At 43.1% G+C, this 72,089-nt stretch overlaps 1 protein-coding gene across 2 annotated transcripts; it reads right to left on the reverse strand.

The window, feature by feature from the left end:
• Positions 1 to 20,401: 20,401 nt before the first annotated feature.
• Positions 20,402 to 40,326, reverse strand: sla1a (Src like adaptor 1a). 2 transcript variants are annotated; one of them, XM_064979866.1, is made up of 8 exons: positions 40,148 to 40,326; positions 37,082 to 37,172; positions 36,690 to 36,786; positions 34,594 to 34,680; positions 34,390 to 34,493; positions 28,775 to 28,906; positions 23,388 to 23,517; positions 20,402 to 23,206 (listed from the first exon to the last, which is right to left on the reverse strand). In XM_064979866.1, the coding sequence occupies exons 2-8, from the start codon at positions 37,152 to 37,154 to the stop codon at positions 22,990 to 22,992; spliced, it is 840 nt and encodes a 279-aa protein (XP_064835938.1). In that variant the 5' UTR covers positions 37,155 to 37,172; positions 40,148 to 40,326; the 3' UTR covers positions 20,402 to 22,989. The 2 variants fall into 2 exon arrangements, with proteins under 2 accessions (XP_064835938.1, XP_064835937.1); XM_064979865.1 differs by having other exon boundaries at positions 36,690 to 36,789.
• Between the last annotated feature and the right edge of the window lie 31,763 nt (positions 40,327 to 72,089).

Raw genomic sequence — 72,089 nt, forward strand, 5'->3', positions numbered from 1 at the left:
CCCTCTATCCTCCTCTGTCCTGGTCTGTGTCCCCTCTATCCTCCTCTGTCCTGGTCTGTATCCCCTCTATCCTCCTCTGTCCTGTTCTGTACCACCTCTATCCTCCTCTGTCCTGGTCTATATCACCTCTATCCTCCTCTGTCATGTTCTGTATCACCTCTATCCTCCTCTGTCCTAGTCTGTATCCCCTCTATCCACCTCTGTCCTGGTCTGTATCCCCTATATCCTCCTCTGTCCTGGTCTGTAACCCCTCTATCCTCATCTGGTCTGTATCCTCTTTATCCTCCTCTGGTCTGTATCCTCTCTATCCTCCTCTGTCCTGGACTGTGTCCCCTATATCCTCCTCTGTCCTGGTCTGTGTCCCCTCTATCCTCCTCTGTCCTGGCCTGTGTCCCCTCTATCCTCCTCTGTCCTGGTCTGTATCCCCTCTATCCTCCTCTGGTCTGTATCACCTCTATCCTCCTCTGTCCTGGTCTGTATCCCCTCTATCCTCCTCTGGTCTGTATCACCTCTATCCTCCTCTGTCCTGGTGTGTATCCCCTCTATCCTCCTCTGTCCTGGTCTGTAACCCCTCTATCCTCCTCTGGTCTGTATCACCTCTATCCTCCTCTGTCCTGGTCTGTATCCCCTCTATCCTCCTCTGGTCTGTATCACCTCTATCCTCCTCTGTCCTGGTGTGTATCCCCTCTATCCTCCTCTGTCCTGATCTGTAACCCCTCTATCCTCCTCTGGTCTGTATCACCTCTATTCTCCTCTGTCCTGGTCTGTATCCCCTCTATCCTCCTCTGTCCTGGTCTGTAACTCCTCTATCCTCCTCTGTCCTGGTCTGTGTCCCCTCTATCCTCCTCTGTCCTGGTCTGTGTCCCCTCTATCCTCCTCTGTCCTGGTCTGTATCCCCTCTATCCTCCTCTGTCCTGGTCTGTATCCCCTCTATCCTCCTCTGTCCTAGTCTGTAACCCCTCTATCCTCCTCTGTCCTGGTCTGTGTCCCCTCTATCCTCCTCTGTCCTGGTCTGTATCCCCTCTATCCTCCTCTGTCCTGTTCTGTATCACCTCTATCCTCCTCTGTCCTGGTCTATATCACCTCTATCCTCCTCTGTCATGTTCTGTATCACCTCTTTCCTCCTCTGTCCTAGTCTGTATCCCCTCTATCCACCTCTGTCCTGGTCTGTATCCCCTATATCCTCCTCTGTCCTGGTCTGTAACCCCTCTATCCTCATCTGGTCTGTATCCTCTTTATCCTCCTCTGGTCTGTATCCTCTCTATCCTCCTCTGTCCTGGACTGTGTCCCTTATATCCTCCTCTGTCCTGGTCTGTGTCCCCTCTATCCTCCTCTGTCCTGGTCTGTAACCCCTATATCCTCCTCTGTCCTGGTCTGTATCCCTTATATCCTCATCTGTCCTGGTCTGTATCCCCTGTATCCTCCTCTGTCCTGGACTGTGTCCCCTATATCCTCCTCTGTCCTGGTCTGTGTCCCCTATATCCTCCTCTGTCCTAGTCTGTGTCCCCTAGATCCTCCTCTGTCCTGGTCTGTATCCCCTATATCCTCCTCTGTCCTGGTCTGTATTCCCTATATCCTCCTGTCCTGGTCTGTATCCCCTGTATCCTTCTCTGTCCTGGTCTGTATCCCCTCTATCCTCCTCTGGTCTGTATCCCCTATATCCTCCTCTGTCCTGGTCTGTATCTCCTCTATTCTCCTCTGTCCTGTTCTGTATCACCTCTATCCTCCTCTGGTCTGTATCCCCTCTATCCTCCTCTGGTCTGTATCCTCTCTATCCTAATATAATATATATAATATATCCTCCTCTAGTCTGTATCCCCTCTATCCTCCTCTGGTCTGTGTCCCCTATATCCTCCTCTGTCCTGGTCTGTATCTCCTCTATCCTCCTCTGGTCTGTATCCTCTATCCTCATCTGGTCTGTATCCCCTCCCTCCTCCTCTGGTTTGTATCTCCTCTATCCTCCTCTGGTCTGTATTATCTCTATCATCTTCTAGTCTGTATCCTCTATCCTCATCTTGTCTGTATCCCCTCTATCCTCCTCTGGTTTGTATCCCCTCTATCCTCCTCTGTCCTGGACTGTATCCCCTATATCCTCCTCTATCCTGGTCTGTATTCTCTATATCCTCCTCTGTCCTTGCCTGTATCCTCTCTATGCTCCTCTGGTCTGGTCTGTATCCCCTCTATCCTCCTCTGTCCTGGTCTGTATCCCCTATATCCTCCTCGGTCCTGGTCTGTATCCTCTCTATCCTCCTGTAATCTGTATCTCCCTTTTCCTCCTCTGTCCTGGTGTGTGACCCCTATATCCTCCTCTCTCCTATTCTGTATCCTCTCTATGTTCCTCTGGTCTGTATCTCATCCATCCTCCTCTGGCCTGTGTCTCCTTCCTCTCACACCGCCTGGTATAGAGGTCCTGGATGGCAGGAAGCTTGGCCCCGGTGATGTACTGGGCCATTCGCGTTACCCTCTGTAGCGCCTTGCAGTCGGAGGCCGAGCATTTGCTACACCAGGCAGTGATGCTATACCAGTCAGGATCTCCTGAGGGGGAATAGTTTTTGTTGTGCCCTTTTCATGACTGTCTTGGTGTGCTTGGACCATGTTAGTTTGTTGGTGATGTGTACACCAAGGAATTTGAATCACTCAACCTGCTCCACTACAGCCCTGTCGATGAGAATGGGGGAGTGCTCTGTCCTCTTTTTCCTGTAGTCCACAATCATCTCCTTTGTCTTGATGACGTTGAGGGAAAGGTTGTTGTTCTGGCTCCACACGGCCAGGTCTCTGACCTCCTCCCTATAGGCTGTCTCGTCGTTGTCGGTGATCAGGCCTACCACTATTGTGTCATCGGCAAACTGGTGTTGGATTCGTGCAGTCATGGGTGAACAGGGACTACAGGAGGGGACTGAGCACTCACCCCTGAAGGGCCCCTGTGTTGAGAATCAGTGTGGCGGGTGTGTTTTTACCTACCCTTACCACCTGGGGGCGGCCCGTCAGATAGTCCAGGATCCAGTTGCAGAGGGAGGTGTTTAGTCCCATGGGTCCTTAGCATAATGATGAGCCGTGTTGAACGCTGAGCTGTAGTCAGTGAATAGCATTATCACATAAGTGTTCCTTTTGTCCAGGTGGGAAAGGGCAGTGTAGAGTGCAGTAGAGATTGCATCATCTGTGCATCTGTTGGGGCGGTATGCAAATTGGAGTGTCCCTAGGGTTTCTGGGATAATGGTGTTGATGTGAGCCATGACCAGCCTTTCAAAGCGCTATGGGTGCCACGGGTCAGTAGTCATTTAGGCAGATTACCTTAGTGCTCTTGGGCACAGGCACTATGCTGGTCTACTTAAAATATGTTGGTGTTTGTTACGCACACCTCTTGGAGGAGGGAACGCAACACCCTGCTACACTCAACTCCCCGTGGAGGGAAAGAGGTATGTGACTGTAGGTGCGGGTAAGGATGCCAGAGGCAGAGAATTTTACTGTTAACAAGGAATTTCTTCCTTCACACAGTAATTTGGGGAAAGGGGGCTGGACGGAACCAAAGCAAAGAAAGTGAAAGAGCCCCTCTCCTACCTTACCTGTTCTATCCTGCGTATAACGTATAACCAGCCTGCTGTATGTTGATAGTGTTGACGTTGAGCCACGACTCCGTGAAGCATAAGATTTTACAGTTTTGAATGTCCTGTTTGTAGTTTAATCTTCCGCGTAGGTCGTCTATTTTATTGACCAAAGATTGCATGTTTGCTAGCAGAATGGAAGGAAGCAGGGGTTTATTCGATTTCCTTCGAATTCTCCGATGGCAGCTTGCCCTCCGACCCCCTTTTCTCTGCCTCCTCTTCATTCAAATCACAGGGATCTGGGCCTGTTCCGGGAAAGCAGCATATCGTTCGCATCGGGCTCGTCAGACTCGTTAAAGGAAAAAAAATATTCTGCCAGTCTGTGGGGAGTAATCGCAGTGCTGATGTCCAGAAGTTATTTTCGGTCATAAGAGACGGTAGCGGCAACATTATGTACAAAAATAAGTTAAAAAATAAGTTACAAACAACGCAAATAAGCAAACAAAAAAACTATTGGTTGGGGGAACATAAAACGTCTGCCTTCTTCTCTGGCGCCATTTTATTCCTCTTCACACCTGGTTTTCATCAAGAAGAAAGATCTGTTTGTCAGTCAATGTGCTTATCTGTCGCTGGTGGGACACACACAGACACCACACACTAACCCCAGCAACTAAGATTTGGATGCGGATGCATTAATTCTCAGATTCGATAACAGATCCTATGACGATATCTTCACTGATTTCCACCCAACCTGATCTGAGGTTGGCTCACTGCTTTGACGCTCCATCCGTTCTTTGCCTTCAAGTCAATCCTATCTTTCTGCCATATTTTGTGAAGACAAATGGGATGTGGGCTATGAAAAACAACAGTATGTACCAGGTACCATAAGGCACAAACTACCTGCTGGTATCATCATGTACACACTTAGAAAAAAGTTGCTATCTAGAACCGTAAAAGGTTATTCGGCTGTCCCCAAAAACCTTTTTGGTTGTAGGTAGAACCCTTTTGGTAAAGATACCTGGAATCTAAAAAGGTTATTCTATGGGGACAGCAAAAGAACTCTTTTGCAACCATTTTCTCTAAGTGTATCTACAAACACAAACCGAACATCTGATCCTTGAGTATGCTTTAGAGCCAGTGCCTTGGTTGTGTACTGCAAACTATAAAACATTATGCTTAGTACACAATGTTCAGTATGTGTGCATTCATATACAGTAGGTACAAGCTAAACAATGAATTAGCTGGCCACATGTTCTGCTCATGTTCATTTATCTCTTTCTTCATTTGCAACCCATCTGGAGCACAGCTGTTTATGTACTCTTTATGGAAAGAGTGAGTGTCTCCAGGAGACTCCATCTTCTTGATAACCTGTAGTCTGCGTGCTGTCTGGGATGTTACAGGTCATAACTCTCGTGCCGTTTGAATGACGGTACCACGTACTATCCGACCCAGACAGGTCATTCTGGTTCGTTGGAACCGAAAACATCCTCCCTTAATCAGCCCATCTCAGATATTCTTAGAAAACTGCATATGTCTTGACTTTCCCTGTGGAAACATATTCCATGTTTAAATGGTCTCTTTTTGACATGGTCTTTCTTTTGTCTTTTAGTTGAATTATTTTCTTCCATATTGAATGCACTTAGCTAGCTACAAATAGTTGAATAGGCCTTCTATATTTTTAACTGTTGTGACCAAACATATGGTGAGTGATGTCATGGTCATACAATATAAAGCACATTTAAATAGTTTATTTCTCTCAGTAAGGAACAATTAAAACAATTAAAGGAATGACTCATTGTTTGTCTCCTTTGAGTTTATTTTTAAGTGGTGTTTGTAGTTATCTTGGTTTATTTTCTTACATAAGTGGAACTTGAAAGCAGAACCTGCAAGCAATTTCATTGCCGGGAGAATGTTGCAAGATTTAGACCACACCGCAGAGCAGACAGGATCATTTGCATATCCTTCTCTCTCTGAGTGTGAACTGAGCCGTTTACAGGAAACCTTATTGACATTCTCCCCAGTGACGAGCATTGGTGTATTCCGTTAGGTACAAATCTGTATTATTAATAGTGCTTCTACATCTGTATTGCTAGTTTTTTGGGGTTTTAGGCTGGGTTTCTGTATAAGTACTTTGTGACATCTGCTGATGTAAAAAGGGCTTTATAAATACATTTTATTGATTTGATTATTTTTGGGATTATTTTCTTTTGGAGAGTGTGATATCACTGTTTTGTAGATGGCTGGTGTGTAAATGCATTCATTGTCTTGTCAATTGTGTGTGTGCGTATTCAGCACGACAGAACGGGCCTGTTTTTGATACATCTCAGGCTACACTACAAAGGGCCATAGAAACCCAGTAAGAGACAGCAGGCTGACTACGCTGAGCTGATGGCTATTAGTTCTCTGTGTAGAGCTAAAGGTGTTCTCACTACATAAGTAACAGTCACATGACTAGAAACTGAGCTTTTACATATGTAGCCCATGCTTCAGGGCGATCCTTACATGTTTAATGGAATGAGAAAAGACACCCAGGGGTTTCGTTTAGAACTCCCCAAACTCTGTTGAGGTTCTGGAATTACAACGGCTCTTCTGGAGTCTGGAATTTTTTGTTAGTTTTCCTCTGACTCTCTTGACAGAGTTGGACATGGTTGTATGTGTTGGCTAAAGCTTTTTGTTTGATTTGAAAATACAGCTTGTCTTGTGTTGCTGAAAGAGTTTAAAATGTTGTACATTGCAGGAAAGTCATCCTGCAACAGGTTGATCGAATTAAGATCCTACATCTGTATTGGGCAATGATTGAACAATGAACTATATTTGAACTCACTAGCAGCTGCAAGTTCCAAATACATACTGTTGATGAACATTGTAGATTATTCTAAGGTTGCTATGTACAGTATATCTTAGGTCAGCTAACAGTCAATAGCCTTCCATACTGAGAGTTTATTCTGTTTGTCATTATTATTCATTTCAATGTCAAGAGTAGAGGACAGGGGAATGTATGTTGGCTTCCAATTAGCCCTACTTACTGGACATAGACGCCATTTCAACTTCTAGTTTTGATTTACATTTGTTTGAGTTATCAACAAATGTAAATTCAACGTGAAATCATGTCATTGCATGAAAACAATACGAAATTCCCTTATGTTGATAACTTTGACTCAACATCATCACATATCATTTTTGTTGTTGAAATTATTAGAAAACAATGTTGATTCAACCAGTTCAGCAGAGAGGAAGTGGTGAGGTTTAAATTAAGATTGGAAAATAACACTTAATGCTTATTTAGCTAGTGAGGCTATAGCTATAGGGTTCTGGTATATATATATGGTACTGTGTATATGGTACTGTATATATGCTAATTAATTACTTAAAGATCATACAATGCGATTTTCTGGATTTTTGTTTTAGATTCCGTCTCTCACAGTTGAAGTGTACCTATGATAAAAATGACAGACCTCTACATGCTTTGTAAGTAGGAAAACCTGCAAAATCGGCATTGTATCAAATACTTCTCTCCACTGTATATATATATAACCAGTACCAGTCAAAACTTTGGCCACACCTACTCATTCCAGGCATTTTCTTAATTTTTTTTACTATTTTCTACATTGTAGAATAATAGTGAAGACATCAAAACTATGAAATAACACATATGGAATCATGTAGTAACCAAAAAAGGTATATTTTATATTCTTCAAAGTAGCCACCAACTCCAAATAGGCCTTGATGACAGCTTTGCACACTCTTGGCATTGTCTCAATCAGCTTCACTTGGAATGCTTTTCCAATGGTCTTGAAGGAGTTCCCACAAATGCTGAGCACTTGGCTGCTTTTCCTTCAATCTGCGGTCCAGTTCATCTCAAACCATCTCAGTTGGGTTGGGGTCGGGTGGTTGTGAAGACCAGTTCATCTGATGCAGCACTCCATCACTCTCCTTCTTGATCAAATAGCCCTTACACAGCCTGGAGGTGTGTTGGGTTATTGTCCTGTTGAAAAACAAATGATAATCATACTAAGCGTAAACCAGATGGGATGGCGATTGTTGCAGAATGCTGTGGTAGCAATGCTGGTTAAGTGTGCCTTGAATTCTATATAAATCACCAACAGTGTAACCAGCAAAGCACCATCACACCTCCTCCTCCATGCTTCACAGTGGGAACCACACATGCAGAGATCATCCATGCAAATCTACCATTCCAGTGTTTTACTTGCTATATTGTATTTATTTGCCACCATGGCCTTTTTTTGCCTCTGTGTTGTTGTATGTGTCGAACTGCTTTGCTTTATCCTGGCCAGGTCGCAATTGTAAATGAGAACTTGTTCTCAACTTGCCTACCTGGTTAAATAAAGGTGAAATGAAAATAAATAAAATCCGTTCACCAACTCTGCGTCTCACAAAGATACGGCGGTTGGAACCAAAAATCTCAAATTTGGACTTCCAATGGTCTAATGTCCATTTTTCCTGTTTCCTGGCCGAAGCACGTCTCTTCTTGTTATTGGTGTCCTTTAGTAGTGGTTTCTTTGCAGCAATTCGACCACAAAGGCCTGATCCATGCAGTCTCCTCTGAACAGTTGATGTTGAGATGTGTCTGTACTTGAACTATGTGAAGCATTTATTTGGGCTTCAATTTCTGAGGCGGGTAATTCTTACTTTCTTACTTTTCCTCTGCAGCAGAGGTAACTATGGGTCTTCCTTTTCTGTGGCGGTCCTCATGAGAGATAGTTTCATCATGGTGTTTGATTGTTTTTGTGACTGCACATGAAGAAACTTTTAAAGTTGGTGAAATTTTCCAGATTGACTGACCTTTATGTCTTAAAGTAATGATGTACTGTTGTTTCTCTTTGCTTATTTGAGATGTTCTTGCCATAATATGGACTTGGTCTTTTTCGAACCAAGCTGCTTACCTATTGCAGATTCAGTCTTCCCAGCCTGGTGCAGGTCTACAATTTTGTTTCTGGTGTCCTTTGACAGCTCTTTGGTCTTGGCCATAGTGGAGTTTGGAGTGTGACTATTTGAGGTAGTGGACAGGTGTCGTTTATACTGATTACAAGTTCAAACAGGTGCCATTAATACAGGTAACGAGTGGAGGACAGAGGAGCCTCTTAAAGCAGAAGTTACAGGTCTGTGAGAGACAGAAATCTTGCTTGTTTGTAGGTGACCAAATACTTATTTTCCACCATAATTTGCAAATAAATTCATTAAAAATCCTACAATGTGATTTTCTTGATTTTTTTCTCTCATTTTGTCTGTCATAGTTGAAGTGTACCTATGATGAAAATTACAGGCCTCTTTCATATTTTTAAGTGGGAGAACTTGCACAATTGTGGGCTGACCAAATACTTTTTTGCCCCACTGTGTGGATATATATATATATTTATTTAATTGTTTTGTACATGCAGGACTTCAGCTGAGATTGTTCTTTACAGCGTCAAGTATATTTGTCCAGGCCTCAATTGTTCCTTGACTAGCACCATTAATTCTCTCTGTCGATACATCTAATGGTATAACTTCTAATAGTAACTGTATCTACTGGTTAAATGGGAGAGAGTTAATAGCAGTGCTGTCTGCCAGCAGTAATCTTCTCTGATTGATTGAGAGATTCAAGGGGCTGTTATTGTTATGTAACATAATAGATGAAAAGCATTGAATATTTAGAGGAATTTTGTGACTTTGCCCCAGAAGCATTTAACTGCAGTGCACTCCCACATAATATGAAGGAATGTGTCTGACTGATTTAGGGGACACAGTGAACCGTTTGGAGTTGGGGCCAATTTAATCGTAAAATGTTTCCTTTGTGTTAAATACAATCTGTGAACAAACTTAAAATGTATAAATTGTTGGTTCGGGATGCCAAGGTCATATTTTTCCATATTCTGTTCCAGTTAAAGCAAGGTTCAGATTCAATTATATCTGTGGGCCACACTTTTTTAATGGCTAGCTCAAAATATGAGTTTCCCGAAAGAGGTTTATATATTATAGTGATCCGTCTTTTAGGAGCCCAGATAGTTTATTTATAAATCCCAACATTGGATGTTTCAGTAATTGGGTGTCCCAGGGGACTCCATAGACCAGCATAGCTGTTCTAAATTGTAAATATAGAAAAAAGGAGTTGCCTGGTAATGTGTTTGCATCTTTAGATTTTGGAATGTTCTCAAACCATTGCTGTCCATGATATCGGTAAGGGTACGGATTCCACATCTGGAGCATTGGGGTGATGCAAAAGGCCGTCCTCCAGATCGCAAGGCATTATTGTGAAATATTGGAGTATGGGCGTGCCATTTTTATTCCCAGTTACATTGTTTTTCAATTTTGCGGCAAATAGAAATTGTGTGAGCAATAATAGGACCAAAGCATAGTTGACATTGTTTAAGGGACATATCAGTGAAGACCACCTCTTCCAGGGCCATAGCAGACACCACCTTTCTGTATATACTCAGCCAGGGTATGTCTAAACCAATTTGATGCGAACCCTTCTCATGTGAAAAGGAAAAGTGAAGAAATAGGGTACGTCCCAAATGGCACCTATCTTTTAACCGTGGCCCACACATTAGGGCTTTGGTCAAAGTAGTGCATGTAAGGTACAGGGTGCCATTTGGGTCACAGTATAGGACCTGATGTAATTAAGAAAAGAGGAAACACAGCGCCCCTCTTCATGATTGAGGAAAGCAAACATTTATCCGGATTTTGTCAAGGGACGTCAGTGTTGAGCATCCAGAGCCTGATGTTGTCAGACGTTTGGACAGCTGGCTCTGCTCTGGCTCTGCTCTAGCTCTGCTCTGGCTCTATCTCTGCTCTAGCTCTAGCTCTGCTCTAGCTCTGGCTCTGCTCTGGCTCTGCTCTGGCTCTGCTCTAGCTTTGCTCTGGCTCTGTTCTGGCTCTGTTCTGGCTCTGCTCTGGCTCTGCTCTAGCTCTGCTCTGGCTCTGCTCTGGCTCTGCTCTAGCTCTGCTCTAGCTCTGCTCTAGCTCTGCTCTGGCTCTGCTCTAGCTCTGCTCTAGCTCTGCTCTGGCTCTGTTCTGGCTCTGCTCTAGCTCTGTTCTGGCTCTGCTCTAGCTCTGCTCTAGCTCTGGCTCTGCTCTAGCTCTGCTCTGGCTCTGCTCTAGCTCTGCTCTAGCTCTGCTCTGGCTCTGTTCTGGCTCTGCTCTAGCTCTGCTCTGGCTCTGCTCTGGCTCTGGGGCTTCTGAGCTGATGATGTGGCTAGATTAGAAAGGTCTGTTTATATAACGATAACTGTTGCAAGCTCAACACAGCTCTCACTGCCTCTGGACGAGAAAGGGTCTAAAGAGATGAGAGGGGGGGGGGGGGGTTAAGATGGAGACTTATGGTGTGACACTGGCTCCGTCAGCACTATTTTGTTTTCCTTCTCACTCAGCGAAAATCCATCATGTATTGTTCCACCATGTTTTCCTTGGTGCCTTAGATCCAGTGTAACATCAAACAGACCTCAGGAATGGAACGGTGGAATCAGAACAGTAAGACAGGAGAGAGTGTAGTTTGTTATGTCTCCACAGCCTTTCTAGTCACATCTGAAACAGGGTCGACCTTGAGGTTTTTCCGGGATAGAAGAGAACGTGTTCTCCTGTGAGGGTGTCCAGTTCTTCAGTTTGTTAATGTTGAACTGATTCTCTTCCGCTCTCTTCCCCGTTGTGTGCCTTTGTTTTGGTTGACACAATTCTCAAGGCTGTGTGATTGTTGGCAGAGTAGCGAGGTATTCCTTTACAAATCTGCATTTGTTAAACACTTCAACACTTCCATGATTTCTGGGAAATGCAGTCATTTCTTGTTAGATGTTTGCTTGTGAAAATGTGAAATCCATGGGAAAGGGAAAGGGCTTGGCCTATTTGCACATTACAAGGACATTTGTTTCTAAATAACTCAGAGTATAAATTTAATAAATATAAGTCTATTTACTCTGGGTGCTACCTCACCTATAAACTCATATTGGAAGTTGATATGAAATCAAGCCAGTATTTCAAGGTTCAGAGATCAGCTTGAGTCTGCATCACGAGGCAGGCGATGCTTTAGCAATGACGCTAGCTAATGCATTATGTTTTATGCCTCGCTCATAATGCAAAGTACAGCCGCTGATGGACACACACACACGCACGCACACACACACACACACACACACACACACACACACACACACACACACACACACACACACACACACACACACACACACACACACACACACACACACACACACACCCACCCACACACACACACACACACACACACACACACACACACACAAAATTTGCTGAATTTGTTTGCCTTGCAGATGTTTAATGGGGATATTAAAAGCAAAGAAAACAAATATTTGATCCTGTTATGAATTCAATAATGAAAATGTGCTTAGTTTGTCTCAAGGAGTCAGAGTTCCTACAGGTGACTAAAACATCTCATGAAATGTAATTAATCATATGGGCCATGTTGCTGACTTTGTAACACCAACGTGCTCCAGAAGCAACATTTGCAGCCTGCCAAGCTTTTGGTCTTTTCTGGCTTTCACTGGTGATTGTCTTGAGGAAAGTGGAAAAACGGACAGTCATAAGGTTGCTGGTAAACTTTTTAACAATGACTAAAATATCTATTTTATCTATAACTATTTTGGGTTATACTGGAAAAGTTCACTGTACAAACTTCATTGAGTCATTTTCAGCAATCTGATCAGCATGGATAAGGGTCCTTCGTCGAGAATTACATGACTACACAGTTTGCATTGTCAGACATGGTTATCATTGCTGTCTTCTACATGACCAGAGTTACACACAGAGATAGAGCCATACAGGAAGTACTTAAAGGGATATTGCGAGATTTGGAGATGTCAGTTTTTTTCAGATACCATTTTGATGTCAGTTTGCGTGCAGTTTGGAGATGATTGAAGTTAGCATATCGTAAATCTATCGTAATTGTTGGTTGTCTCCCAGTACAATAGCCAGCTCCCCCTTCAAAAGCAGGGAAATAGACCTTCTAACTACTTGAAAGCTGAGTGGATGGTCATTTATATTTTTACAAAGCTATACATAGTAATCTATCCTTATACATTTGTTAATTTGACTGATAATCATAAGAATCAAGATTCAATCCACTTCCTCGTTCTGTCCAGTTGTCGAGATCGCACCGTTGTATCTGTGAGTGAGTGCACGGGCAGTGCCATTGAGACAGATACAATGTTGTGATCTCTATACATTTCTATGTAAGATAATTGCATCAGAGAATTGATTAGATAACATCTTCAGATATCAGACAGCACCCACTGGGCACAACTGGTTGAATCAACATTGTTTCAATCTAATTTATCAACATATTGTGACATAGAATCTATTTGGAAAATATATTGCTTCTTTTTTAAAAAAAGTAATCAACGAAAACTGTTGTTTTGAGCTTGAAATTTCAACCAGAGGATTATGTCATCATGGTAACCAAATGTCAACATAGACAAGCCAACATCCGGCTTTTTTATATCCACTATCAGATAAAAAAAAACTGTTGTCTGTGCAGGACCTTCAGCTAGAGAATTGATCTCTAACCGGTTTTCCCCATTAAGCAGCGAGTCGGAGTCAGAGACCGAGTCTTCTCTGGTCTCTCCTCCTCCCGTTACGGGGTCTGAGACGCCGAAGCTTCCCACCATTAGCTCTGACAAATTGAAAACTCTAGTCATTACCCGGCGACTCCATTGGTGACTCCATTACCCGCAGTATGAGACTTAAAACGAATCATCCAGCGATCATACACTGTTTACCAGGGGGCAGGGCTACCGACGTTAAGGCTAATCTGAAGATGGTGCTGACTAAAGCTAAAACTGGCGAGTGTAGAGAGTATAGAGATATTGTTATCCATGTCGGCACCAACGATGTTAGGATGAAACAGTCAGAGATCACCAAGCGCAACATAGCTTCAGCGTGTAAATCAGCTAGAAAGATGTGTCGGCATCGAGTAATTGTCTCTGGCCCCCTCCCAGTTAGGAGGAGTGATGAGCTCTACAGCAGAGTCTCACAACTCAATCGCTGGTTGAAAACTGTTTTCTGCCCCTCCCAAAAGATAGAATTTGTAGATAATTGGCCCTCTTTCTGGGACTCACCCACAAACAGGACCAAGCCTGACCTAATGAGGAGTGACGGACTCCATCCTAGCTGGAGGGGTGCTCTCATCTTATCTACCAACATAGACAGGGCTCTAACTCCTCTAGCTCCACAATGAAATAGGGTGCAGGCCAGGCAGCAGGCTGTTAGCCAGCCTGCCAGCATAGTGGAGTCTGCCACTAGTACAGTCAGTGTAGTCAGATCAGCTATCACCATTGAGACCGTGTCTGTGCCTTGACCTAGGTTGGCAAAACTAAACATGGCGGTGTTCGCTTTAGCAATCTCACTAGGATAAAGACCACCTCCATTCCTGTCATTATTGAAAGAGATCATGATACCTCACATCTCAAAATAGGGCTACTTAATGTTAGATCCCTTACTTCAAAAGCAATTATAGTCAATGAACTAATCACTGATCATAATCTTGATGTGATTGGCCTGACTGAAACATGGCTTAAGCCTGATGAATTTACTGTGTTAAATGAGGCCTCACCTCCTGGCCACACTAGTGACCATATCCCCCGTGCATCCCGCAAAGGCGGAGGTGTTGCTAACATTTACGATAGCAAATGTCAATTTACCAAAAAAAATGACGTTTTCATCTTTTGAGCTTCTAGTCATGAAATCTATGCAGCCTACTCAATCACTTTTTATAGCTACTGTTTACAGGCCTCCTGGGCCATATACAGCGTTCCTCACTGAGTTCCCTGAATTCCTATCGGACCTTGTAGTCATAGAAGATAATATTCTAATCTTTGGTGACTTTAATATTCACATGGAAAAGTCAACAGACCCACTCCAAAAGGCTTTCGGAGCCATCATCGACTCAGTGGGTTTTGTCCAACATGTCTCTGGACCCACTCACTGTCACAGTCACACTCTGGACCTAGTTTTGTCCCATGGAATAAATGTTGTGGATCTTAATGTTTTTCCTCATAATCCTGGACCACCATTTTATTACATTTGCAATTGCTACAAATACTCTGCTCAGACCCCAACCAAGGAATATCAAAAGTCGTGCTATAAATTCACAGACAACACAAAGATTCCTTGATGTCCTTCCAGATTCCCTCTGTCTACCCAAGGACGCCAGAGGACAAAAATCAGTTAAGCACCTAACTGAGGAACTCAATTTAACCTTGCGCAATACCCTAGATGCAGTTGCACACCTAAAAACTAAAAACATTTGTCATAAGAAACTAGCTCCCTGGTATACAGAAAATACCCGAGCTCTGAAGCAAGCTTCCAGAAAATTGGAACGGAAATGGTGCCACACCAAACTGGAAGTCTTTCGACAAGCTTGGAAAGACAGTACCGTGCAGTACCGAAAAGCCCTTACTGCTAAAGCCCTTTCTAACTTAATTGACACAATGATGAAAATAATCATGGCCTCTAAACCTTCAAGCTGCATACTGGACCCTATTCCAACTAAACTACTGAAAGAGCTGCTTCCTGTGCTTGGCCCTCCTTAAAATAAGAACAATCCGAAATTCCTTTTTGATACTGTCACAAAGCTAACTAAAAGAGAGAGGATGACTTTCACTTTAGCAGTGATAAATTCATGAACTTCTTTGAGGAAAAGATTATGATTATTAGAAAGCAAATTACGGACTCCTCTTTAAATCTGCGTATTCCTTCAAAGCTCAGTTGTCCTGAGTCTGCACAACTCTGCCAGGACCTAGGATCAAGAGAGACGCTCAAGTGTTTTAGTACTATATCTCTTGACACAATGATGAAAATAATCATGGCCTCTAAACCTTCAAGCTGCATACTGGACCCTATTCCAACTAAACTACTGAAAGAGCTGCTTCCTGTGCTTGGCCCTCCTATGTTGAACATAATAAACGGCTCTCTATCCACCGGATGTGTACCAAACTCACTAAAAGTGGCAGTAATAAAGCCTCTCTTGAAAAAGCCAAACCTTGACCCAGAAAATATAAAAAACTATCGGCCTATATCGAATCTTCCATTCCTCTCAAATACTTAAGAAAGGGCTGTTGCGCAGCAACTCACTGCCTTCCTGAAGACAAACATTGTATACGAAATGCTTCAGTCTGGTTTTAGACCCCATCATAGCACTGAGACGGCCCTTGTGAAGGTGGTAAATGACATTTTTAATGGCATCGGACTGAGGCTCTGCATCTGTCCTCGTGCTCCTAGACCTTAGTGCTGCTTTTGATACCATCGATCACCACATTCTTTTGGAGAGATTGGAAACCCAAATTGGGTTACACGGACAAGTTCTGGCCTGGTTTAGATCTTATCTGTCGGAAAGATATCAGTTTGTCTCTGTGAATGGTTTGTCCTCTGACAAATCAACTGTAAATTTCGGTGTTCCTCAAGGTTCCGTTTTAGGACCACTATTGTTTTCGCTATATATTTTACCTCTTGGGAATGTTATTCGAAAACATAATGTTAACTTTCACTGCTATGCGGATGACACACAGCTGTACATTTCAATGAAACATGGTGAAGCCCCAAAATTGCCCTTGCTAGAAGCATGTGTTTCAGACATAATGAAGTGGATGGCTGCAAACTTTCTACTTTTAAACTCGGACAAAACAGAGATGCTTGTTCTAGGTCCCAAGAAACAAAGAGATCTTCTGTTGAATCTGACAATTAATCTTAATGGTTGTACAGTCGTCTCAAATAAAACTGTAAAGGACCTCAGCGTTACTCTGGACCCTGATCTCTCTTTTGAAGAACATATCAAGACCATTTCAAGGATAGGTTTTTTACATAACATTGCAAAAATCAGAAAGTTTCTGTCCAAAAATGATGCAGAAAAATTAATCCATGCTTTTGTCACTTCTAGGTTAGACTACCGCAATGCTCTACTTTCCGGCTACCCGGATAAAGCACTAAATAAACTTCAGTTAGTGCTAAATACGGCTGCTAGAATCCTGACTAGAACCAAAAAATTTGATCATATTACTCCAGTGCTAGCCTCTCTACACTGGCTTCCTGTCAAAGCAAGGGCTGATTTCAAGGTTTTACTGCTAACCTACAAAGCATTACATGGGCTTGCTCCTACCTATCTCTCTGATTTGGTCCTGCCGTACATACCTACACGTACGCTACGGTCACAAGACGCAGGCCTCCTAATTGTCCCTAGAATTTCTAAGCTAACAGCTGGAGGCAGGGCTTTCTCCTATAGAGCTCCATTTTTATGGAACGGTCTGCCTACCCATGTCAGAGACGCAAACTCGGTCTCAACCTTTAAGTCTTTACAGAAGACTCATCTCTTCAGTGGGTCATATGATTGAGTGTAGTCTGGCCCAGGAGTGGGAAGGTGAACGGAAAGGCTCTGGAGCAACGAACCGCCCTTGCTGTCTCTGCCTGGCCGGTTCCCCTCTTTCCACTGGGATTCTCTGCCTCTAACCCTATTACAGGGGCAGAGTCACTGGCTTACTGGGGCTCTCTCATGCCGTCCCTGGAAGGGGTGCGTCACCTGAGTGGGTTGATTCACTGATATGGTCATCCTGTTTGGGTTGGCGCCCCCCCCCCCCCCCTTGGGTTGTGCCGTGGTGGAGATCTTTGTGGGCTATACTCAGCCTTGTCTCAGGATGGTAAGTTGATGGTTGAAGATATCCCTCTAGTGGTGTGGGGGCTGTGCTTTGGCAAAGTGGGTGGTGTTATATCCTTCCTGTTTGGCCCTGTCCGGGGGTGTCCTCGGATGGGGCCACAGTGTCTCTTGACCCCTCCTGTCTCAGCCTCCAGTATTTATGCGTCGGGGGGCTAGGGTCAGTTTGTTATATCTGGAGTACTTCTCCTGTCCTATTCGGTGTCCTGTGTGAATCTAAGTGTGCATTCTCTAATTCTCTCCTTCTCTCTTCCTTTCTCTCTCTCGGAGGACCTGAGCCCTAGGACCATGCCCCAGGACTACCTGACATGATGACTCCTTGCTGTCCCCAGTCCACCTGACCGTGCTGCTGCTCCAGTTTCAACTGTTCTGCCTTATTATTATTCGACCATGCTGGTCATTTATGAACATTTGAACATCTTGGCCATGTTCTGTTATAATCTCCACCTGGCACAGCCAGAAGAGGACTGGCCACCCCACATAGCCTGGTTCCTCTCTAGGTTTCTTCCTAGGTTTTGGCCTTTCTAGGGAGTTTTTCCTAGCCACCGTGCTTCTACACCTGCATTGCTTGCTGTTTGGGGTTTTAGGCTGGGTTTTTGTACAGCACTTTGAGATATCAGCTGATGTACGAAGGTTTATATAAATAAATTTGATTTTGATTTGGTTTGAATTGATTTATGTACAGCTACCCTTTGGTCTCCCAATCCAAGGTTTTAACCAAACCCAGCCCTGATTAGCTATGATATTTAAGCCTATATAACATTTGCAACGTCATCAACAGCAATTGTTAGAATTCAAACCAGAATTCAACTAAATAATAGACAATACAATAGACCTAGGATTTGAAGCTATGGTTGATTTGAAATGTAATGATATTAAGTGATATTGAATTGTGTTTGGTTGTCAATGCAACCAAATATCAACATTTGAAGGAGATGTATCTTCTGCTTGGATAGTTCTCTTTGTGCCACTGACTTAGTCTGGCTTTAATTCCAGTTTGTCTACAAATTAAAAATGTGTATGTTGGATTCACGTTAAAGAATTGGGCAAATTCAAGTCAAACTTTATTTAAAGTGCATCAACGTCTCCAACTCAACCAAAAATAAAAGTTAAATTATGGGATTAAGCCAGTGGCTCAAATGTAACTATCCAAGCAGTAGATACATCTCCTTTAAATGTTGATGTTTGGTTGAGTAACACATCCATGGCCACATTTGGAGGTTACTATAACTATACATTTCTTCTTACGTAACCATAAAACGTGTGCATCTTCACCATAGCACGCAGAGGTCTTCGCAGGTCTGTGGAGGTCTTCACAATTGCTGTAAAAATCTGCGCAGAATCTCGAACGGCATTGATCACTTGCAGAATGCACTTTTAATGTAATCTCTACTGCAATCCAGGACATGGTTCTGCTATTACTGTAGATGAAGTACAGTAATCTGTTGTATAAATAAACAAAATATCTGACATTGTATTCCCATTTGAAATTTGCTGTGTTTTTAAATGGTTGAATGTGCTTTGATAGACATTTGGGTGAAACTAAACCAAAAATCAGATGTTGTTCTTCCATTGGAATTTGGTTGTGCTTTTAGATGGTTGAAATCAGAGTGATAACACATTGGAAATTCAACTAACCTTTGGTTGTCTTTTTAAGTGGGTGAATATAGGTTGTAATCTCATTGATCAACGTCTCTACCAAATTATTATCCAATTTTCCACGTTGAAAATATGTAGTGTTTCCAGTGGGCAGCTTTCACAGTAACAATGAACCTATCAACCTCGCATATGGCCGCCATGAGGCATTGGCAAGACAACAGCAGCACATGACACAATACACTGAGACTCATGAGGTAGACCAGAGTATTTTCACTGTGCTGTTTTCACCAATGTTTGCTAGGATTCAGGAATGCTATGTTGATTCCTATTCAATTTGGTGCATACTTGAAGCCCTGGGATACATTCAAGAGGACAAATTATTCTCAGCAGTCATCTTCTAACGTGATGTTTTATCAACTTATTATGGCTTTCCTGGACATAACTCCCCATATCCCTTCCAGAATGAACCTTATGTTATGGCTAGTCTCTCGTGACAGACGAGATGGCCCGACCAGCACACACACAATATTTGGTTCTGGGTGACGAGATTATATGATAGTTAACTTTTATTTATATGAGCAACTTGTACACTCAACTGAAATCAGTTTGCAAGGGTTAGGCTAAAGGTTCTGAAACTGTAATAATTGACATTGACATGCTGACAGACACACACATCCATAAATGACACATTAACACAGTAAACATCCATAACATAGCATTCAAGTCTTACATCGATCAACTGTCATGGCGCTAACATATTTTGTACTCTGGCAGGACACTCGGTCAGGACTCTGGATTCCAGACGGACTTCAAATTCACTGTTGATTTACCCCACGGGAAATTCCTTCTCAGATCAATCCCAAAGGCTCAGATAAGGACAAATGTGTGCTTTGGAGGAAAAAATAGTATCTCGTAACAGATAATGAGAACCAATGTGTGCTTTGGAGGAAAAATAGTATCTCGTAACAGATGATGAGAACCAATGTGTGCTTTGGAGGAAAAATAGTAACTCATAACAGATGTTAATATCCTAAATAGAGTAGCTGGCCACTAAGTCTCTTAGTCCTTCTTTTAAACATATTTGTTGTGTGCTTTATGTTATTTAGATAGGACAGTGATAAGGAGACAGGAAAGATAGCAATAGTTCAGAAGGGCAGTGGTTCAGATTCAAACTCATGCCAGCACTTCTCAAATCTCTCCTCTGGGACCCCCAGATGTTTCACAATTTAGTTGTAGCCCTGAACTAACTCACGTGATTCACCTAGTCAAGGGCATGTTGATAAGTTGAAAAGTTTAATCAGGTGTGCTAGCTCTATGTCATGACGTTCTATTAGTTAATGTGACGACTGTTGCTCATCAAATGATTACAAGTTTCTAATCAAGCAATTATTAACTCATTAATCTGGGGCACCATGGGAAAACTAGTTTTCATTGAGTTTCTATTTCACAAATTAACTCAAAGAATATCACAATATCGATTTTACAACAGCAGCTAATTAACCAGTTACCTCTTACAATCTCGTTCTGATCGTCGTATAGCCTGTGAATCTGCACGGACCCGGGTCTCACCAATGAGTTCGTACCACACCAATCTTAGTTTAATGTTTATTTACTAAAAAGCTAAAATTATGATAAAAGATACACATAGACAAAACACATTATAGGCTATTGATTAGAACTTAGTATAACGGGCCAACACACTATGGCGCGTGTTACCCAAAATGGGGATTTCAGAAGAGAAAAAGAGAAAGTACACGAGGGAAATATACATTTGGGTGAATTTGTCAGCTATGCTTATCCTAACCCCAGCCTTGCCCCAAACTGCCACTCTTATGGGTCAGAATATAATGATGTAATTACGTGGGGTAGATCTCCAAGGATTCTCTGCGTGGACCGTTCACGGGACCGTTCAGCTACTCGATGACGCACTTCTCCTGCGCACCTCTCTGATCGTCCTCCCGATGTCAGTGTCCTTTTGGCTTGGGAGTCTGCTCCCTCTCCCTGGAAGGGGTCTTCTGAGGACAGACAGCTCTGCAGCTCAGAGCTCACAGCATAGGAATGAAACCCTTTAGGTACCATGATTAGCTGGGATTGGATGCTAAGGGGGTCCGGCTTGAATTCACCCGCTTAGACACAGCTACTCATCCCTAGCTTGGGTAGAAAAGGATTTCTTTGTCTTCAAACTTGTGTTGCGTTCTGGGTTCGTTGACGTTTTAGACCTTGGCTGCAGCTTGGGTCATGTAGTCTCCCGTAAATTCTAAACTCACAGGTTTTATACCCTTGGGTCAGAAGTGGGCGTAACCGACTTTAGGGCAATTCTCTGGGCGTACCAAGTTAATGAGGGCAGGGTCTAGATTTTACTCAAACCCAATTTTAGACATCTAACTTTACATTTAATTTACCAAAACACTCCCTTTGATTTGGACATTTTTCACACAACGTACAATGTATAAACATCAAACAAATACTCGGAAAACTCTTCCCGTTACAATATTTTCGTAATAACGTAATCTATTAACCTTTAATAACAAAACAAAAATGACATACATTTTCATATTCCATCTATCGTCATGACCACCATTGTGCCTGACGGAAACCATTGTTCCGAAGTCCCTTTATTTCATGTTTAATGAGGCTGGTTCTCCATAGTAACAGGACAAAGAAATTTGTCTGTGACCTGAGATTTACCAGGGGTGTGAGGGGTCATAAAACCCCCACATCTTCAGACCCCTAGATCTCTCCTCCTCTGTTGGGGTTGAGAGATAATCTGTAGGGTTGTGGTCTCCTGTAACCTGACCTGATCAGGACAGTCATGACATCTAGAATAGATCAAATACATGGAAATTCTGGGGGTCCCTGAGGAGAAGTTTGAGAATGTAACGTTATGACTATAACTACTGTTCCCTGAAGGAGGGAAACAAGGTACAGCATACAAGGGGGAGTCTCACTCTCTCAACATTTGTTGACGTATCGACAGTTGCACCTGACAAGGCCAATGAAATCCGCACCTCGCTGGAAGACCTTCTTAGTGACTTTCCCCTGTCCCAGCTGTAAGCACCCTGTGGGCTACACTGGGAGAAGTGACATCCAAGTGATAAAACCTTACAAAAGTGTGTGGTGATGCCCAACTCGCCGCAGCACCAATATCTCCTATAGTCAACCATTTAAACATCGGCCAAAATGCTGCCAGCCCCCTGGTGGAGTGGGTGCATACTCCACTAGGTAACCCTTGTCCCTTGCTGTTTTATGGCAGGAGATAGCCTCCACAATCCAGTGGGAGAGACACTGCTCAAAGTGCCTTGAAACTGAGCTGGATTAGCAAAACAGACAAAAAGCTGGTCACACAACCGGAAAACCCAGGTTGTTCAATGTATGTGCGTAGAGCTTGCACCAGACACAGGGCATGTAACCTCTGTTGCTCTTCAGAAGCAAATGGAGGAGGCAAAAAGGGAAACACCTCAAAAGCTAAGGACTTGTAGGGCATGGCTATTACTTTTGGGGCAAAGGCCACATTTGGACACAAGGTCACCTTAGAGTCGCCCGGGGCGAACTGAGTAAAGGAAGGGTGTACACCTTTCAGTAACTGCAACACCAGTGGGTGAGCCCCTGGTGAGGCTCAGTCAATTCCCACATGCTGAGATAGCGGCCATATACAATTTTAAAGTGGAGAATGCTTTTAAAGCTCCTGTAGAAACAAGTATTTCCCAGAGCACTGAAAATGAACCAGCCCTTTATCTTGGCTCCAGAGCTCAAACACTTGCCACTTATACTCATTCAGCCTCTCATGGATGTGACAATATTTCCCCATAGTATGTTGACTCACTGAAGGAAAATGTAACATTTTCACCATAACTACTGTTCCCTGAAGGAGGGAAATGAGGTACAACACCTGTTTTGGCCCAGCACCGCCTGTTCCTGGGCTCAGTGAAGAGTGGTATTAAATTGAAGGAATGAATCTGAGCCTCACGTTTATCACCTGTGGAAGGTGGGACTTCCAGTGAGGTGTGGATTTCATTGGCCTTGTCAGGTTGTGATTGTACATCCTACAGCCGAAGAAGCGAGAGTGCAACTCCCCTGTAATATGTTGTACCGAAGTTGACTGACTGAAAGGGAACCACTAGCCTAGGCTATATATGTGTACTGGGGTTCGCAGAACTAAGTGTTGCACCATCCAGGCCACTACATATCATAGTCCTCATCCAAGTCCATATGGCTGATGCTGTGGTCTGTCACACAGACAGATTTGCTCTTCTTCTTGCGGTTCTTCTTCTGCTGTCCTGGGTCATGATCCCCGACCAGAGAGAGGTAAGAGGCCATGCTGTTTCTGACACCGTAGCTCACCATGGTATTCCTGTGCTCCTGGCCCTGCGCAGCCCCTGCACTGATCAGATCTTTCCTGTTGATTGGTTCATATATATAGAGAGAGGGGTGATTAGAACATGTTTGAGCCAATCATGCAGTCACATCTTCCCAGTTTTCCCACAAGCCATGTTTTCCATTGGCCAAAAAGCAGGACTACAATTTGATTGCAGAGTTATGAGAGCTGCAACGAATGATACTAAACTATGGGTCTGTACCTGTCTATTTTCTTCCAGTCAAAGTTGTGTCGCATCCTTACAGGGGGTGGCTGAGAGGTGATGTCTATGGGGCTGATAGTCCCAGACAGACACGGGCCAGTGAGAACACAACACAGACCATCTGCAGAGTCTTGGAGACCAGAGATGGACTGGGTTAGAAACAAGACACATGCACATACACTGTATTTAATCAAAAACAAACACATACTGTATGCTCACAAGTGCTCATGACATGAATTTTACCTTACAAGCACAAACACACACATACACACAAACCTATGCCTTCTAAAACGTTCATATGGTGTAGTTAGGAGGTGCATGCGCATACCAATAAGAAGCATTGGGTGTGAGTTGCTCCGTTTTGTACTGACAAATCTGTGGTTATAGGTAAAAGCCAGACAAATCAACCTTTAAAATCCATAGATCAATATATCCCAAAGCAACTGGGAGAGAATGAGCGGTCAGTTATGTACAACAGCAAACCAATCCGTTTTTTATTTTCGCCTAACCATACCACCCCTCCCCTAATTGGAGTAAACTAATGGACAACAACACTTGGGCTTCTACTTCCAGCTTATACATACTATGTACATTTTACGGACACAGTATATTGTACATTAGTAATCTTTTGTTTGTTTTTAGTCCCCTCCTTCAGCTACCCTCAACCCCTTCATCATTTCCTCCCCTTTATATGTCACTGTCTTATGTTCACTCACCAGTTGGTATTGTTCTTGTTTGACGGCGTGTTGCATCATAGAATTATCTTGTTCCTGTTTTTGTTGTTTTATTCAACTTTTCTGCTTCCCGACTCAGCTCTGTTATTACAGAATACCAACTCAAACTATGGAAGCAGCAGGTAAATCGGATATCTTTTAGATGGTCATCGAGCAAGGGTACCTTCTACGTCAACACCATCACCAGCTGGCTCAACTGGGGATGGCCATGGAAGAGGTTCTCCGCAGTTTGCAGCGTCTCGAGAGACGTTGCAGACCAGCAGCAGAGGATACTCTAGAGCCAGTCTACCCAGCGAGCCAGCAAAAACGGCCCATTCAGCAACCCGCTCAGGACAGTGAAGCTCGTCTTTCCCTCCCACAGAAATACGACGGTACACCATCCAAATGCCGTGGCTTCCTCTTTCAGTGCTCCCTCTATTTTTCACACCAGTTGGGAGCCCCCCAACACCAAGAGGTCTAAGGTTGCCATGATTATATATCTGCTGACCGGGCTGGCATTGGAATGTGCTACATCCATCTGGGAGAGAGGAGAGGAGAGGAGAAGCTAGATTCTCATGATGGTTTCATGGCTCTGTTTAAATGCATTTTTGATCATCCCGCGGAGGGCAGAGAGGAAGTTGAGTGTCTCCTTCAGCTACAGCAGGGGAATCAGACCGCTGCTGAGTATCCGCTCACCTTCCGGACAGTAGCAGCTTCCAGTGGATGGAATGAGCCGGCGTGACGCACGATATTTAGGAGAGGTCTGTGCGAGAAGGTCCAGACGGAACTGGCCTGTCGGGATGACAACCTTATCCTGGACGCACTCATTGCGATGGCCATCCACCAGGATAACCTTCTATAGGAGCGTTTGCATTCTCATCGCTTCTCTCCTTCCTTCTGCAAGTACTCGGGATCAGAGCCTGAACCCATGGAGGTAGGGGTCACACGCCATTTCACGGCAGAACGACACAGATGGATACAGCTGGGGCTATGCCTCTACTGTGGGCAAGGAGGGCACAAACTCCGCTCCCTTGCTAAAACACCCAGATCCCATGCTACCGTTTGTGGTTGAGTTAGATGCATCTGAGATGGGCGTGGGGACAGTTTTGTCACAAAGACAGGGTAACCCATTGAAATTGTATCCTTGTGCTTTTTCCTCCAAGAAACTGTCCTCCGCAGAGGAATTACGACATCAGCAATCGAGACTCCTGGCAGTGAAGTTAGCATTAGAGGAGTGGAGACATTAGCTGGAGGGCGCAGAGGAACCGTTTATCATCCTCACCGACCATTGGAACCTAGAGTACATACGGACAGCGAGGAGACCAGTGATTTGGGACGTCGATGTGGACATCCGCCAGGCTCTGGAGAGGGAGCCTGCAACCCGGAATTGTCCTCCCGAGCGCATCTACATTCCCACAGGAATAAGAGATAGGCTGCTGACCTGGGCATGTATGTGCTCAAACCCCCCGGAATGCTCCAGCAGGGAAGCTCCTCCGACCGTGGCCCCCAATTCACATCACGAGTTTGGAGGGCCTTCTTGGAGAAGCTTGCGGTCACGGTCAGCCTCACTTCTGGGTATCGGCCTCAGTCCAACGGGTAGGTGGAGAGGATGAACCAGGAGCTGGGGCGGTTCCTGAGGAGTCACTGTCAGGACCAGTAGGGTGAGTGGGCACAATTCCTTCCCTGGGCAGAGTACCCCCAGAACTCCCTACTTCACTCCTCCACTGAGTTGATCCCCTTCCAGTGTGTTTTAGGTTTCCAGCTGGCCCTGGACCCCGGGCCAGATCGCAGCTCCTGCGGTAGATGAGTGGTTCTGGTGTGCTGAAGAGGTGTGGAGCGACACGCACGTGAGACTCCAGGGCGCCGTCCATCGTCAGAAGGAACAGGCAGACCGCCACGGCAGTGAGACCCCTGTGTTCCTTTCTGAGGACCGCGTCTGGCTCTCTACCAGGAACCTCCCACTCCACAAGCCCTGCAAGAATCTGAATCCTCTTGTTTGTGGGGCCATTCAAGGTTCTCCAGAGGGTCAGCGAGGTGACGTACAGGTTACAACTACCCAGTTACTATCATATCTCACCCTCTTTTCACGTCTCCCTTCTCAGGCCAGTGGTTCCAGGTCCCCAAGCTGATACTGTCCCCCATGACACACCTCCACCTCCCCTGGACATCGAGGGGGGTGGAGGTCCTGGGATTCATCATTACGCACACCTGTTAATCATTATAATTCACACCTGGGCTTCATTACCTTCATAATTTCCTCCCCTTTATGTCACTCTCTTATCTTCACTCACCAGTTGGTATTGTTCTTGTTTAACTTGTTATGGCTAACCCTAAGTGTCATCAACAACCGCTGAATAACATAGTGCTACATACAATAAATATTACTATAAATATTTATATTCATGAAATCACAAGTGCAATGTAGGAAAACGCAGTTTAGCCTTTTGTTAATCCACCTGTCGTGTCAGATTTTGAAATTATGCTTTACAGCCGAAAGCAATCCAAGCGTTTGTGTAAGTTTATCGATCGCATGATAAAACATTAAGTACACTTAGCATCAGGTAGCTCAGTCACGAAAATCAGAAAAGCAATCAAATTAATTGTTTACCTTTGATGATCTTCGGATGTTTTCACTCACGAGACTCCCAGTTACACAACAAATGTTCCTTTTGTTCCATAAAGATTATTTTTAGATCACACCTGGGCTTCTGTGTCCTGTGTGGCTCAGTCGGTAGAGCATGGCGCTTGCAACGCCAAGCGTCGTGGGTTCGATTCCCACTGGGGCCACCCATATGCAAAAGTAGTGGCCCCAGCCGACTTGTAAGTCGCTTTGGACAAAAGCGTCTGCTAAATGGGATATATTATTTATATATTATTATATATTAGATCCAAAATACTTCTGTTTGTTTATCGCGTTATGTTCAGAAATCCACAGGAAAGAGCGGTCACGACAATGCAGACAAATTCCAAATAGTTTCCATAATGTCCACAGAAACATGTCAAATGTTTTTTATAATCAATCCTCGATAATATATCAACCGCAAATGTCTTTCACAGTAGGAGAGTGAAAAGCAATACCTATCCAAACTCTGTTGCGCAAGCAAAACTCATGTGACCACCTGACACGATGTTATCGTTCTGACCCATTTTTCAAAATAAAAGCCTAAAACTATGTCTGAAGACTGTTGACACCTTGAAGAAGTGTTAGGAAAAGGAATCTGGTTCATATCCCTTTAAATGCAGCAAAGGGAGGCTATGGAACATGGAGTATTCAAAATAGAAGCCACATCCTGCTTTGATTTTCCTCAGGGTTTTGCCTGCAATATCAGTTCTGTTATACTCACAGACAAAAATTTTGACAGATTTGGAAACGTTAGAGTGTTTTCTATCCAATACTAATAATAATATGCATATATTAGCAACTGAGACTGAGGAGCTGGCCATTTACAATGGGCACCTTTTCATCCAAGCTACTCAATACTGCCCCTGCAGCCATAAAATGTTAACAGCGTGTTGCATCATGGAATTCTCTCGTTTTTGTTGTTTTATTGAACTTTTCACTTGCACCTGCTTCCCGACTCACAGCTCCATTATTACAGAAATATATTTGAGATCCTTCACTCTTTGCCTTGATGACAGATTTGCACATTCTTGGCACCGTCTCCAATATTGAAAACTCAAATACATGTAACTGAAAAGTTTGTCTTTTGGACATCCAAGCAATGTTGAGGGAATCCTATTTGAATCGGAAAAGGAAACTTATATGATAGGTAATATATATAAAACCATGGAAAAAGCCTATCTAACTGACAATCTCTTAGAAAAAAACAAGACTTAAAAGTAACTGATAGACACAAGATGGAGGGAGTTTTGGAACATAACTAACGAAATTACAGGTAACAAATGTATGCTTAATCCAGTATCAACTAATGTCTAGAATTTATTATACAAAATAAAAAATATTCTCAGCACAATGGCAGAGTCATGTCTTAAGTGTATAACTAATGACTCAACTCAATGCTTTCTTGGAATGCTATGAAGTCTGGAAGTTGTGGGCGGAGTTGGAAAGTTGGCTGTCAGAAGTATTACAATGTAAACTTACTTTTAAACAATCTATCTGCATATTTCAAGACATGACATATGGGGGTGTAGTGAGAGAACCAATGGGGTGGACCATACTTTAATCGTCAATTATTTTGAAAAAAATCTCTTCTCAAAAACTGGAAATCAAATGATCCTTCATCACTACGACAGTGGATGACTCCAATGTATTATTATTTATTATTATTTAAATATTGAATAATGAGTGTGGGCTACAGAAAAAAAAGAACGATGCAATTTGAGGCCATATGGCATAGAGTGCTACAAGCACTGGGAAGTTCCAGGGGATGAAGGATGAGAGGGAGTGGGATTGTGAGAAATGTGTGTGTGTTTGTTTGTCTTTTGTATGGTTATTGTTTGAGAAAATAAACAAAAGTAAAACAGTGTGACAGTCAATATGAAAGTCATAGTCTCAGCACAAATATGTTAAAATGGACAACAATAATACAATATGTACTTTCAGAGCTAGGCCAACACACAGTGGAAATATGGTTAGCATCTGATAAGAAGAACAAAGCTATTTAAAAATGCTTGAGGTTATTTTTAGTGTGTGTGTTTCTGTCTTGGACTCACCAGAGTAGTGGTTTACCATCTCTTCCAAGCACTGGAAAGTCAGACGAGGAGAGATGTAATACCAGCTGTTCTCCAGGCGAAAGATTTTATAGTGCTGGATGGATCTGTGCTTTACAGACATGGAGTAGACACCTGCAAATATAATATAACATAAAAGGCATTAGGTATAGGCCTAGATAGATCTTAATAGATACCCATCTCCCATCATCCTACTGACGTCCAGTTTAATAACCCCCTTGAGTTGATGTCTGCACCCGGAAAATCAAATTAGCATAATACATTTAAAAAAACCTGTCTGTTCAATCCTCCATCAATGGCGGCCTTCTACATCTTAGGTGGAAGGTGGCTGAGCTACAGTGATGTTTGTCAGGACATGGGACATCCCGAAAATTGGTCTTCTCACTAAAACGTTTGTAGTGTCCGAATGGTTTGCCTACAAACCAATAATAACTGGCACTCTATAATGGGACCAAAGATGAGACTCTCACGATGGTGTGCTCCGTTTTGACCCTGACAAGACTTACTTGTCTGCAGGTAGCTATGTACCAGTTAAAAAATGAATGTAAGAACAGTGCCTTCATAAATTATTCATACCCCTTGACATTTTGTTGTGTTACAGTGTGAATTTAAAATGTATTACATTTATATGTGTCACTGGCCTACACACAATACCCCATAATGTCAAAGTGGAATTATGTTTTTATCATTTTAAAAGGCTAATTGATCATTAGAAAACTCTTTTGCAATTATGTTAGCACAGCTGAAAACTGTTGTCCTATTTAAAGAAGCAACTGACCTTCTCTAGACTAGTTGAGTATCTGGAGCATCAGCATTTGGGGGTTTGATTACAGGCTCAAAATGTCCAGAAATAAAGAAATGTCTTCTGAAACTCGTCAGTCTATTCTTGTTCTGAGAAATGAAGGCTATTCCATGCGAGAAATTGCCAAGAAACCGAAGATCTCGCACAACGCTGTGTACTACTCCCTTCACAGAACAGTGCAAACTGGCACTAACCAGAATAGAAAGAAGAGTGGGAGGCCCCGTTGCACAACTGAGCAAGAGGTCAAGTACATTAGAGTGTCTAGTTTGAGAAACAGATGCCTCACAAGTCCTCAACTGGCAGCTTCATTAAATAGTTCCCGCAAAACACCAGTCTCAACGTCAACAGTGAAGAGGCGACTCAGGGATGTTGGCCTTCTAGGCAGAGTTCCTCTGTCCAGTGTCTGTCTTCTTTTGCCCAACTTAGTATTTTCTTTTTATTGGCCAGTCTGAGATATGGCTTTTTCTTTGCAACTCTGCCAAGGAGTGATGGTTGCTGATAATGGGCCTTTGTATGCCTACGTAGATATTCCATTAAAAAATCAGCCATTTCCAGCTGCAATAGTCATTTACAACATTAACAATGTCTACACTGTATTTGATGTTATTTGAATGGACCAAAATATTTGCTTTTCTTCAAAAAAGGAAATTCCTAAGTGACCCCATGCTTTTGAACCGTAGCGGATATATAGATATATACAGTTGAAAACGGAAGTTTACATACACAACTCATTTTTCAACGACTCCACAAATTTCTTGTTAAAAAACTATAGTTTTGGCAAGTCGGTTAGGACATCTATTTTGTGCATGACAATACATTTTTCCATTAATTGTTTACAGACAGATTTTTTCACATATAATTCACTGTAATTCCAGTGTGTCAAAAGTGTACATATACTACGTTGACTGTGCCTTTAACCAGCTTTGAAAATTCCAGAAAATTATGTCATGGCTTTTGAAGCTTCTGAATATCTAATTGATATCATTTGAGTCAATTGGAGGTGTACCTGTGGATGTATTTCAAGGTATACCTTCAATCTCAGTGCCTCAAATCCTCCAAGACCTCAGAAAACAATTGTAGACCTTCCCAAGTCTGGTTCATCCTTGGGAGCAATTTCAAATGCCTGAAGGTGCCATGTTCATCTGTACAAACAATAGTACGCAAGTTTAAACACCATGGGACCACGCAGCCGTCATACCGCTCCGCCATCATACCGCTCAGCCGTCATACCGCTCCGCCGTCATACCGCTCAGCCGTCATACCGCTCAGCCGTCATACCGCTCAGCCTTCATACCGCTCCGCCGTCATACCGCTCAGCCGTCATACCGCTCCGCCGTCATACCGCTCAGCCTTCATACCGCTCCGCCGTCATACCGCTCAGCCTTCATACCGCTCAGCCGTCATACCGCTCCGCCGTCATACCGCTCCGCCGTCATACCGCTCAGCCGTCATACCGCTCCGCCGTCATACCGCTCCGCCGTCATACCGCTCCGCCGTCATACCGCTCAGCCTTCCTACCGCTCCGCCGTCATACCGCTCCGCCGTCATACCGCTCCGCCGTCATACCGCTCCGCCGTCATACCGCTCAGCCGTCATACCGCTCCGCCGTCATACCGCTCCGCCGTCATACCGCTCCGCCGTCATACCGCTCAGCCTTCATACCGCTCCGCCGTCATACCGCTCAGCCGTCATACCGCTCCAGCCTTCATACCGCTCCGCCGTCATACCGCTCCGCCCGTCATACCGCTCCGCCGTCCCGCCGCTCCGCCGTCATACCGCTCAGCCTTCATACCGCTCCGCCGTCATACCGCTCCGCCGTCATACCGCTCAGCCTTCATACCGCTCCGCCGTCATACCGCTCCGCCGTCATACCGCTCCGCCGTCATACCGCTCCGCCGTCATACCGCTCCGCCGTCATACCGCTCCGCCGTCATACCGCTCAGCCTTCATACCGCTCCGCCGTCATACCGCTCCGCCGTCATACCGCTCAGCCTTCATACCGCTCCGCCGTCATACCGCTCAGCCGTCATACCGCTCAGCCTTCATACCGCTCAGCCGTCATACCGCTCCGCCGTCATACCGCTCCGCCGTCATACCGCTCCGCCGTCATACCGCTCAGCCTTCATACCGCTCCGCCCGTCATACCGCTCAGCCGTCATACCGCTCAGCCGTCATACCGCTCAGCCCCGTCATACCGCTCCGCCGTCATACCGCTCCGCCGTCATACCGCTCCGCCGTCATACCGCTCAGCCTTCATACCGCTCCGCCGTCATACCGCTCAGCCGTCATACCGCTCCGCCGTCATACCGCTCAGCCGTCATACCGCTCAGCCGTCATACCGCTCCGCCGTCATACCGCTCAGCCGTCATACCGCTCCGCCGTCATACCGCTCCGCCGTCATACCGCTCCGCCGTCATACCGCTCAGCCTTCATACCGCTCCGCCGTCATACCGCTCAGCCGTCATACCGCTCCGCCGTCATACCGCTCAGCCGTCATACCGCTCAGCCTTCATACCGCTCAGCCGTCATACCGCTCAGCCTTCATACCGCTCCGCCGTCATACCGCTCAGCCGTCATACCGCTCCGCCGTCATACCGCTCAGCCTTCATACCGCTCAGCCTTCATACCGCTCAGCCTTCATACCGCTCAGCCTTCATACCGCTCAGCCTTCATACCGCTCAGCCTTCATACCGCTCAGCCTTCATACCGCTCAGCCTTCATACCGCTCAGCCGTCATACCGCTCAGCCGTCATACCGCTCAGCCGTCATACCGCTCCGCCGTCATACCGCTCCGCCGTCATACCGCTCCGCCGTCATACCGCTCAGCCTTCATACCGCTCCGCCGTCATACCGCTCAGCCGTCATACCGCTCCGCCGTCATACCGCTCAGCCGTCATACCGCTCAGCCGTCATACCGCTCCGCCGTCATACCGCTCAGCCGTCATACCGCTCCGCCGTCATACCGCTCCGCCGTCATACCGCTCCGCCGTCATACCGCTCAGCCTTCATACCGCTCCGCCGTCATACCGCTCAGCCGTCATACCGCTCCGCCGTCATACCGCTCAGCCGTCATACCGCTCAGCCTTCATACCGCTCAGCCGTCATACCGCTCAGCCTTCATACCGCTCCGCCGTCATACCGCTCAGCCGTCATACCGCTCCGCCGTCATACCGCTCAGCCTTCATACCGCTCAGCCTTCATACCGCTCAGCCTTCATACCGCTCAGCCTTCATACCGCTCAGCCTTCATACCGCTCAGCCTTCATACCGCTCAGCCGTCATACCGCTCCGCCGTCATACCGCTCCGCCGTCATACCGCTCAGCCTTCATACCGCTCAGCCGTCATACCGCTCAGCCTTCATACCGCTCCGCCGTCATACCGCTCAGCCTTCATACCGCTCAGCCGTCATACCGCTCAGCCGTCATACCGCTCAGCCTTCATACCGCTCAGCCGTCATACCGCTCAGCCTTCATACCGCTCCGCCGTCATACCGCTCAGCCTTCATACCGCTCAGCCGTCATACCGCTCAGCCTTCATACCGCTCAGCCGTCATACCGCTCAGCCGTCATACCGCAAAGCCGTCATACCGCTCCGCCGTCATACCGCTCCGCCGTCATACCGCTCCGCCGTCATACCGCTCCGCCGTCATACCGCTCCGCCACCATACCGCTAACTGCACTATTGGTTAGAGCCTGTAAGTAAGCATTTCACTGTTGTATTCGGCGCATGTGACAAATAAACTTTGATTTGAAGGAGACGCATTTCCTAGAGATTAACGTACTTTGGTGCGAAAAGTGCAAATCAATCCCAGAACAACATCAAAGGACCCTGTGAAGATGCTGGAGGAAACAGGTACAAAAGTATATAAAAAGAAGAAGCCACTGCTCCAAAACCAGAATAAAGAAGACAGACTATGGTTTGCAACTGCACATGAGGACAAAGATTGTACTTTTTGGATAAATATCCTCTGGTCTGATGAAACAGAAATAGAACTGTTAGGCCATAATGACCATTGTTGTGTTTGGATGAGAAAGGGGGAGGCTTGCAAGCCGAAGAACAGCATCCCAACCGTGAAGCACGGAGGTGGCAGCATCATGTTCTGGGGGTGCTTAGCTGCAGTAGGGACTGGTGCGCTTCACAAAATAGATGGCAAAGTTGTGGCAATAATGGCTTAAGGACAACAAAGTCAAGGTATTGGAGTCGCCATCACAAAGCCCTGACCTCAATCCTATAGAACATTTGTGGACAGAACTGAAAAAGCGTGAGCGAGCAAGGAGGCCTACAAACCTGGCTCAGTAACACCAGCTCTGTCAGGAGGAATGGGCCACAATTCACACAACAATTTAAAGGCAATGCTACCTAATACTAATTGAGTGTATGTAAACTTCTGACCAACTGGGAATGTGATGAAAGAAACAAAATCTGAAATAAATCATTCTCTCTACTATTATTCTGACATGTCACATTCTTAAAATAAAGTGGTAATCCTAACTGACCTAAGAGAATTTTACTGATATTAAATGTCAGGAATTTTGTATTTTTTTCAGATATAGGACAGAGATTTTAAAACAATCTTCCTTTTGATAAAACATTTTTCTATCTGCTTTTCCGTGTATGAATCTGGTATTTAACACGTTTCTATGGGCTAATAGTAGTAAAGCCAAATGCAATGTTTCATCCAATAATTTGTATATATATGTACTTGTTTTATACTTAAAGAGGCATCAAAAAATACCCACCCGGCTTAGATTCTTATGGAATAACTTGGTAGGGCATTAAATGTTCATGGACTCACCTCTCTGCTGGGTGCTCTCTCTGATCATGAAGGAACCCACTCTGTTTTCAGGGAGACTAAGTAGTTCCTCTGCCTTCTGCCTCACTACTCCCTCAAACAGCCATCTTAAAACAACACACACACACACACACACGGTATACATTATATCACTGTACAGAATCAAGTCAACACAGCCTTTATTTATAGAATTTTAACATTGCTTACCCATGGTAGACTTTGGCAATATGGTTGTTAGGGATGTAGTTTTCACTTCCTGATTGGACAGACCGAACCTTCCACCAGTTGCCTTCCCTGAAAAACACAGATTAAAGGAGAATATTAATAGGCTACACTGTAACGGAAACAAAATCTGAAATTGTAGTTCTCCCCTATTTGTATAAGTGTTGTGTTATACATCAGATTTTCCCCAATGTGTTCATTCTTTGTTGTGTGCAAAATGTTATTGATTGTGTACTGTTGTTTTGCATTATTGCATGCTTAGTAGTTAGTAGTATGCAGAGTGTTCCATTTTGTTTAGGAAAGGACTGTATCTGTCCTCTTTTGTTGTCTCGGTACCTATATCTGTAACTGCATCTATCAATTTCTGCCCTAGGAAGCTTTTAGTACAGAGAAGGTTTGCAAAACTACCTGTAAATTTATCAAAGTTACTGTAATCTATGGTAATGTATACTCAAATAACTTTACAAAAAATATATATGCATACTGTATTGCTTTTTTATATATGTGTCCATGAGTTTCTAGTGGATATATATGTAAATTTCACATGCTGTTGTGCAAATGGAATAGACAGGTGGAAATTATAGGCAATTAGCAAGACACCCCCAATAAAGGAGTGGTTCTGCAGGTGGTGACCACAGACCACTTCTCAGTTCCTATGCTTCCTGGCTGATGTTTTGGTCACTTTTGAATGCTGGCGGAGCTTTCACTCTAGTGGTAGCATGAGGTGGAGTCTACAACCCACACAAGTGGCTCAGGTAGTGCAGCTCATCCAGGATGGCACATCAATGCGAGTTGCGGCAAGAAGGTTTGCTGTGTCTGTCAGCGTAGTGTCCAGAGCATGAAGGCGCTACCAGGAGACAGGCCAGTACATCAGGAGACGTGGAGGAGGCCATAGGAGGGCAACAACCCAGCAGCAGGACCGCTACCTCCGCCTTTGTGCAAGGAGGAGCACTGCCAGAGCCCTGCAAAATGACCTCCAGCAGGCCACAAATGTGCATGTGTCTGCTCAAACGGTCAGAAACAGACTCCATGAGGGTGGTATGAGGGCCCGACATCCACAGGTGGGGGTAGTGCTTACAGCCCAACACCGTGCAGGACGTTTGGCATTTGCCAGAGAACACCACGATTGGCAAATTCGCCACTGGTGCCCTGTGCTCTTCACAGATGAAAGCAGGTTCACACTGAGCACATGTGACAGAGTCTGGAGACGGCGTGGAGAACGTTCTGCTGCCTGCAACATCCTCCAGCATGACCGGTTTGACGGTGGGTCAGTCATGGTGTGGGGTGGCATTTCTTTGGGGGGCCGCACAGCCCTCCATGTGCTTGCCAGAGGTAGCCTGACTGCCATTAGGTACCGAGATGAGATCCTCAGACCCCTTGTGAGACCATATGCTGGTGCAGTTGGCCCTGGCTTCCTCCTAATGCAAGACAATGCTAGACCTCATGTGGCTGGAGTGTGTCAGCAGTTCCTGCAAGAGGAAGGCATTGATGCTATGGACTGGCCCGCCCGTTCCCCAGACCTGAATCCAATTGAGCACATCTGGGACATCATGTCTCGTTCCATCCACCAACGCCATGTTGCGCCAAAGACTGTCCAGGAGTTGGCGGATGCTTTAGTCCAGGTCTGGGAGGAGATCCCTCAGGAGACCATCCGCCACCTCATCAGGAGCATGCCCAGGCGTTGTAGGGAGGTCATACAGGCACGTGGAGGCCACACACACTACTGAGCCTCATTTTTGACTTGTTTTAAGGACATTACATCAAAGTTGGATCAGCCTGTAGTGTGGTTTTCCACTTTAATTTTGAGTGTGACTCCAAATCCAGACAAATGGGTTGATACATTTGATTTCCATTGATACTTTTTGTGTGATTTTGTTGTCAGCACATTCAACTATGTAAAGAAAAAAGTATTTAATAAGAATATTTCATTCATTCAGATCTTGGATGTGTTATTTTAGTGTTCCCTTTATTTTTTTGAGCAGTGTATATTATTCCCTCTAATATACCCTCCCTTTGCAATCCTAGTGCAGAGACTGTGGGTTTATAGTTGTTCTGACAGACAAAGTACTGACTCTACTTACTGAGACAACACCCTCAGCTTCTCTCCCATCCTAAAGATCGGCTCACTGATGTCTGGAGAAGGATAGTCATGGAGAACGACAAGCGTCTCGTCGTCTCCTGCTGAGGAACCGCCAATGTTACACAATTAGATAGACATTAACACAGAGACACAATTTGCCAGAAATATAGGAAATAATTGTCTCATTGTAACTTCTAATTCCAATGAATTATATGAAACACTTGGACAAATGGGTAAACAGTATGTCATCTAAAAAGTCCTGAGTCATCTTTCAAAGCTGTGTGAACATCATATATTTTGTAAAGCCTAAACACATTACAGTGTCAAAAACTGCAGTATCACTAAGAAACGGCAAACAACTGCTCAATATCTCAAAAAAGATTGAAGTCTTACCCTTTAATGCACTGTCATGGCAGTTTGAATTTGTTTTGTTCCCAGCTCCCTGTCCCCACATCACATTCCCCATAGCGGCACTCTAATGGGTCTGAGGACAGACAAACATACGGTATAGCTGGTCCTCAAACTAGTCATCAGCACAAACTTCCGATAGTAGACAGAGAGTAATCTGGCTGGCCAGTGAAGGCCCCATCCAGCACCTGCGTCCCTGTCATGCATGTGCATGTGTGCATGTTGTAACTTCTCCATTAACAGCCAGAGTGCTATATCTCGACCAGGACACGCAGTAGACTGCAAAACCTGAGAGGTGGCTCTGTAAATAATGAAAATACTGTATAACTTATGTTGCAAAATGTGTTAACTAATTGGAAGGTCCATTTGTGTGTACAGCAGTTGGCTATATTGTGTAGCCTATATGTTTTTTTACCTCACCCATAACGCACAGTGAAAACTCCTGGTTTTCCAAATGTTTTGTCGAATCCTGATTAAATTCAGCATTTCCAGGTTTCTATCTAGTTTTCACTATATTCACATTATAGAGTAGTAAACTGGAGTAAATGCTATATTAAAACTGTAGTGCCCAATTGTCACTCTGCTGAACTAATAAGAGAACACAGGAAACAGTGACACAGTGGAAACAATCAGAAGATAATATCTTGGTTAATTTGCATGATATGTCGGCAAATATTTATCATGCTGTGTGTCAATGCTATTTATAGTCAGAGTAAAAATGTTGATTTGACCAAATGTGACCAGCAAATCAAATTAAACGTTATATGTCACATGCACCGAATACATGTGTAGACCTTACTGTGAAATGCTTACTTAACCAACAGCACAGTTCAAGAAAATATTTAAATAAACTAAAGTAAAAAAATAATCAAAAGTAACACAATAAAATAACAATAACGAGGATATATACAGTGGATACCTGTACCGAGTCAATGTGCAGGGTTACAGGTTAGTCTAAGTCATTTGTGCATGTAGGTCGGGGTGAAGTGACAATGCATAGATAATATACAGCGTAGCAACTGTGTACAAAAACAAATGGAGGGTGGGGGGGGATTCAATGTAAATAGTCAGGTGGCCATTTGATGAATTGTTCAGCAGTATTATGGCTTGGGGGTAGAAGCTGTTAAGGAGACTTTTGGTCCTAGACTTGGCACTCCGGTACCGCATTCTGTTCGGTCGCAGAGAAAACAGTCTATGACTTAGGTGACTGGGGTCTTTGACTATTTTTTTGGCTTTCCTCTGACACCACCTGTTAAATAGGTCCTGGATTGCAGGAAGCTTGGCCTCAGTGATGTACTGGGCCGTACACACTACCCTCTGCAGCACCTTACGGTCAGATGCCGAGTAGTTGCCATACCAGACGGTGATGCAATCGGTCAAGATGCTCTCTATGGTGCAGCTGTAGAACTTTCTGAGGATCTGTGGACTCATGCCAAATCTTTTCAGTCTCCTGAGGGGGAAAAGGTGTTGTCGTGCCCTCTTCATGACTGTCTTGCTGTGTTTGGACCATGATAGTTCGCTGGTGATGTGGACACCAAGGAACATGAAATTCTCGACTCGCCCAACTACAGCCCCGTTGATGTTAATAGGGGCCAGTTTGGGTCGCCTTTCCCTATAGTCCACGATCAGCTCCTTTGTCTTGTACACATTGAGGAAGAAGTTGTTGTCCTGGCACCACACTGCCAGGTCTCGGACTTCCTCAGGCTGTCTCATCGTGGTCGGTGATCAGGCCTACCACTGTTGTGTCGTCAGCAAACTTAATGATGGTGTTAGAGTCGTGTTTGGCAATGCAGTTGTGGGTGAACAGGCAGTACAGGAGGGGACTGAGCACACACCCCTGAGGGGCACCTGTGTTGAGGATCAGCGTGGCAGACGTGTTATTGCCTACCCGTACCACCTGGGGGCGGCCCATCAGAAAGTCTAGGATCAAATTGCAGAGGGAGGTGTTTATTCCCAGGGTCCTTAGCTTAGTGATGAGCTTTGTGGGTACTATGGTGTTGAACACTGAGCTGTAGTCAATGAACAGCATTCTCACATAGGTGTTCCTTTTGTCCAGGTGGGAAAGGGCAATGTGGAGTGTGATTGAGATTGCGTCATCTGTGGATCTGTTGGGGCGGTATGCGAATTGGAGTGAGTCTAGGGTTTCCGGGTGGATGCTGTTGATGTCATGACCAGCCTTTCAAAGCATTTCATGGGTACTTATGTGAGTGCTACGGGGTGGTAGTCGTTTGGGCAGGTTACCTTTGCTTACTTGGGCACAGGGACTATGGTAGTCTGCTTGAAACATGTAGATATTACAGACTCAGTCAGGGAGAGGTTGAAAATGTCAGTGAAGACACTTACCAATTGGTCAGCGCATGCTTTGAGTACACGTCCTGGTAGTTCGTCTGGGCCCGTGGCTTTGTGAATGTTGACTTGTTTAAAGGTCTTGCTCACATCGGCTACCGAGAGCGTTATCACACAGTCATCCAGAACAGCTGGTACTCTCATGCATGCTTCAGTGTTGCTAGCCTCAAATCGAGCATGAAAGGCTTTTAGCTCGTCTGGTAGACTTGCATCACTGGGCAGCTCACATCTGAGTTTCCCTTTGTTGTCCGTAATAGTTTTCAAGCCCTGCCACATCCAACGAGTGTCAGAATCGGTGTAGTGGAACTCAATCTTAATCCTGTATTGGCACTTTACTTGTTTGATGGTTTGTCTGATGGCATAGCGGGATTTCTTATAAGTGTCCGGATTAGTGTCCCGCTCCTTGAAAGTGGGTGCTGAGGAGTATTTATGTCTGTAATAAAGCCCTTTTTATGTCTCTAAAAAAAACTCATTCTGATTGACTAGGCCTATGCCCTCCCAGGCCCACCCATGTCTGCTCTCCTGCCCAGTCGTGAAATCCATAGATTAGGGCCTAATGAATTTATTTAAATTGACTGATTTCATTCTAAGAACTGTAACTCGGTAAAATCTTTGAAATTGTTGCATTTTGCATTTATATATAGGCTTATTGCACTTTTACCAGAAACATACTGCAATAAATGTATGACAGCCTCGAAAACTCACCTAGCTGCTGAGTCGTGTGGAGTTGTCAGGCTTGGAGGGCCAGTAGCAGGGGATTCTAGTTGAGTGTGGTGTTTGGCTCTGTGTGTTGAAGATCAGCCAGAGGAAGCATATCAGCTACACTATTACTAATGACCGTAAGAGTTCCACAGTTCACACCCTCAACTGATGCATGCATAGTGAGGCGAGAGCACTTCCTCTGGCCAAACATTTGCACACACACGCACACACACACACACACACACACACACACACACACACACACACACACACACACACACACACACACACACACACACACACACACACACACACACACACACACACACACACACCACACACACACACACACTTCCTATGAAGAAATGAGGAAGGAGAAGAGAACCAGAACAAGAGACCAATGAGAATGCTAAAAGTACATACTGGTTTTAGCTTTCAGAAATGACACAAAAGAGCAAGGTTATTTCCATGCATATATGTATGCTGTACGCATCACATACATAGATTAAATTTGAACTACATAGATAGTAATTTCCTTACTAAAATTGATCAGTTACAGTTTTTTATGTGGTGAATGTTCGAAACAATTGTAACAGTCATTTTGTTTGTAGTAATTTTTTACCACACAAACATTGTTCCAAAATATGTTTACTGTACAATACAATGAATACATTGGTTTAATCACCAAAACACATTACAATTATATCTTCTCAATTTAGTTATTTTAACTATCAGTTAATCAAATAGCAGAAAATGTAAGATACAATACATGTTTCAACATCACCGACCACGATGAGACAGCTTATAGGGAGGAGATCAGAGACCTGTCATTGTGGTGCCAAAACAACAACCTCTTCCTCAATGTCAGTAAGTCAATGGAGCTGATCGTGGACTATAGGAAACAGAGGGCCGAGCACGGCCCATTCACATTTACGGTGTTGTGGTGGAGTGGGTTGAGATCTTCACATTCCTCGGTGTAGACATCACTAAGGACCTATCATGGTCCATTCACACCAACACAGGTGTGAAGAGGGCACGACAACACCTCTTCCCCCTCAGGAGGCTGAAAATATTTGGCATGGGCCCTCAGATCCTCTAAAAGTTCTACTGCTGCACCATCAAGAGCATCTTGACTGGCTGCATAACCGATTGGTAAGGCAACTGCTTGGCAGCCGACCACAAGGCGCTACAAAGGGTAGTGAGTACGGCCCAATACATCACTGTGGCCGAGCTCCCTGCCATCCAGGACCTCTATACCAGGCGGTGTCAGAGGAAGGCCCAAAATATTGTCAAAGATTCCGGCCACCCAAGCCACAGACTGTTCTCTCTGTCAAGTCTGGAACCAACGGGACCATTAACAGCTTCTACCCCCAAGCCAACAGACTCCTACAAGATTGATAAATAGTTAATAAAATGGCTACCCGGTCTTCCTGCATCGGCCCTTTTTTGCACTAACTCTCTTGCACTGACTATGCACACACACTGAACTCTACCCACACACCAGTGGCGGTCGGAGACGTTTAAGATGAGGGAGGACGATTATTTTTGAGCATGGCCTTATTTCTATTACAGCATATTCGATGACAGTCATTCATTCAGTCATCCATTCGCCCAGCTCAATGTAACATTGCCAGGTTTAAGCTACTATATGATACTAGAATTTTCCCTATACCTACAACCTAGCCTATGAAAGAAAGTTTACAATGTAGGTGCACATTTCGAGAGAAATATTAGACTAATCAAGAGGTGCATTTGTAAATTCACTCCGGCTATGAATTTATGAATGTGCAACACCCGTTGAATTTAACTGATGTCAGTAAACGTTGGCAAAAAATATATAATTACATTGTTGCTAGCTGCACAGTTAGAGTCACTAACACTCTAGATAACATGATATAACAGCCTAACCAGCTCTGTTAGGGCGAGTAAAAAGGTCAGAGTGAGATTTGTGTCTGGAAGTAGCTAGCCAACTTTAGCCAGTTAGCGTTGGTGCTTGACTGTAGTTTATGAGGTCTAAATGCTCGGATCAACCTTACTGAACGCTCCCGAAAGCGACATGCTCTGAATTTATGAACAGACAATCTGACAACGCTCAGATTTACGAAACCTTCATATCATGACCACTAAGAGCTACACATCATTGTCACATAACAGTCATTCACCACAGCTCTCACCATAGCACTTGTGAAGGTAGTAAATTACATTTTAACGGCATTGGACCGAGGCTCTGCATCTGTCCTCGTGCTCCTAGACCTTAGTGCTGCTTTTGATACCATCGATCACCACATTCTTTTGGAGAGATTGGAAACCCAAATTGGTCTACACAGACAAGTTCTGGCCTGGTTTAGATCTTATCTGTCAGAAAGATATCAGTTTGTCTCTGTGAATGGTTTGTCCTCAACTGTAAATTGACAAATCAACTGTACATTTCGGTGTTCCTCAAGGTTCCGTTTTAGGACCACTATTTCACAATATATTTTACCTCTTGGGGATGTCATTCGAAAACATAATGTTAACTTTCACTGCTATGCGGATGACACAGCTGTACATTTCAATGGAACATGGTGAAACCCCAAAATTGCCCTTGCTAGAAGCATGTGTTTCAGACATAAGGAAGTGGATGGCTGCAAACTTTCTACTTTTAAATTCAGACAAAACAGAGATGCTTGTTCTAGGTCCCAAGAAACAAAGAGATCTTCTGTTGAATCTGACAATTAATCTTAATGGTTGTACAGTCGTCTCAAATAAAACTGTGAAGGACCTCGGCATAACTCTGGACCCTGATCTCTCTTTTGAAGAACATATCAAGACCATTTCAAGGACAGCTTTTTTCCATCTACGTAACATTGCAAAAATCAGAAACTTTCTGTCCAAAAATGATGCAGAAAAATTTATCCATGCTTTTGTCACTTCTTGGTTAGACTACTGCAATGCTCTACCCACCGGCTACCCGGATAAAGCACTAAATAAACTTCAGTTAGTGCTAAATACGACTGCTAGAATCCTGACTAGAACCAAAAAAAATGATCATATTACTCCAGTGCTAGCCTCCCTACACTGGCTTCCTGTCAAAGCAAGGGCTGATTTCAAGGTTTTACTGCTAACCTACAAAGCATTACATGGGCTCGCTCCTACCTATCTCTCTGATTTGGTCCTGCCGTACATACCTACACGTACGCTACGGTCACAAGACGGGGGCCTCCTAATTGTCCCTAGAATTTCTAAGCAAACAGCTGTAGGCAGGGTTTTCTCCTACAGAGCTCCATTTTTATGGAACGGTCTGCCTACCCATGTCAGAGACGCAAACTCGGTCTCAATCTTTAAGTATTTACTGAAGACTCATCTCTTCAGTGGGTCATATGACTGAGTGTAGTCTGGCCCAGGAGTGGGAAGGTGAACGGAAAGGCTCTGGAGCAACAAACCGCCCTTGCTGTCTCTGCCTGGCCGGTTCCCCTCTTTCCACTGGGATTCTCTGCCTCTAACCCTATTACAGGGGCATAGTCACTGGCTTACTGGGGCTCTCTCATGCCGTGTATGGAAGGGGTGCGTCACCTGAGTGGGTTGATTCACTGATGTGGTCATCCTGTCTGGGTTGGCACCCCCCCCCCTTGGGTTGTGCCATGGCGAGATCTTTGTGGGCTATACTCAGCCTTGTCTCAGGATGGTAAGTTGGTGGTTGAAGATATCCCTCTAGTGGTGTGGGGGCTGTGCTTTGGCAAAGTGGGTGGGGTTATATCCTTCCTGTTTGGCCCTGTCCGGGGTGTCCTCGGATGGGGCCACAATGTCTCCTGACCCCTCCTGTCTCAGCCTCCAGTATTTATGCTGCAGTAGTTTATGTGTCGGGGGGCTAGGGTCAGTTTGTTATATCTGGAGTACTTCTCCTGTCCTATTCGGTGTCCTGTGTGAATTTAAGTGTGCTTTCTCTAATTCTCTCTTTCTCTCTTTCTTTCTCTCTTTCGGAGGACCTGAGCCCTAGGACCATGCCCCAGGACTACCTGACATGATGACTCCTTGCTGTCCCCAGTCCACCTGGCCGTGCTGCTGCTCCAGGTTCAAACTGTTCTGCCTTATTATTATTTGACCATGCTGGTCATTTATGAAAATTTGAACATCTTGGCCATGTTCTGTTATAATCTCCACCCGGCACAGCCAGAAGAGGACTGGCCACCCCACATAGCCTGGTTCCTCTCTAGGTTTCTTCCTAGGTTTTGGCCTTTCTAGGGAGTTTTTCCTAGCCACCGTGCTTCTACACCTGCATTGCTTGCTGTTTGGGGTTTTAGGCTGGGTTTCTGTACAGCACTTTGAGATATCAGCTGATGTACGAAGGGCTATATAAATAAATTTGATTTGATTTGATTTACTATAACTAATGCGTTAGTAAACCCGCTACAATCATGCAGTACAGAGTACAGTCAGCAGCAAGCAGTTTAGCAGATACATTGGCGCGCCCCGGTGGCAGTACATTTATAAATCCAAAAGCTTACCTTGACTTGGAAGAGTTCAAGTGTTTGATAGCCATAGTCAGCTAGCTTCTTGACGCACCCATCCCGTTAGCGGGATCAATTTCGTCAACATCTGCTGAATTGCAGAGCCCCAAATTCAAATTAAATGACTAAAAATATTTAATTTTCATGAAATCACAAGTGCAATATAGCAAAACACAGCTTAGCTTGTTGTTAATCCACCTGGCATGTCAGATTTCAAAAAAGCTTGACAGCAAAAGCTATCCAAGTGTTTATGTTAGGACATCTCTCTCAGCAGACACAACAGCTAGCAGCAAAGTGGATTGGTCACGAATGTCAGAAAAGCAATAAAATGAATCGCTTACCTTTGATGATCTTCGGATGTTTGCACTCACGAGACTCCCAGTTACACAATAAATGTTCCTTTTGTTCGATAAAGATTATTTTTATATTCAAAAACCTCAATTTGGTTGGTGCGTTTTGTTCAGAAATCCACAGGCTCGTGCAGGTCATGACGGGCAGACCAAAATTCCAAATAGTGTCCGTAAAGTTCGTAGAAACATGTCAATGTTTTTTATTATCAATCGTCAGGTTGTTTTTACAATAAATTATCGATAATATTTCAACCGGACCGTAGCTTTTTCAATAGGAGAGAGAGAGAAAATGTCTGCTCCAAGCTGCTACGCATGCAAAACTCTGCTCTCACCCAGCCATCCACTGACGCGATGTGATAATTCTCACTCATTTTTCAGAATAAAAGCCTGAAACTATGTCTAAAGACTGTTCACACCATGTGGAAGCCATAGAGAAAGGAATCTGGTTGATATCCCTTTAAATGAAGGGAAGGCATGCAATGGAACAGGGCGATTTGTTTCTCTTAAGCACTTCCATGTTGGATTTTCCTCAGGTTTTTGCCTGCAATAACAGTTCTGTTATACTCACAGACAATATTTGGACAGTTTTGGAAACTTTAGAGTGTTTCCTATCCTAATCTGACAATTATATGCATATTCTGGATTCTGGGCTTGAGAAATATGCAGTTTCATTTGGGTACGTTTTTCATCCAAACATCAAAATACTGCCCCCTACACTCAACAGGCTAGCTAACATAGCATCCCTCTCTGTTTGAGTAGGCTAAACTAGCTAGCTGCATTTGATGCTAGCTAAGTAAGTGAAAGTAAAAGTGAAAAAATATATACTACGAAATAAAGCTAGCTCTCTCTCTTTTGCTTCTCCTTAATTTTGGAAGAAATATATTTGTTCAAAACTGTTAAACTATTGTCTTTCTCTCTCTTTGAGTCAACTACTCACAACATTTTATGCACTGCTGTGCTAGCTAGGGCTGGAAGGGGGTGAGAACTATGAGCCTCCTAGGTTTTTATTTAAGTTAATATAAGCATAGGACAGAAGCAAGCTCCAGCTACACCATGGTGCTACCCTACAGAGTGCTGCTGAGGCTACTGTGTGTTTTAATTAATTATTTGGTGACGTGAATATATTTAGTATAGTTCGATGTAAAAAATTATGTTTTTATTTTTAAGAAATTCACTGAGGATGGTCCTCTCCTTCCTTCTTTGAGGAGCCTCCACTGCCACACACTCAAATATACAGTACTTGCACTGACACCCCAACACACACATACACAAACATAACATGCACACACATGCATACTGATGCCGCACACCCACACTCGCATTTACCACACACGCTGCTGCTACTGTCTATTGTCTATCCTGTTGCCAAGTCACTTGACCCCTACATTTATGTACAGTACATAGCTATCTCAATTACCTCGTACCCCTGCATGTCGACTTAGTTCTGATACTCCCTATATATAGCCATGTTATTTTTATTAATTATTCACTGTTTTTTTTAAACTCTGCATTATTGAAAATGGACCCATAAGTAAGCATTTCACTATTAGTGTATTTGACTTGTGACAAATACAATTTGATTAGATTTATTTTGGCACTGTCTTGTTTTCCTTTTTAGCTATTTTATGTTAGACCCTGCTTTCATATGTTCTCTCTCTCTCTCTCTCTCTCTCTCTCTCTCTCTCTCTCTCTCTCTCCTTATCACGACTCAGGATATGACCCAGATGCAGAAACGGGAGGCGGATAGTAGAGTTCTCAGATGATTTTGTTCGTGAAAGGTTTGTGATCAGGTCAGAGTTAGGCAGGTACAGGACGGCAGGCAGGCTCAGTGTCAGGGCAGGCAGAATGGTCAGAACCGGGAAAAACTAGGAAAAAGGAAGGCGGGAAAGAACGCTGTTAAGACAAGATGAGACGAACTGGCAACAGACAAACAGAGAACACAGGCATAAATACACAGGGGATGATGGGGAAGATGGGCAACACCTGGAGGGGGTGGAGACAAGCACAAAGACTGGTGAAAGAGATCAGAGTGTGACACTCCTACTGTCTCGCTCTCAGACACATAGACTGTAGGCCCTATGGAGATGAGCTATTCTTGCGTTAGCAATGTGGTTAATTGGCTAGCCGAAATATATTCCAAATTAGCTCCATAATATTGACAGAAACATAGCAAACATTGTTAATAATCAATCCTCAAGGTGTTTTTCAAATATCTATTTGATAATATATCCACCGGGACAATTGGTTTTTCAGTAGGACCGATTGGAAAAAATGGCTACTTCTGTATTTTACGCGAGAATCACTCTGAGAGCCATCAGGTGACCACTTACACAAAGTAGCCACTTACGGGTATTCTTCAACATAAAGGCGTAAAACTACGTCACAATGCTGTAGACACCTTGGGGAATAAGTAGAAAAAATAATCTGGTTGATAGCCCATTCACTGCTCAATAGGGACGCATTGGAACGCAGAGCTTTCAAAACATGTGGCACTACCAGATTGGATTCTTCTTAGGCTTTCACCTGCAATATTAGTTCTGTTATACTCACAGACAATATTTTTACAGTTTTGGAAACCTTAGAGTGTTTTCTATCCTAAGCTGTCAATTATGTGCATATTCTAGCATCTTGTCCTGACAAAATATCCCGTTTACTTTGGGAACATTATTTTCCCAAAAATGAGAATACTGTGCCCCCTAGTCACAAGAGGTTTTTAAAGAGAGAGAGAGAGAGAGAGAGAGAGAAAGAGCAAGAGAGAAAAGCAACACCTGGATCATTTGTAAACTATGGTTAGTGTTAGTACTAACACCTTGCCCCGAACTGCCACTCTTATGGGTAAGAATTGTGATGCCTGTATTTACATGTTGAAGGTCTTCGTTGAGTATCGTTTGTGTGCCAAGTTCTGCTTACTGGCATAGGTTAGGCCGACACCTTGATCTTTCGATGGCCGTCTCCTTCGTTATCGGGTGTAAGTCTATGATTGTCCACAATATGTCACAATGTGCTTTTTCTAAGTTGTCTGTTTCCTTGCACTCATTCTGTGAGAGTGGGCTTCTGAGGAGGCTACTCAGCCATGTCGACGCTCCCAGCGTGGGAAGGACGGCCGTGTAGACAACCGGTGACATGAAGAGAATAACCGGGTGGTCCTGCTTGAATTCACCTTGTTAGATACAGTACTCAGCTGTAGCATTGATTGTTAAGAGGTTTCCTTTGTCTTCAACAACCTCGTATTGTGTTTCGGGGTCGTGTCTAGTCGTAGACCTCAGCTGCAGCTCATGGTCAACTTAGTCTAGTATGTCAATTCTAAACTCACATGTTTATACCCTAGGGTAGAAAGGAGCTTTTCTATCTTTATGACACACTCTCTGGGTACCCTGGGGCGTAGCTAGTTACGAGGCAAGGTATCAGGATTTACTATGAACTCGTTTAGACAACTAAAATCACAGTCTTATCCTCAACCTGGTAGGATTTATGCAAGCTGCCAACCACCACCAGAATGGACAGGGGAGGTTGCGGCTGTGGCTCGCAGTTCCAGACCCGTCGTCCGGTTGTCCAGGCTAGTGGATCTAGGCCGTTAATAAATGAACAACACTCAGGCAAAACATCCTTACATTTCATTCCCAAATGAGCGGTGTCGTGGCACTAACTGGTAGCTGTATGGGGAACTGGTTTGTATTGGTTTGTGTCTTTATCATTTCCTAATTATCAAAGTGAATTAAATAAAAATGAATAAAAAGACAAACAAAGATGTTCAAAATATAGTTACCACACCTTAATCATCTAATTTTAACTACAGTTGAAGTCGGAAGTTTACATACACCTTAGCCAAATACACTTAAACTCAGTTTTTCACAATTCCTGTCTTAGGTCAGTTAGGATCACCACTTTATTTTAAGAATGTGAAATGTCAGAATAATAGTAGAGAGAATGATTTATTTCAGCTTTTTATTTCTTTCATCACATTTCCAGTGGGTCAGAAGTTTATATACACTCAATTAGTATTTGGTAGAGTTGCCTTTAAATTGTTTAACTTGTGTCAAACGTTTTGGGCAACCTTCCACAAGCTTCCCACAATACGTTGGGTGAATTTTGGCCCATTCCTCCTGACAGAGCTGGTGTAACTGAGTCAGTTTTGTAGGCCTACTTGCTCGCACACGCTTTTTCAGTTCTGCCCACAAATATTATATAGGATTGAGGTCAGGGCTTTGTGATGGCCACTCTAATACATTGACTTTGTTGTCCTTAAGCCATTTTGCCACGACTTTGGAAGTATGCTTGGGGTCATTGTCCATTTGGAAGACCCATTTGCAACCAAGCTTCAACTTCCTGACTGATGTCTTGAGATGTTGCTTCAATATATCCACATAATTTTCCATCCTCATGGTGCCATCTATTTTGTGAAGTGCACCAGTCCCTCCTGCAGCAAAGCACCCCCACAACATGATGATGCCACCTCCATGCTTCACGGTTGGGATGGTGTTCTTCAGCTTGCAAGCCTCCCCCTTTTTCCCCCAAACATAACAATGGTCATTATGGCCAAACGGTCCTATTTTTCTATCTTCAGACCAGAGGACATTCCTCCAAAAAGTATGATCTTTGATCCCCATGTGCAGTTGCAAACCGTAGTCTGGCTTTTTTATGGCGGTTTTAGAGCAGTGGCTTCTTCCTTGCTGAGCGACCTTTCAGGTTATGTCGATATAGGACTCGTTTTACTGTGGATATAGATACTTCTGTACCTGTTTCCTCAAGCATCTTCACAGGGTCCTTTGCTGTTATTCTGGGATTTATTTGCACTTTTCGCACCAAAGTACGTTCATCTCTAGGAGACAGAACGTGTCTCCTTCCTGAGAGGTATGACGGATGTGTAGTCCCATGGTGTTTATACTTGCGTACTATTGTTTGTACAGATGAACGTGGTACCTTCAGGCATTTGGAAATTGCTCCCAAGGGTGAACCAGACTTGTGGAGGTCTACAATTATTTTTCTTTTAGGTCTTGGCTGATTTATTTGGATTTTCCCATGATGTCAAGCAAAGAGGCACTGAGTTTGAAGATAGGCCTTGAAATAAATCCACAGGTACACCTCCAATTGACTCAAATGATGTCAATTAGCTTATCAGAAGCTTCTAAAGCCATGACATCGTTTTCTGGAATTTTCCAAGCAGTTTGAAGGCACAGTCAACTTAGTGTATGTAAACTTCTGACCCATTGGAATTGTGATACAGTGAATTATAAGTGAAATAATCTGTCTGTAAACAATTGTTGGAAAGATGGCTTGCGTCATGCACAAAGTAGATGTTCTATCCTACACCTGTTGTTTTCACAGCATGTGACAAATAACATTTGATTTGATATATAGATCATTTTAAATATAATGATTACTTTTTGGATCAGTTTGTCTTTCTTGTTTTGATGTTGTATTGTATTGTAGCTCAACATCCTCTCAGTAGATTGAGGTGTAATTTCACAGAAACTGAAACTGTCACTGTGTCCACAAAATGACACAGGATGACACAGCAATAACAGATGCAAAACTGCTTGCCTAAAAATGAGTTGAGTCATTATCTTTGAGAAACAAATGCCTTAAACAACAGGGACTTTTGGTTTGGAGCGAACCCATAGTCCCTTCCTTTTTACTAGGAATGTGTCTAAATTTAACACACTACAACCGTCCTTTCTCCATGATTTCTTTGTGTCAGAAGTTGAAATAATTTGAACTTTTATGAATGTCGGATGATTAATTGATGTATAGACAGGAAGACGAGGACCATGCAGTTGTATAGATAAATGTGGGATAATAAATTAAGTCTATAAAAATAACATACACTACATCAGGAGACAAAATAAGGAGATGCTAATTAACTACAGTAAATTCTTGTAAAGCAGTAGGTCTAGCAGATCTTAAAGTAACAGGAAACCTGACATGTTCATAGTAAATTTCCTTCTGTAAATTAATCAAGGATTCCAGGGTGTATGTCCTACATTGAAATTATTCATTGATGTTACAAAATAGGTGGATAATGTCTGGTGAACTTTAAAGAAGGTAGATGATTTGTAGGAATACAGATGACATCAGCCTTGTGGTCAGTGTTGGCTAGAAAGCTATGTTACCTTTACTGTGTTATTGGACTGAGTGTGTTAACATACAGGCGTCCGTCTTCATAGTCAAACCAACACCAGCACAGGAATAACCACAAACAGGGAACGTGTCGGTTGGAATGCCATTTCAATTTCCCCTTAAACACCTTCAAGAAGTTCCAAGTCCACCACAGTTCCATATGATTTTTTACCATAATCTATGTGGTTACTTGTGTTTAGGTCACTCTGCGGCACCAAGGCTATACGCCATGATGCCATAATGTCTGCTTTTTACAAACAGGAGCCCTCAAACATCTTGTCAAATGTCTTATCCGCTGCATTCCCATACAATGTTGGCACTCCCGCTGGCAGAGCGCAATCCAAAGACTCCCCAGCAGCCTCCCAAATGGCACCCTATTCCCAATGTAGGACACTACTTTTAACCAGGACCTATAGGGTAGTAGTGCACTATATAGGGAATAGGCTGCCATGAGGAACTCCATCTGTAGAAGTCATCAAATCATTATCTCTTGCTGATCCTTCCTCACATTCCTATTCCTCAAAGCTTTTCAAATATGTCAGCTGGATAAACCCTAAATAATTATTTTTGGCACACGCATAATGTCTATTGCTTTCTTAGTGATTTCAACATTCATAATAATAGGAACATTTAGATCCTTGACCAAATTCAATGGCGTAATTGTGGTGAGAGAGTTAAGAGAGCACAGCTATTTACTGTGTAATTAACTTCTGTAACGGGACCATGGGATTCTCATAATACAATAACCTTTAGTCATTGGTCTGGTCTGCCTGGTGTAGGATGAAATACACTGTAGATGCTGTTCTTCGGTCAGTTTAGCATTTACCCCACTAAACGCTTAAGGTTAGTATTTGGGGTGGGGAAGCTGATCCTAGATCTGTACCTAGGGAAAACTTCACCCCAGGGCCCTGGTAGAGCAGGGAGGTGGTGCTGTTCAGGTAATCAAAGAATTTATAACAGTATTATACCTGGCCCAAGATCTATCCTGACTTGGTTGCTTTACTCTCTGATCCAGGAAGTGTACTGTATGTTATATAGTCCTGATCCAGGAAGTGTACTGTATGTTATATGGTCCTGATCCAGGAAGTGTACTGTATGTTATATGGTCCTGATCCAGGAAGTGTACTATATGTTATATAGTCCTGATCCAGGAAGTGTACTGTATGTTATATAGTCCTGAACCAGGAAGTGTACTGTATGTTATATAGTCCTGATCCAGGAAGTGTACTGTATGTTATATAGTCCTGATCCAGGAAGTGAAAACTGTATGTTATATGGTCCTGATCCAGGAAGTGTACTGTATGTTATATAGTCCTGATCCAGGAAGTGTACTGTATGTTATATGGTCCTGATCCAGGAAGTGTACTGTATGTTATATGGTCCTGATCCAGGAAGTGTACTGTATGTTATATAGTCCTGATCCAGGAAGTGTACTGTATGTTATATGGTCCTGATCCAGGAAGTGTACTGTATGTTATATAGTCCTGATCCAGGAAGTGTACTGTATGTTATATGGTCCTGATCCAGGAAGTGTACTGTATGTTATATGGTCCTGATCCAGGAAGTGTACTGTATGTTATATAGTCCTGATCCAGGAAGTGTACTGTATGTTATATGGTCCTGATCCAGGAAGTGTACTGTATGTTATATGGTCCTGATCCAGGAAGTGTACTGTATGTTATATGGTCCTGATCCAGGAAGTGTACTGTATGTCATATAGTCCTGATCCAGGAAGTGTACTGTATGTTATATGGTCCTGATCCAGGAAGTGTACTGTATGTTATATGGTCCTGATCCAGGAAGTGTACTGTATGTTATATAGTCCTGATCCAGGAAGTGTACTGTATGTTATATGGTCCTGATCCAGGAAGTGTACTGTATGCTATATAGTGCTGATCCAGGAAGTGTACTGTATGTTATATAGTCCTGATCCAGGAAGTGTACTGTATGTTATATGGTCCTGATCCAGGAAGTGTACTGTATGTTATATGGTCCTGATCCAGGAAGTGTACTGTATGTTATATGGTCCTGATCCAGGAAGTGTACTGTATGTTATATGGTCCTGATCCAGGAAGTGTACTGTATGTTATATAGTCCTGATCCAGGAAGTGTACTGTATGTTATATGGTCCTGATCCAGGGAGTGTACTGTATGTTATATGGTCCTGATCCAGGAAGTGTACTGTATGTTATATGGTCCTGATCCAGGAAGTGTACTGTATGTCATATAGTCCTGATCCAGGAAGTGTACTGTATGTCATATGGTCCTGATCCAGGAAGTGTACTGTATGTTATATAGTCCTGATCCAGGAAGTGTACTGTATGTTATATGGTCCTGATCCAGGAAGTGTACTGTATGCTATATAGTGCTGATCCAGGAAGTGTACTGTATGTTATATAGTCCTGATCCAGGAAGTGTACTGTATGTTATATGGTCCTGATCCAGGAAGTGTACTGTATGTTATATGGTCCTGATCCAGGAAGTGTACTGTATGTTATATGGTCCTGATCCAGGAAGTGTACTGTATGTTATATGGTCCTGATCCAGGAATTCTATCTTGCATGGTTCTTATCCAATTCAACATTTTTCGAAATCGCCTCAATTATCAAGTTTACATATCTACTTTGATTTGATCCTTCACAGCTCAAGTCTATATTTTGGGTGGTTCTGATCTTTGCTTTTATACTATGGTACTGATCCAGTCACAGGCCTATGTATATTCTCTAATCTCTATGGCCCCGATCCTTTGTGCTTTATAAATCAAATCTAGTCACACGTTCTCCATGGTTTTGATCTTGTGTTGATGCTCTTCCAGAGTGAACGGACGCTACAGTGAGTACTGAGTCAAATTAGACCTGAGTGCAAATAGTATTCAAAATATTTTCTGAGGTCTTGGCTGATTTATTTGGATTTTCCCATGATGTCAAGCAAAGAGGCACTGAGTTTGAAGGTAGGCCTTGAAAAAAATCCACAGGTACACCTCCAATTGACTCAAATGATGTCAATTAGCCTATCCGAAGCTTCTAAAGTCATGACATAATTTTCTGGAATTTTCCAAGCTGTTTAAAGGCACAGTCAACTTAGTGTATGTAAACTTCTGACCAGCGGGAATTGTGATACAGTGAATTATAAATGAAATAATCTGTCTGTAAACAATTGTTGGAAAAATGTATTGTGTCATGCACAAAGTAGATGTCCTAACCGACATGCCAAAACTATAGTTTGTTAACAAGACATTTGTGGAGTGGTTGAAAATGAGTTTTAATGACTCCAACCTAAGTGTATGTAAACTTCCGACTTCAACTGTATATTTTAAGGTCAAATGTCGTTCTGTCATGGCCTGGTGTGGTCTAGTGATTAGGGTTTCTGCCTTCAGTGCTCACACATAGGCCTACCATATTGTTGTGGGTTTGATTCTGGCCTGTGCCCTTCTGATAAAATGACTCAATCCCTGATGGACTAGATTTACACGTTTCAAATATGGAAATAATAAATCATGTAATACTTTTTTTCTGCTCGTCAAATAGAGAAAGTTTGCAAGTTCAAGAATGGTTGCAATTTAGCACGTATTGATGGTTTAACGAGACATCAGATAATCTAATGCCATCGAAGATTGCAATAGGCCCCTTTTTATTTGATTATATTCCAATAGGCTACATTCTGTCAGCTACACATTAGCCTAAACACATAATGAAATGTTACCTTGTAACCACACAGAACTAACCCTGTGACTATACTATTAATGCATTAAAATTAGACGTTCATCCATGAGTCAAACGGCCGGATTCAAACTCGACCCTTGGTTATGTGTGGCTGTAAACACTGGACCCCACAGGCATTGAGGAAACCTTAACATTTAATAAAACAGTTGATCTAAAACAACAGATTTTCCCTAACGAAAAATGCATCTACCCCCTACAAATATGTACATTTATTATAATCCACATACAAATTCACAGGGGAATATTTCTTCAGATATTCAAATCCTCCTGCTGCAGGATTATTTTCTTCCTGCGACGAAAGGGGTCAAATTAAGATCCGACATATGTATCTATGAGCCTGAGAGGTGCAGCCAGTCAGGCAGTCCAGCTGGTGACAGACACCCATTAAGTGGTCTTAATGGGTGTCTGTCTGTAATTAGAACTAGTGATTACAGCACATGGCAGGACACCTGCGTAAGCGGGCACACACAAACACAAACGCACATGCAGCAGCTCTTAATGGCACAGTGGATATAATGCCAGCCTTTATATCCAGGAGAGTACTGTAACTACGGGTTGCCAGTCCCAGACCATTATAAGCAGCGTTGCCAGCCTGAGCCAGCTCATTCTCCTAAATGGCACAGATGCGATCTCTTATCGCCACGGCAACACCCATTACCTGGTCATTATAGGGCTGTTTCTACGGTCAATTTTTATGCTGTTTGTTTTTACTGAGCCCCTGTGAAAGTAGATCCGCCTCCCTGGTTTAGTGCATGTAAAAACACAGCCCTCAGGCAGCTGTATCTGATACAGACTCAGTGTAATGGTGTACAGGCCTGTAATCATGATGTTTTTACACCGTAAATTGTGTGTAATAGCACTGTAAATTAGATATCAAGTGGAAAGATTGTAGATTTATATTTTAGTATCCATAAAAAGTACATATTCATTGTGCATACAATATAGACCACATAGTGTCTTTATACAAATGTGATTAGTTATGTACTAACAGATTGGGCAAATATTGGGACATAGCAAAATTGCAAAAGGTTTGAAATCTCTTTTGCATTTCTCTAAGAAATGACTAACAACCAGTGTAGCTCTTAAGGCCGACAGAGGACAGGAAAGTGTCTTAGTTTCCACTGGCTACCTTCAACAATTATTCAACTGCAAACATTCCAGGAAGATCATTCCTTTATTGCTTTTCTGAGAAATGGACCACCGCAGCAATAACTTTTCTTCCCTATTCAACTTTGAATTTAGAATGCATATATTCTGGTAGCCATGGATACATGTCTGTACTCGCCAGGTTCAGAGATAGATGGATACTTATCTGAACTGCCGTATTAGCTAAAATACTACACTCTGTTTCACTGCAAGTGCATTTCAATGCAGACTGTGTACTTGGTCCATATAATTTGTCACATGCCAATGAGTGACACAGAGTTGGCATGATAGCACAAGCAGACTGTCAACGGTATTTCTCATTTTCTCTGAAATTTACTTTCCACCCATGTGTGGACCTAAACCGAGCGTGACCTGACAGCAAAGTGGAGGTGTATCTGAGGATTTAATGCCCCTGTCTGAGAGGGACCAAAGAGGCGAGACCAATCAGTTTTAGGTCAGTGTCATGGCTCCAACAGGCAGGAGAAAGCAGGGCATTGTGGGGGAGATTAATGTAGAGGTTCTCTCCTCCTCTGTGGATTATTCCTTCTTCTGACATTTGACCCTCTGTACTGCCATCATGCATATTAAAACAGAAGAGTTTAACATTCAACAGAGACATAGGGGAATGGATGGAAAATATATTTATTAGGCTAAATGTACAGTCAAATACTGGCAAATGGTTGGCAGTCTAAGCTTTTGTGTGGAAAATGTTACATCCACATCTCTCTCTACTCCAAGAGCAAGAAAAAAATGCTATTCCACTGACGCAATCTACGCGGAGTGATTCTCTCACATTCCTCAAATTCCAGACCGATGTCTTAAACTTTGAATTTCACCCTTTCATCTAGGTCCATTGAGGTCAGAGTCAGTGGCTCACCGGCCACCCCCCTTTTCACCTCAGAACTATCAGCCTAGATCCCTGTGTCCCAATTCTCTGTTCTTTCTTCCCAGTTAAGTGCACACTTATTCTCTTCCTTTCATGATTTAACAGGAACTGACTGGTTTAAGAAATCTGCTGGAAACTCTTCCTCTTTCTTCACAAATCCATTGCTTTAAAAAAACAGTTATAAACGGGGCTCCTGTCTCACTCACACTACCGCTCTCCCTCGCTCTCCCACTCTGGAGAGACGTGCACCAGCGCACACTCTTAGTATGGGGAAAAGAAAGGCCAGATCATTTGGACGCAGAAGCTTTGGCCGTGACCAGGACAATTTGTATTTGGCACACTAAGCTATAAGTCAGCCTGTCAGCAGCCAGATGTGTTTTGGCGCTGGAATCTAAATAGATCTGACCCGAGGTCAGTTGAAGCTCCTTTAGCTCTGACCAAGGGTTGTCATTATCCACAGTTTTGGACTGCTTGCTCATCTCTGCTGACCTCCCCTGTACTTCATAGTCTGTAGTAGTTGATCCCAGATGCAGAGAGAGAGTGGGGGAGAGAGGGAGAGAGGTAGTGTGAGTGAGACAGGAGCCCCGTTTATAACTGGTTCTAACATGCGTCCTTTGTCCTGATCTTGTCCACATTCTGATTGTGACAAACATTTTAGATGGGTGTAGACGATTAAAAGACGCATTGTGATGTGATTGTGATCAGGTCTTCCTGACCACCTCCTGAGGTAGTCAGGCACGCAATTGTGTCTGTATATCTTACAAGTGTTGATGGATCTAGACTGTGAAAACATTTAAATCATCATTATGTCAGCCACTAAAATCATTGACAGTTATCACCATTGACTTATGGCATCAAAATGTGTCTTAAATACATATTATTTTGAAAGAATATATCTGTCAAATAATTTGCATACAGGGAGGGATCAGGAAATCTGGTCACGATTGAGGACACAGTAGACGGATACGAGACACATTAATACCATGTGTACACATATTTCTGAAAATGTGGACACAACAGAATGTGGACAAGATCTTGACAAAGGATGCATGTTAGCGCCAGGTATAAACGAGGCTAGAGGGGGAAGAGAGTGAGATGAAGATAGAGAGAGAGATGGTCGGCCATAGTGGACTGCCTGCATGTTATTGCGTCAGACAAACTGTTTTGTTTGAAATGTGGTTTTGGCTCCCACATGTTCACGAGGGAAAGAGCTCAACTCTTAAATTCTGTTTAGGAGCTCACTTTGAGAAAATACCAGTCAGCCACGATGGCTTAGAGATTCCCTCCTCTGATTTTAGCATTAAAAGACTCCAAAAACCTGCCAATAATTTCAGATCCAGTACCATCGGTGGGCAGCGGGTGTGAAAGATTCAGCAGACTGCTGGCATTACACATCTGGCTAAAAGACTTCTGCTGGAGTCACTTTTATTGATAACTTTGACACCTTCTGGAAACAGAAGATACTTTACAGGAATGACAGAGTCCATCCAAATCATCTTGGCTCCTGGACTCTGTCTGCACATTTCAAGGCTGCGTTGAAACAACGACTGGTAAATGATCCAAGACCAGCTCAGTTAATCCCTACCATTGTGACAATGACTCGTCATAATGCTGCATCAAATGTACATGATCTTAGGGGCATTGGCAAACACAATGGAAGTAATTTAATGTATGTACCCCTAATTGCACCGAATGCATCTGTTTATCCTACAGCTATTGTGAGCAGTATTCGCTGTTGGCTGGGCTCCCTGCCTGTGCCATTAAACCCCTACAACTCATCCAGAACGCCGCAGCCCGTCTGGTGTTCAACCTTCCCAAGTTCTCTCACGTCACCCCGCTCCTCCGCTCTCTCCACTGGCTTCCAGTTGAAGCTCGCATCCGCTACAAGACCATGGTGCTTGCCTACGGAGCTGTGAGGGGAACGGCACCGCAGTACCTCCAGGCTCTGATCAGGCCCTACACCCAAACAAGGGCACTGCGTTCATCCACCTCTGGCCTGCTCGCCTCCCTACCACTGAGGAAGTACAGTTCCCGCTCAGCCCAGTCAAAACTGTTTGCTGCTCTGGCCTCCCAATGGTGGAACAAACTCCCTCACGACGCCAGGACAGCGGAGTCAATCACCACCTTCCGGAGACACCTGAAACCCCACCTCTTTAAGGAATACCTAGGATAGGATAAAGTAATCCTTCTCACCCCCCCCCCCTTAAATGATTTAGATGCACTATTGTAAAGTGGCTGTTCCACTGGATGTCATAAGGTGAATTCACCAATTTGTAAGTCGCTCTGGATAAGAGCGTCTGCCAAATGACTTAAATGTAAATGTTAAATGTCATGAGCCTATAAACCAGAGTCACACTGTTAGCACTGAGGCGGTGTGAAAGAGTAAGACCACATTATGCAGCTCACCCTGCACTATCAGCTCCTATGTAAATAACATGAGTAAGTCCACCTCTGACAAGCTTCCCAGTAAAGCATTAAAAACAATCAAGCAACCCAGAAAAGTGCTAAAAGATAGCCCATACTAAAATATGTAGCCTGAGAAACAAGGTCCATGAAGTCAATAACTTGCTTGTAACAGATGACATTCATATTCTGACTATCTCTGAAACTCTTAGATAATATCTTTGATGATACCGTGTTAGCAATACATGGTTATAACATCTACAGAAAAGACAGAAATGCCAAAGGAGGCGGTGTTGCTGTCTATATTCAGAACCACATTCCTGTAAAGCTTAGAGACGATCTAATGTTAAATACTGTTGAAGTAATATGGCTACAGGTTCATCTGCCTCACATAAAGCCCATTCTTGTGGGAAGCTGCTTTAGACCACCAAGTGCTAACCTCAAATCAAATCAAATTTTATTGGTCACATACACATGGTTAGCAGATGTTAATGTGAGTGTAGTAAAATGTGCTTGTGCTTCTAGTTCCGACCGTGCAGTAATATTTAACAAGTAATCTAACAATTTCACAACGACTACCTTATACACACAAGTGTAAAGGAATGATTAACCTCTTGAAACTCTGGGGGCGCTATATCATTTTTGGATAAAAAGACGTGCCCGTTTTAAGCGCAATATTTTGTCACAAAAAGATGCTCGACTATGCATATAATTGGTAGCTTTGGAAAGAAAGCACTCTGACGTTTCCAGAACTGCAAAGATATTCTCTGTGCGTGCCCTAGAACGTGAGCTACAGGCAAAACCAAGATGAAACGGCATCCAGGAAATGAGCAGGATTTTTGAGGCTCCGTTTTCCATTGTCTCCTTATATGGCTGTGAATGCGAGAGGAATGAGTCTGCCCTTTCTGTCGTTTCCCCAAGGTGTCTGCAGCATTGTGACGTATTTGTAGGCATATCATTGGAAGATTGACCATAAGAGACCACATTTACCAGGTGTCCGCCCGGTGTCCTGCGCCGAAATTGGTGCGCAAACCTCAGCTGCAAGTATTTTTCCATGGAATTCAGAGAAGAAAGCAGGCTTCCACGAACGATATATCAATGAAGAGATATGTGAAAAAAACACCTTGAGGATTGATTCCAAACGTTTGCCATGTTTCGGTCGATATTATGGAGTTAATTCGGAAAAAGTTTGACGTTGTTGGTGACTGAAAGGTTCGTTTCGGTAGCCAAATGTGATGTACAAAATGGAGCGATTTCTCCTACACAAAGATGCTTTCAGGAAAAACTGAACATTTGCTATGTAACTGAGAGTCTCCTCATTGAAAACATCCAAAGCTCTTCAAAGGTAAATGTATTATTTATTTGGTTATCTGGTTTTTGTGAAAATGTTGCGTGCTAAATGCTACTCAAAATGCTAAGCTAGCTTAGCATACTCTTACACAAATTAGTGAATAGCTATGGTTCAAAAGCATATTTTGAAAATCTGAGATGACAGTGTTGTTAAGAAAAGGCTAAGCTTTAGAGCAGGCGCATTATTTTCATTTTATTTGCGATTTTCAGAAATCGTTAACGTTGCGTTATGCTAATGAGCCTGAGGCTTTATTCACGATCCCGGATCCGGGATGGGGAGTTTCAAGAGGTTTTAAGAATATGTACAAATAAATAGATGGATGAGCGATGGCCGAACGGCATAGGCAAGAGGCAGTAGAAGGTATAGAGTGCAGTATATACATATGAGATGAATAATGTAGGGTATGTAAACATTACATAAAGTGGTACTGTTTAAGTGACTTATGATACCTTTAATACATCCAATTATTAATTATTAAAGTGGCTAGAGATTGAGTCTGTATGTTGGCAGCAGCCACTCGGTGTTAGTGATGGCTGTTTAACAGTCTGATGGCCTGTAAAAACGGTTAAATCCCCTCGGATTGATGAGGAATTGAAAACTTGTATGGTTGAGAGGGATGAGGCAAAAGGTAATTAAGTCTGGCAGCCCAACTGATTGGCAAACGCACTGCAAATTAAGAAATCATGTGACTAAACTAAATAAAAAGAAAAATAAACTACACTATGAAATAAAGATAAATTATATAAAGAATGATAGTAAAAAGCTTTGGGGCACAAATTGACAAAATAATTCCAGGATGCTTAAAGGGAAGGACACTCAACAAGCACAGCATTTACACAAATGACTGATTATTGGCTGAGAGAAATTTATGATAAAATGACTGTGGGGGCTGTCTTGTTAGACTTCAGACATTATCTATCATAATCTGCTGCTGGAAAAACATGTGTATTGGCTGTACACCCCCTGCTATAATGTAAATAAATAGTTACTTGTCTAACAGAACACAGAGGGTGTTCTTGAATGGAAGCCTCTCAAATATATTCCAGTTAGAATCAGGAATTCCCCAGGGTAGCTGTTTAGGCCACTTGCTATTTTCAATTTTTACTAACGACATGCCACTGACTTTGAGTAAAACCAGAGTGACTATGTATTGCGGATAACTCAACACTATACACGTCAGCTACTACAGCGACTGAAATGACTGCAACACTCAACAAAGAGCTGCAGTTAGTTTCAGAGTGGGTGGCAAGGAATAAGTTAGCCCTAAATATTTCTAAAACTAAAAGCATTGTATTTGGAACAAAACACTCCCCAAACCCTTAACCTCAACCAAATCTTGTATTAAATCATGTGGAAATTGAGCAAGTTGAGATGACTAAACTGCTTGGTGTAACCCTAAATTGTAAACTGTCATGGTCAAAACACATGGATGCAGTAGTAGCTAAGATGGGGAGAAGTCTGTCGATAATAAAGCAATGCTCTGCCTTAACAGCACTATCACCAAGGCAGGTCCTACAGGCCCTAGTTTTGTCAGTCGTGTGGTCAGGTGCCACAAAGAGGAGACAGGAAAATTGCAATTGACTCAGAACAGGGCAGCACATCTGGCCCTTGGATGTAGAAAGAGAGCTAATATAAATAATATCCATGTCAGTCTCTCCTGGCTGAAAGTGGAGGAGAGGATGACTTCATCAGTACTTTTATTTATGAGAGGTGTTGACATGTTGAATGCACCGAGCTGTCTGTCTAAGCTACTGGCACACAACTCGGACACCCATGCATACCCCACAAGACATGCCACAAGGGGTCTCTTCACAGTCCCCAAGTCCAGACAGACTATGGCAGGCACATAGTACTAAATAGAGCAACGACTACATGGAACTCCATTCCACATCAAGTAACTGACACAAGCAGTAAAATTAGATTTAAAAAAACTGATTAAAAAAACACCTTATGGAACAGCGGGGAATGTGAAGCAATACATACATTGGCACACACACACAGAGATTTAGTACTGTAGATATCTGGTAGTCGTCAAGTAGGGGCCTGAGGGCACACAGTGTGTTGTGAAATCTGTGAATCTATTCTAATATTTTTTTAAATTCTATAAACTTCCTTAATTTTGCTGGCTCCCAGGAAGAGTAGCTGCTGCTTTGGCAGCAGCTAATAGGGATCCATAATAAATACAAATACTTCAACTGCTGGCATTTGTTAAAACAGAGCCAGGAGATAGGAAAAGATCTGACCGCATCACATTGAATCCACTCTGCCTTCATCCCATATGGAAGGTATGCATATGGCACAAAAATTCAAAAGAACGACCCATAAAAAACACTGTGGCTGTTACTTAATAGATGCATTGTTAAAATTAAGCACCCAACTTTCCACAGACCACTAATACTCGGAAATGTATAATTTCCTAATTACAACAGTCTTCCAAATAACATCCTTCTTTCACAGTGCGGGAATAAAAGTAGCCAGTGTAAAATAACCATTGTGTTGGTGTTAAAAGGCCAAATCTCCACCATCAGCACCATAACTTAATCCTCCATGCATCCGAGGAATGAAAGGAAGGCGATTGAATTGAACTGTTGCCTGACAGCCATTTAAATACCTGCAGGCTCTCTGAGTGATTGTGATAAATAGCTGCTGAAAGCATTGACAATTCCTCAACCTCTGTATAATCAGTCTTATGTGCCCATCAGTTACTGCTGCCAAACAGTGACTAATTCGTTTTTTTTAATGGGAACTCCTTAAACACACGCACACGCGCGCGCACACACACACCCACACACCCACACACACACAGTAAAGAGGCTGCTGTGAATTTGACTTATAGGCCGCTCAGTGGCAAGTACAATTCTGTATTTCATATTACAGTGCATCTACTGTAATATAAATATGGTATCAAAGAAAGTACTGTGTAATGACACACGGTACATCACCGTAAAATGTACTTTATTATACTGAACAAAAGTCAACGCTACCGTAATCAGAATGAATAAAATTAATTGAGGGGAGTGGATTCTATTTACTGTAATTACAAGTGATTGATGCAAGCAAGTTGGCTGCTAGGTAAAGTGTTTACACTTACAACATATTAATGAACATTTTGTGTTTTATATCTTTTGCACATCTAAAGGCCTTTAACACAGGCTTCCAAACTGTCAGTGACCACAGGGCAAAACAGACCAAAAGCACATGGCAAAATGCTCAACTTGCTGCCACTCTAATCTGTCCCCTACACATGTTAAATTGATGGAGCACTATAACCACATGGGAGTTACATTGGTACAGAATTCTTACTCACGGGTGCAATAAATATAGCCTCTAACACAGATCCCCTTAAAATATGTTAATAATGAGCCAGAAACAACAATGCCATGTACCCACTTGTGGTCAAAAGGTTTTCGGCGCTCCAAAGATACGGTATGGTACTGTTTTCTGTAGAGTGGAATTATAATACCATTTGAAATACAGCAATTATTCCCACAAAACTTTCCTGGTTCGATTCCAGGCTGTGATTGGGAGTCCCATAGGGCGGCGTAGTCCCGGGTTGGGGTTTGGCCGGGGTAGGCCGTCATTGTAAATAAGAATTTCTTCTTAACTAACTTGCCTAGTTAAATAAAAATACAACTAAAAAATATGTTGAGTTTACAGTATGTTAGGCTATTATACAACCAAGGTAAAGCTGAACCAACTATATCTCACAGGGATGCTTGTGGTTGTTCCCCTTTACACACAGAGTGCCTGAAAGGCTGCTTTTGTTCATTTGTAGAGACGATGGTGATGAATGTCCTTCGTCGGCCCGTAGAAGGAGAGCTCTGCTTTTGTAGGCCTGGCAGCATCCTAAATCCCTGCCTTTGTGTCGATGTCACCTCTCTCCTGCCAAAAACACCCCACTGGGCACAGACGTCAGTTCAACATTTAGTGTTGATTTACATTTGGTTGTGTTGTCAACTAACGTGAATTCAACATGAAATCAACAAAAATATTTGATTTAGGTTAAAAGTTGGATGAAAATTCCCTTGGCAAGTCCAATCAATTTTCCATGTTGATTCAACATTATTACAGAGCTTTTTTTATGATGTGGAAACAATGTTGATTCAACCAGTTTTTGCCCTGTGGGACAGAGAGGAACAAATCAAAGTTGGCCTCATAAAGACAGTGTGTCAGGTTTGACAGCAGAGTTCAGTACTTGTGCCCTTTAAATTCTTAGAAGAATAAAAACCTGTCCAGGCATCAGAGGCTTATGAGCAAGGCCTCTCTCCCACATGCCAAACACTTTGGCTCAGCGCCAGGCCTATCTCCCACGTGGCAAACACTTTGGCTCAGCGCCAGCATTTGTGATACATGTCTGAGCCTGGCATTCAACCCCACAGAGAAAGGACAAGGCTAGTCTGAGCCTGGCATTCAACTCCATAGAGAAAGGACAAGGCTGGTTTGAGCCTGGCATTCAACCCCACAGAGAAAGGACAAGGCTGGTTTGAGCCTGGCATTCAACTCCATAGAAAAAGGACAAGGCTGGTTTGAGCCTGGCATTCAACCCCACAGAGAAAGGACAAGGCTGGTTTGAGCCTGGCATTCAACTCCATAGAGAAAGGACAAGGCTGGTTTGAGCCTGGCATTCAACCCCACAGAGAAAGGACAAGGCTGGTTTGAGCCTGGCATTCAACCCCACAGAGAAAGGACAAGGATGGGTTGAGCCTGGCATTCAACTCCATAGAGAAAGGACAAGGCTGGTTTGAGCCTGACATTCAACCCCACAGAGAAAGGACAAGACTAGTTGTTTATTTTGCAGGGAGGAACTGGACAGGACTCAAACACAATTTGGTGCCCAGTTTTTGAACCAAAAGGCAGTCAGTCAAATCCCAAAATGAAATTCAAACAAAGTGTTATAAAGACAAGGAGCATTATTTATCCACCTGTCGGTGCCATAATTTGCCATATCTGACAAAGAGTCTAAATCTGAGCTTTGGCTAAAAAATTATCTCAGTTTTGCAAAGGACAGAGATGGCAGCCATACTTTTTATGTCAACAGTGATGTTTTAAATAACAGCTCGCCTTGCTCCAAATCCAGATCCTCTCAAATCAAGTGTCAAAACACATCAAGCATCCCATGATCCAGCCAGGGACCTTTGGAAGCCTCCCAAATGGCACCCTATTCTCTATGTAGTGCACCACTGTTAACCAGGGTGCATAGAGTGCTGGTCAAAGGTAGTGTACTATATAAGGAATGGGGTGCTTTTTTTGCCTATTAGGTTTTATATATTTATTGATTTATATCTTCCAGCGTGTGTTGTGACAGGAGAGGCTCATAGCACATATCGGGATATAGGCCCTAAGGAGGCAGCTTGGTCTCAGAACAAGAATGTCTCATTAATCATATTGGATTATCTGCTGAGGGAGTGATCTACTGGAAGGAAATAATCTACTGTGGAAAAGTGATGTTGAATGGAAATGATAAACTACTGATTTAGAGAGAAAATTATGATAACTCTTCAAAGTGTTTGGAATGAAAAAGTAAGGAATAATTGTCTAGTTTTGAAGCATGACAACTGCTCTTATTATCCTATTATCCTATTAAGTGCTGTAGCTGCTGGATCTTTATGGTGTGTGTGTACTTAGTATTTGTATTTATTGGGGATCTCCATCAGCTGTTGCCAAGGTAGAAGCTACCTTTCCTGGGGTCCAAACACATTAAAGCACTTACATTACAAATGAAACAAAATAGTGCATCATATAATATTATTACACAACTACATATCTAAAATAGAAAATGTATAATACCACCATAAAACAATATTACAATGTACTTGTGTGTGCGTGTGTCTGTACCTGTGTGTGTGTCATTTCACAGTCTCCGCTGTTCCATAAGGTGTAATTGAAATCTGTTTTTTAAATCTGCATTGAAATGGCCTGAAGAGGTATGGTGCCTATTACTTCAGTGTAAATTAACTGGTAAAGCCCAAGAGGTTTTGTCAGTGCTACCTCTTGAAGACAGTTTGAATTATGAAAGGGTCAAAGCTACTGTTCTTCGTGCCTATGAGCTTGTGCCTGAGGCATACCGACAGAGATTTAGGTCTCATAGAAAGTCTTCTAGTAAGACATGTGGAATTTGCTAGAGACAAGGGAAATCTGTTTGATAAATTGCATGCTGCTAGCAAGGTAACTGATTTCAAATCTCCCCAGGAGTTAATCTTGTTGGAAGAGTTTAAAAATTGCTTACCCGAACGCATTGTAGTTTACCTAAATGAACAGAAAGTATCCTCCCTGTCAGAAGCTTCTGTGTACAAAAGTGTGTTTTCGGCTCATACTGAGAGTAGAGCCACTGAATTGTCTACTTTTAGCCCTAGTCGGCCAGTAGTATATCAAGCATGCCAGAAAAATGAGCGTCCTTGTTTCTATTGTCATAAGGTGGGACATATGATTAATAATTGCTTCCTGCTAAAACACAAACAAGGGATGCCCATTCGTGCCAAGCCGCCAACAGGAATTGGTCTTATATTGTTTATATTGTCTGATGTGTTGCCCTTATCCGACAATACATACTGTGGTTCCAGTGTGTTAGTTCAGGGTATTGAAATGGGTTTTGTCCCAGTGCCATTGCACTTTGTGAATGTACACACTGAGTTAATCAGTGGAATATTCAAAGTGGGGGTAAGTCCTATGTTGCCAGTAAAAGGTGTGACCTTTATAATGGGTAACGATATTGCTGGAGGAAAGGTAGAACCCGTATTGGATAAAAGGGACCACTCTCGCTCCAATGAGTTGGCACAGAGTTATCCACATGTGTTCCCCGCTTGTGCTGTCACTTGTGCTCAGGCACAACAAGTGGGTGACGTGATGGATTTGTCGAACACTGTTCTGTTCAAAGAGTTTGATCAAGTGGATGGGTTGTGTGCTACCTCTGGGAAGCTGAAAGCCTCTGACAAACAGTCCAGGGAAGAATAGAAGGATATTGAACTTATTTCTGATGCAATACAGTCACCAGTCACTCGTGAGCAGCTGATTGCTAACCAAAAGGTTGACAACAAGCTTGCTAAATGTTTTTCTAGTGTTGTCTCATTGGAAGAGGTAAAGAAGAAGAACGTGGCTTACTTCATTGATGGTAATCTCCTCATGCGTAAATGAACATCCCATGTTGACGCGGGCGGAGATTGGAATGCTGTTTTCCAAATAGTGATTCCTACAGCCTTTCGACAAAATGTGTTATCCCTTGCTCATGATCACCAGTGGTCTGGTCATTTAGGAATCACCAAGACTTATGATCTGATCCTTCAACATTTCTTTTGGCCAGGTTAAAAACAAGATGTGGCTCAGTTCTGTCAGACATGTCACACATGTCAGTTAACAGGAAAACCAAATCAGGTTATTCCTCCCGCTCCTCTTTGTCCAATACCTGTCATAGGTGAACCATTCCAACATGTGGTGGTTGATTGTGTTGGACTGTTACCGAAGACAAAATCGGGGAACCAGTTTCTATTAACAGTTATGTGTATGGCAACAAGATACCCAGAGAAAATTCCTCTGAGAAGAATTATAGCCCCGGTAGTGAGTGAAGCCTTAAGTAAATTCTTTTCGACATTCGGGTTACCTAAGGTGGTACATAGTGATCAAGGTACCAATTTCCTATCATAGCAGGTGTTAAAATCCTTTTCAATTACGCACCGTGTGGCAAGCGCATATCACCCAGAGTCTCAGGGTGCGCTTGAACGTTGACATCAGACACTGAAATCTATGCTACGTAAATATTGTTTGGAATCTGAGAAAGACTGGGATGAGGGAGTTCCTCTAGTTTTGTTTGCTGCTCGTGAAACTGTACAGGAGTCCCTAGGGTTCAGCCCGGCTGAACTAGTGTTTGGTCACAGTGAGAGGACCAATGAAAGTCTTTAAAGAACAGTTTTTGTCCCAAGAGTTGTGTACGGGAGATGAGAATGTGTTGGACTACGTTAGTCACTTTCGTGAGCGCCTACACCAAGCCTGTGCTCTCGCAAAGGAAGCTCTGTCTTCCTCACAGAGGAGTATGTAAGATTCGTAACTCCTGATGTGGAATAGTTACTTGTAGTCATGGCTCTGTGTAGTACTGTGTGCCTTCCATAGTCTGTTCTGGACTTGGGGACTGTTCAGAGACCTCTGGTGACATGTCTTGTGGGGTATGCATGGGTGTCTGTACTAGTAGTTTAAACAAACAGCTCGGTGCATTCAGATTGTCAACACTTCTTACAAAAACAAGTAGTGATGAAGTCAATCTCTCCTCCACTGTGAGCCATGAGAGATTTACATGCATATGATTCATGTTAGTTCTCCGTGTACATTCAAGGGCCAGCTGTACTGCCCTGTTGTGAGCCAATTGTAATTTTCCTAAGGCTCCTCTTTGTGGCACCTGACCACACGACTGAACAGTAGCCCAAATGTGACAAAACTAGGACCTGTGTGTATGTGCCTGTGCCTGTTTTTCTCTTTGTGTGTCTGTCTATCCACAAATTCAGATAGAGGTTCTGAGTTAGTTGCTTTGGTCCCAGTCCCAGGGCACAGAGCCAATATTCTGAGAGTTTTAAATAAAATAACTGTTGTTTTTGGCAAAGCTGTGGCTCGCAAATGTCTGTGTAACATGTCATGACTTTCCATTCAACAACAAATGAAGGCATTAATAGAAAAATGTACATGTTTTTTTATGTAAATGGACATTAACAGGATTTTGCAATCTATAAATACCAAATACTAATGGCCAATTATTAACACAGTGTTAATGTTCTCATTACTTAGTACTGTAGCAACACATCCCTCAAACAAATCCTCATAATTCACATGTATTACAATAAAAACACAGATTTTCCCTATACCCATCATGAGATTGCTACAGCCTAGCCTATGGATTACAGTTTACAATGTAGGTACACAAGTCGAGAGAAAATGGTGACACAGTCTTGCAAACACAAGGGGTGGATCAGCTTAATATTGTGGAAAGATTGTTGCTTCCATCAATGTAATTGTCTGCATAATTTCCAATCCTCTATACATTTTTTTTTGTAAATATATATTTTTTCATATACAGTGCCTTGCGAAAGTATTCGGCCCCCTTGAACTTTGCGACCTTTTGCCACATTTCAGGCTTCAAACATAAAGATAAAAACTGTATTTTTTTGTGAAGAATCAACAACAAGTGGGACACAATCATGAAGTGGAACGACATTTATTGGATATTTCAAACTTTTTTAACAAATTAAAAACTGAAAAATTGGGCGTGCAAAATTATTCAGCCCCTTTACTTTCAGTGCAGCAAACTCTCTCCAGACGTTCAGTGAGGATCTCTGAATGAACCAATGTTGACCTAAATGACTAATGATGATAAATACAATCCACCTGTGTGTAATCAAGTCTCCGTATAAATGCACCTGCACTGTGATAGTCTCAGAGGTCCGTTAAAAGCGCAGAGAGCATCATGAAGAACAAGGAACACACCAGGCAGGTCCGAGATACTGTTGTGAAGAAGTTTAAAGCCGGATTTGGATACAAAAAGATTTCCCAAGCTTTAAACATCCCAAGGAGCACTGTGCAAGTGATAATATTGAAATGGAAGGAGTATCAGACCACTGCAAATCTACCAGGACCTGGCCATCCCTCTAAACTTTCAGCTCATACAAGGAGAAGACTGATCAGAGATGCAGCCAAGAGGCCCATGATCACTCTGGATGAACTGCAGAGATCTACAGCTGAGGTGGGAGACTCTGTCCATAAGACAACAATCAGTCGTATATTGCACAAATCTGGCCTTATGGAAGAGTGGCAAGAAGAAAGCCATTTCTTAAAGATATCCATAAAAAGTGTCGTTTAAAGTTTGCCACAAGCCACCTGGGAGACACACCAAACATGTGGAAGAAGGTGCTCTGGTCAGATGAAACCAAAATTGAACTTTTTGGCAACAATGCAAAACGTTATGTTTGGCGTAAAAGCAACACAGCCCATCACCCTGAACACACCATCCCCACTGTCAAACATGGTGGTAGCAGCATCATGGTTTGGGCCTGCTTTTCTTCAGCAGGGACAGGGAAGATGGTTAAAATTGATGGGAAGATGGATGGAGCCAAATACAGGACCATTCTGGAAGAAAACCTGATGGAGTCTGCAAAAGACCTGAGACTGGGACGGAGATTTGTCTTCCAACAAGACAATGATCCAAAACATAAAGCAAAATCTACAATGGAATAGTTCAAAAATAAACATATCCAGGTGTTAGAATGGCCAAGTCAAAGTCCAGACCTGAATCTGTGGAAAGAACTGAAAACTGCTGTTCACAAACGCTCTCCATCCAACCTCACTGAGCTCGAGCTGTTTTGCAAGGAGGAATGGGAAAAGATTTCAGTCTCTCGATGTGCAAAACTGATAGAGACATACCCCAAGCGACTTACAGCTGTAATCGCAGCAAAAGGTGGCGCTACAAAGCATTAACTTAAGGGGGCTGAATAATTTTGCACGCCCAATTTTTCAGTTTTTGATTTGTTAAAAAAGTTTGAAATATCCAATAAATGTCGTTCCACTTCATGATTGTGTCCCACTTGTTGTTGATTCTTCACAAAAAAAATGTTTTATATCTTTATGTTTGAAGCCTGAAATGTGGCAAAAGGTCGCAAAGTTCAAGGGGGCCGAATACTTTCGCAAGGCACTGTACATATTTTTTTAAACTTTATTTAACTAGGCAAGTCAGTTAAGAACAAATTCTTATTTTCAATGACGGCCTAGGAACAGTGGGTTAACTGCCTGTTCAGGGGCAGAATGACAGATTTGTACCTTGTCAGCTCAGGGATTTGAACTTGCAACCTTGCGCCCCATATATACATATACATACACATACCTATATAGACATACCTACTTTTTTGTTGTTGTTGAATATACCTTTATTATTCCCCGCAAACCCTACCACCCCTCCCCCAATTGGAGTAAACTAATAAACAACACTTAGGTTTCAACCTTCAGTTTATACATCTTATACAAATTTTACAGACAATCTATTTTACAATAGTAATATTTTGTTTGTTTTTAGTCCTTCCTCTATTTCTGATGTCCATCCAGTTTGATTTCTATTTGTAACTGTGCTATTTCATAGCATTTCTCAACCTATATACATTTTTCAGACCCTGTATTGTAACGGCTTTCTTGGTGTGAAGGAGAGTCGGACCAAAATGCGGCGTGGCTATTGAGATTCATGTTTTAATAAAACAACTAAACCACAAACACTACAAAACAAGAAACGTGCAAAAACCAAAACAGTCCTATCTGGTGCCACAAAGACAGGAACAATCACCCACAAACACACAGTGAAACCCAGGCTACCTAAATATGGTTCCCAATCAGAGACAATGACTAACACCTGCCTCTGATTGAGAACCATGTCAGGCCAGACATAGAAATAGACAAACAAGACATCCAACATAGAATGCCCACTCAGATCACACCCTGACCAACCAAAACATAGAAACATACAA

The sequence above is a fragment of the Oncorhynchus masou genome, chromosome 12 (assembly GCF_036934945.1).
Source record: "Oncorhynchus masou masou isolate Uvic2021 chromosome 12, UVic_Omas_1.1, whole genome shotgun sequence".
NCBI lineage: Eukaryota > Metazoa > Chordata > Actinopteri > Salmoniformes > Salmonidae > Oncorhynchus > Oncorhynchus masou.

Bases quoted from the DNA above. Each gene is read 5' to 3' on its own strand.
- sla1a (XM_064979865.1), bottom strand. From the start codon at position 37,154: ATGGGGAATGTGATGTGGGGACAGGGAGCTGGGAACAAAACAAATTCA. The intron at 36,790-37,081 runs GTAAGACTTCAA...GCGGTTCCTCAG, and splicing joins CCATGACAGTGCATTAAAGG to CAGGAGACGACGAGACGCTT. The intron at 23,207-23,387 runs GTACAGACCCAT...ACCAATCAACAG, and splicing joins GACTGGAAGAAAATAGACAG to GAAAGATCTGATCAGTGCAG.